This window comes from Oncorhynchus clarkii, chromosome 3 (genome assembly GCF_045791955.1).
Source record: "Oncorhynchus clarkii lewisi isolate Uvic-CL-2024 chromosome 3, UVic_Ocla_1.0, whole genome shotgun sequence".
NCBI classification, from domain to species: domain Eukaryota; kingdom Metazoa; phylum Chordata; class Actinopteri; order Salmoniformes; family Salmonidae; genus Oncorhynchus; species Oncorhynchus clarkii.
Genome location: NC_092149.1, coordinates 16,538,532 through 16,595,314, shown reverse-complemented (window position 1 = coordinate 16,595,314; position 56,783 = coordinate 16,538,532). Strand labels below are relative to the sequence as shown.

Below are 56,783 nucleotides of genomic sequence, written 5' to 3'. Positions count from 1 at the left end.
CACTGTGTGATATTAAAAGGCAGAAAACAAGCAACACATTTTAAGACGGCCTTATGCAACGATCGTGATTTACAGTTTCCTTCTTGGGATATGGGGTGTAATTTTCTTTTTCCTCAATGGATGTGATTATGTGAAATTAACCCAGCATTTGTTAAGGATCCTCCCCTTTAAAAGAAAATGTGCCTAAATTGACATACCCAAATCTAACTGCCTGTAGCTCAGGACCTGAAGCAAGGATATGCATATTCTTGATACCATTTGAAAGGAAACATGTTGAAGTTTGTGGAAATGTTAAATGAATGTAGGAGAATATAACACATTAGAGCTGGTAAAAGATAATACGAAGAAAAAAAACAACCATTTTTTGGTATATTTATTTGTACCATCATCTTTGAAATGCAAGAGAAATACCATAATGTATTATTCCAGCCCAGGCACAATTTAGATTTTGGCCATTAGATGGCAGCAGTGTATGTATGAAGTTTAAGACTGTATGTGTATGTGTAAAGTTTATTTCTGTTCAAAATGTTGTATCAAGACTGCCCAAATGTGCCTAATTGGTTTATTAATACGTTTTCAAGTTCATAATTGTGCACTCTTCTCAAACTATAGCATGGTATTATTTCACTGTAATAGCTCATGTAAATTGGAGTTAGTGCAGTTAGATTAACAAGAATTTAAGCTTTCTGCCAATATCAGATAAGTCTATGTCCTGGGAAATGTTCTTGTTACTTACAACATCATCGCATTAGCCTACGTTAGCTCAACAGTCCCGTGGGGGACCCACCTATCCTGTAGAGGATAGCCTGGAGACTCCATCCACCCCAAGAGCATTGACATGGCACAGAGGGGCAGAAGGAACAAACAGAGGCTGGGGGAGAGGACGAAGACAGAAAGAGAGAGGGGGGGAGAGAAAAGAGAAAGCTAGAGTGAGAGAAAGGTTGGCGGGGCAAAAAGTGGGAGAGATAGAGAGAGAAAGGTGGGACACAAGATTAATAGAGAGAACGAGAGAGAAGGAAAGTATGAAGAGAAAGAGAGAGTCAATAATATAAACAAATAGACAGAGAAACAGTCAGACAAACAGAAATAACAAGTGTGAGATGCATGAGAATATCAAATCAAATCAAATTTATTTATATAGCCCTTCTTACATCAGCTGATATACGTCAGCTATATCAAAGTGCTGTACAGAAACCCAGCCTAAAACACAAAACAGCAAGCAATGCAGTTGTAGAAGCACGGTGGCTAGGAAAAACTCCCTAGGAAGGCCAGAACCTAGGAAGAAACCTAGAGAGGAACCAGGCTATGAGGGTTGGCCAGTCCTCTTCTGGCAGTGCCGGGTGGAGATTATAACAGAACATGGCCAAGATGTTCAAACGTTCATAGATGACCAGCAGGGTCAAATAATAATAATCACAGTGGTTGTAGAGGGTGCAACAGGTCAGCATCTCAGGAGTAAATGTCAGTTGGCTTTTCATAGCAGAGCATTCAGAGTTAGAGACAGCAGGTGTGGTAGAGTGAGAGAGTCGAAAACAGCAGGTCCGGGACAAGGTAGCATATCCAGTAAACAGGTCAGAGTTCCATAGCCACAGGCAGAACAGTTGAAACTGGAGCAGCACAACCAGGTGGACTGAGGATAGCAAGGAGTCATCAAGCCAGGTAGTCCTGAGGCATGGTCCCAGGACTCGGGTCCTCCGGAAGGGGAGGGAGAGGGAGAGAGAATTAGAAAGAGCATACTTAAAATTCATACAGGACACCGGATAAGACAGGAGAAGTACTCCAGATATAACAAACTGACCCTAGCCCCCCGACACATAAACTATTGCAGCATAAATACTTGAGGCTGAGGCAAGAAAGGTGGGGTGACACTGTGGCCATGTCCGACGATACCACTGGACAGGGCCAAACAGGCAGGATATAACCCCCACCCACTTTGCAAAAGCACAGCCCCCACACCACTAGAGGGATATCTTCAACCACCAACTAACTACCCTGAGACAAGGCTGAGTATAGCCCACGAAGATCTCCCCCACGGCACAAACCTGAGGTGGGGGCGGAAAACCCGGACAGGAAGATCACGTCAGTGACTCAACCCACTCAAGTGACGCACCCCTCCTAGGGACGGCATGGAAGAGCGCCAGTAAGCCAGTGACTCAGCATCCCTTAATAGGGTTTGAGGCACAGAATCCCGGTGGAGAGAGGGGAACCGGCCAGACAGAGACAGCAAGGGCGGTTCGTTGCACCAGTGCCTTTCCGTTCACCTTCACACTCCTGGGCAAGACTACACTCAATCATAGGACCTACTGAAGAGATCAGTCTTCAATAAAGACTTAAAGGTTGAGACTGAGTCTGCGTTTCTCACGTGGATAGAGACCATTCCATAAAAATGGAGCTCTATAGGAGAAAGCCCTCCAGTTGTTTGCTTAAAAATTCTAGGGACAGAAAGGAGGCCTGCGTCTTGAGACCGTAGCGTACGTGTAGGCACTAACTGAAGTTTATTTAGGGCTTTATCCGGGTACCCGGAAAGTAGAGCATTTGCAGTAGTCTAATCTAGAAGTCACAAAAGCATGGATTAACTTTTCTGCATCGTTTTCGGACAGAAAGTTTCAGATTTTTGCAACGTTACGAAAATTGAAAAAAGCTGTCCTTGAAATAGTCTTGATATGTTCGTCAAAAGATAGATCAGGGTCCAGAGTAACGCAGAGGTCCTTCACAGTTTGATTTGAGACGAATGTACAACCATCAAGATTAATTGTCAGATGCAACAGAAGATCTCTCTCAACACAGTAGAAGCCTCATTCAAATTTCTATAGACGGTTGTGGAAGCCCTAGGAAGTGAATCTTCATTCATATCCCAATGGGATTTCAATAGGGAATGGGTTGAAAATATACCAACCTCAGAATTCTCACTTCCTGGTTGGATTTCTTCTCAGGTTTTTGCCTGCCATATGAGTTCTGTTATACTCACAGACATCATTCAAACAGTTTTAGATACTTCAGAGTGTTTTCTATCCAATACTACTAATGCTATGCATATATTAGCAACTGAGACTGAGAAGCAGGCCGTTTACTCTGGGCACCTTTCATCCAAGCTACTCAATAGTGCCCCTGCAGCCATAAGAAGTTATTAATGCGAGTGTAGCGAAATGCTTGTGCTTCTAGTTACGACAATGTAGTAATATCTAACAAGTAATCTAACAAATTCACAACAACTACCTTATATACACAAATGTAAAGGATTGAATGGGAATATGTACATATAAATATATGGATGAGCGATGGCCGTGCGGCATAGGCAGGATGCAGTAGATGGTATAGAATACAGTATATACATCCGAGACTAGTTTTTTTGTATTGTATTTTTATTTCACCTTTATTTAACCAGGGAGGCCAGTTGAGAACACCTTTATTTAACCAGGTAGGCCAGTTGAGAACACCTTTATTTAACCAGGTAGGCCAGTTGAGAACACCTTTATTTAACCAGGTAGGCCAGTTGAGAACACCTTTATTTAACCAGGGAGGCTAGTTGAGAACACCTTTATTTAACCAGGTAGGCCAGTTGAGAACAAGTTCTCATTTACAACTGCGACCTGACCAAGATAAAGCAAAGCAGTGTGACAAAAACAACAACACAGAGTTACACATAAACAAACGTACAGTCAATAACACAATGCAAAAATATATGTACAGTGTGTACAAATGAAGTAAGGAGGTAAGGCAATAAATAGGCCATAGTGGAGAAGTAATTACAATTTAGCAATTAACACTGGAGTGATAGATGTGTAGATGAGGATGTGCAGGTAGAAATAATGGTGTGCAAAAGAGCAGAAAAACAAAAACAAATATGGGGATGAGGTAGGTAGTTGGTTGGATGGGCTATTTACAGATGGGCTGTGTACAGCTGCAGCGATCGGTAAGCTGCTCTGACAGCGGACGCTTAAAGTTAGTGAGGGAGATGTATGTCTCCAACTTCAGTGATTTTTGCAATTCGTTCCAGTCATTGGCAGCAGAGAACTGGAAAGAAAGGTGGCCAAAGAGGTGTTTGCTTTGGGGAAGACCAGTGAAATTTACCTGCTGGAGAGCGTGCTACGGGTGGGTGTTGCTATGGTGACCAGTGAGCTGAGATAAGGCGGAGCTTTACCTAGCAAAAACGTATAGATGACCTGGAGCCTGTGGGTTTGGCGACAAATATAATTTGTAAATTACATAATGTAGGATATGTAAACATTATTAAAGTGCCGTCATTTAAAGTGACTAGTGATACCTTTATTAAGTCAATTTATTAAAGTGGCCAGAGATTTGAGACTGTATGTTTGCAGCAGCCTCTCTATGTTAGTGGTGGCTGTTTAACAGTCTGATGGCCTTGAGATAGAAGCTGTTTTTCAGCCTCTCGGTCCCAGCTTTGATGCACCTGTACTGACCTCACCTTCTGGATGATAGCAGGGTGAACAGGCAGTGGTTCGGGTGGTTGAAAGCGGTGGTTCGCGCTTTCAGTTTTGCGCAAATGCTGCCATCAATCCAAGGGTTCTGGTTAGGAAAGGTTTTAATAGTCACAGTGGGTACGACATCTCTAATGAACTTGCTAATAAACTTGCTCACCGAGTCAGTGTATACATCAATATTATTGTCTGAAGCTGTCCGGAACATATCCCAGTCCACCTGACCAATCTTGATGCGTGGAATCCGATTGGTCAGACCAGCATTGGATAGACCTGAGCACGGGCGTTTCCTGTTTCTGACTATAGGCTGGGAGCAACAAAATGTAGTCATGGTCAGATTTGCAGGGCAGGGCAGGAGAGAGCTTTGTATGCGTAGTAATTATCCAGAATGCAACCAGCTCGTGTCACGCATTCGATATACTGATAGAATTTAGGAAGTCTTGTTCTCAGGTTAGCTTTGTTAAAATCCCCAGCCACAATAAATGCAGCCTCAGGATGTATGTTTTCCAGTTTACATAGTCCAGTGAAGTTCTTTCAGTGCCGACGAGGTATCTGCTTGGTGGGATATACACGGCTGTGACTATAATCTAAGAGAATTCTCTTGGAAGATAATGCAGTCGGCATTTGATTGTAAGGAATTCTATGTCAGGTGAACAAAAGGACTTGAGTTCCTGTGTGTTGTTGTGATTAGTCGTTAATCTGAGTTGTTAATCGTCGTTAATCATAAGGCATACTTTTTTTAACCAGAGAGATGTTTGTTTCTGTCGGCGCGATGCATGAAGAAACCGGGTGGCTGTACCGACTCTGACAACATATCCCGAGTGAGCCATGTTTCAGTGAAACAAAGAATGGTACAATCTCTGATGTCTCTCCGGAAGGCAACTCGTGCCCTAATTTCGTCCACCTTGATATCTAGAGATTGGACATTGGCGAGTAATGTGCTTGGAAGCGGTGGATGGTGTGCTCGCCTTCTGAGTCTGACCAGTAGGCCGCTCCGTCTGCCTCTCCTTCAGCGACCGCGTTGTTTTGGGTCGGCCTCTAGGATAAGATCCCATGTCCAGGGTGGAGGTCTGAATAAAGGATCCGCTTCGGGAAAGATGTATTCATGGTCATAATGTTGGTAAGTTGACATCGCTTTTATTTCCTATAGTTCTTCCCGGCTGTATGTAATAACACTTTAGATTTTCTGGGCTAACAATGTAATAAATAATACATAAAAAACAAACAACTGCATAGTTTCCTAGGACTCGAAGCAAGACGACCATCTCTGTCCAAGGTTCAAACACACCAAGACAGTCGTGAAGAAGGCATAACAAAGCCTCTTCCCCCTCAGGAGACTGAAAAGATTTGGCATGGGTCCTCAGATCCTTAGAAAGTTCTACAGCTGCACCATCGAGAGCATCCTGACTGGTTGCATCACCGCCTGGTATGGCAACTGCTCGGGCTCCAACCACAAGGCACTATAGAGGGTACATCACTGGGGCCAAGCTTCCTGCCATCCAGGACCTCTATACCAGGAGGTGTCAGAGGAAGGCCCTAAAAATGGTCAAAAACTCCAGCCACCCTAGTCATAGACTCACTCTCTACTACCGCACGGCAAGCAAACCCACAACCTTCTGTCAAGTAGCCTGCATCGACTGCCACAAAACCGAGCTGAAGTGGTAAAATCGAGAGAGAGAGAGAGAGAGAGAGGGAGAGAGAGAAAGAGAGAGAGAGAGAGAGACATTTATGCTGCTGCTCTTGCTTTCACGAGAGTGGTACGTGTTCTTGTTCTTGGCCAATCTAAATCTTTAAAGTGCCAATGGGCTACAGTCATATAGCCTCCGTGTGGGGCAATAGTTAGGAAATATCTAATCAATGGAAAATGGAATTAAAATGACAGAATTAAAAGTTAAACGAGAAGGATAGGCTACAACGACCAAGAGTAAACAGGCGGGCTGCTACTTAATATTCTGAAAGGAGTAGTTGTTATTTGCCCTGCAACCTCAATTAGCCTAGCTAGCTGACGTTAGCTGGCTTAACTAGCTTCTCCCGGGTTGATGCAGTCAAGACAGGTACTACGTAATCATATTTGATGATAAATATCCTAGCTATGGCAGCAGTTAGTCTACTATAGAGCGAGTCAGCTAGGTTGGTTGCTGTCTCTAGTCTCTCACTCCCTGCTCACAGTGTCACTCGTTCACAGTACGGCCCCTCCCCCGCCTGCTAGAGTGGCACCTCTCTCTCTCCGCTTGCACTTTATCAACTCCGGTTAATAAAGTACATTAAAAAATAATCGGACCCGGTCTGGATCAGACCAAGTCTATACAAAAAGGGTCTAGTTGTCCTCAGGTCCGTTCGGAACGGGTCTTTCTATTTAAAACATTTATTTATGCATATCGGGTCTGGGTGGGAAAGCCCCGGGTTCATTTCAGAACAGGTACAGCTTTTTGGACTTGTGAAGACCTCTAATATCAAGCACAGACCCAGATGAGCAGCCAAGTCAGAAAGATGACCCATGCTGCTATTTTTATTAACACAATCGCCTCACCTTATCTTCATCCCTGGTATTTCCATTCAGCACATGTGCTGCAGTCATGATCCAGTGGTCCCCGATAACTATCCCTCCTCCTCTACCATTTACTATCAGCAACACCTGCCAGGGGAAGCATCCAGCTGGTGCTGGCTTTCCCCCAACAATCCTTACAATCCCTGGGAGGTTCACTGTAAGAAGTCCACACACTAGGGACAGAGGGACACAAGAGGTACACATAGACAGCTACACTCACAATAACTGCTAACCATGTGTATGTGACCAATAACAGTTGATTTGATTTGACAGTGACAGTTGACTAAGGAACACTCACATCCATTCATTCATATTGTAAAACACATGCACATTCACACTTAGAAACACAAATTGTCTTCTTGCTGTATCTCATTTCAAAATGTTCTCCTTTCCCTTTAAGGAGGGTACATATTTATTATGAGATACCTGGGATACATTGGAGAATCATATAGTTGTTCTGATCATCTTTCCACTTTGTGTTCAATGAGCATGTGAAACTAGCTATTTTTTATTTTACCTTTATTTAACTAGGCAAGTCAGTTAAGAACACATTCTTATTGTCAATGACAGCCTAGGAACAGTGAGTTAACTGCCTTGTTCAGGGGCAGAACGACAGATTTGTACCTTGTCAGCTCGGGGATTCGATCTTGCAACCTTTCGGTTACCAGTCCAACGCTCTGACCACTAGGCTCCGCTGTGCATTGAAAGAGTGTCATTAGAATGTTGTAATTGCTGTGAAATATATTTTCAATTGCAAAAAAATAGAGTTAACAGCTGTTTGAAGCTGGTTGGCCAAAACCAAACGTAAAAGGCTCAAGAGTGATTCTCTGCAAGGGAGGTACAATGATTACCTACAGTATTCAGCGCTTGTTTTCTCATTTCAACTGAAATTGAGCAAAGTGTAGACTTTTAGCAATCAAAGGAGATGAATGTGGATGACAGGAAAAGGAGGACCGAGCACGCCCCTATTCTCATCGACGGGGCTGTAGTGGAGCAAGTTGAGAGGTTGCAAATTTTATTGGTCACATACACATGGGTCGGCCTCTATGAAAAAACAGATGTTAATGCGAGTGTAGCGAAATGCTTGTGCTTCTAGTTACGACAATGCAGTAATATCTAACAAGTAATCTAAGAGTGAGAGTGAGAGTGAGAGTGAGTGAGAGTGAGAGTAAGAGTGATTCTCCGCCAGGGAGGTACAATGATTCTCTACAGTATTCAGCTTGTTTTCTCATTTAAATTGATATTGAGCGAAGTGTAGACTTTCAGCAAACAGGGAATTACAGCGTGATTTCCAATAAATAACAAAGCCACAAAGTCAGAACATCTTTCTCATTTTGATGACAGATGCCGCTCTGTTGGGAGAAATCAATAGGCGGATATCACAGCCAATAACAACTCTGGTGGGTAAGTAATAATGTAAAACACGATCATTCCACTATTACTGCACATATATTATGGACATTTTCTAAAATTACAATGCAAAAATTATTCAATAAATCCTATGTCTAGCACCTATACGTTTCTTTACATTGATATCTTAAAAAAAATAAGGAAACTATTTACATTCACTTTTTTACTATGTAACGCTGATGCTTAAAATAACCATAAAACATCTTCTCATGGACTAAAGGTCAGATTCACTCAACATTTGATCTTTGCACTCATCACAATAGTCCCTAACAACTTTGAGAAAATAACAGTGATGCATTCAAAGATGGCCACACTATACCAGTAGATGCATATTAGCACATTTGCTAATATGCTAAAATATGCTAAAAAATACTTTAAAATCATGAATGATAGGATCAAATGACACTAAATTTGGAATGTATGCCCATGGTATATACCTTAAGTTAGCTAAGGGATAGTCAAAAGTTATTGACTAATTATTGAGTTATTGACACACATTTTACATGTCCATTTAAACCACTGTAAAACCCAATCCAGAGAGGCCTATCAACTGGAACCAAAAAGGATTCTTCAAAAGGGTTCTCCTATGGGGACAGATGAAGAGCACTTTTAGGTTCTAGATAACACCTTTTTTTCCTGAGAGTGTAAGATGAACCACACTGAATTTGGTATTGATTTCTCAAAAAACAAAGAAACTATTAGGGAAAGGGAAAGGGAGATACCTAGTCAGTTGTTCAACTGAATGCATTCAACTGTCTTCGCATTTAACAACTCATTCTTTGCATATGTAACGTTAATGCTAAAATGCTGCATTCATCATCTTCGTTAATGCTGCATTCATCAAATCAAATCAAATCAAATTTATTTATATAGCCCTTCGTACATCAGCTGATATCTCAAAGTGCTGTACAGAAACCCAGCCTAAAACCCCAAACAGCAAGCAATGCAGGTGTAGAAGCACGGTGGCTAGGAAAAACTCCCTAGAAAGGCCAAAACCTAGGAAGAAACCTAGAGAGGAACCAGGCTATGTGGGGTGGCCAGTCCTCTTCTGGCTGTGCTGGGTGGAGATTATAATAAAACATGGTCAAGATGTTCAAATGTTCATAAATGACCAGCATGGTCGAATTATAATAAGGCAGAATAGTTGAAACTGGAGCAGCAGCACAGTCAGGTGGACTGGGGACAGCAAGGAGTCATCATGTCAGGTATTCCTGGGGCATGGCTCAGGTCAGTTGAAACTGGAGCAGCAGCACAGCCAGGTGGACTGGGGACAGCAAGGAGTCATCATGTCAGGTAGTCCTGGGGCATGGTCCTAGGGCTCAGATCCTCCGAGAGAGAGAAAGAGAGAAGGAGAGAATTAGAGAACGCACACTTAGATTCACACAGGACACCGAATAGGACAGGAGAAGTACTCCAGATATAACAAACTGACCCTAGCCCCCCGACACATAAACTACTGCAGCATAAATACTGGAGGCTGAGACAGGAGGGGTCAGGAGACACTGTGGCCCCATCCGAGGACACCCCCGGACATTCATCTTCTTCTCATGAACAATACATCAGATTAGCTCCAGATTTTCAATTTAGACTCATTACATCAATCTTTAATGATTTTGAGAAAAAATAGTTGCTGCATACAAATATGGCGCAGTGTACCTATAGATGCACATTAGCACACATGCTAATGCTAAAAATACTCTACAAATCCTCTTCTCATGAACCATAAATCAGATTAACTCAAGATATGGTAATACGACTCATTGAATTAGCCTCTAATCATTTGAGAAAGATAACCAATTTACTTGCGTCATTCTCAACTGGCCTACCTGGATAAATAAAGGTGAAAAAAAAACCCTGTGGTATTGAGAGATAAGTATGGTATCGCTTTTACTGATTGCACATAAAGGAAGATAGTTCCTATATGATTGGGTGCTTGCCTTGTTATCCAACTGATCTTGTGTCCTTTCTATCATCCCGTGAACCCCGTTCATTGCTGCTTGCAGCTATATTTAATATTGAAATGTAATAAAAAGATGGGACTCAGAGGGTTCATTATGGACTTCACATTGTTAAAAATATATGATCGTATAAAGTCTCACCATTAACTCTTTTAGAGAGAGTGTAGTACAGCTCATTGCAGTGGTACTAAATGACTGAGAGATGCTGGTTCTGAGAGCTAGATATGAACGTCACCCCTCCATTCAGCAACGGTTCGGGTTCCCCACAGTCAATTACTGCAGAGGAGAGAGAAAGAAACATCATCACCATCATCATCATCATCATCATCATCTTTACCCTAGAGAGGGATGGTGTGGTATCTTGAAATATGGAGCTGTATGAGCAAGTTATAAAGTAGTAGTCATTATCATCTTTGTTGTTATCACAATTGTTGTCATTAACATGAGCATGCTCATCCTCATCATCATCAGAAGCAACAGCAGATTCCACATTATTATTATTATACAATAACACAGTCAAAGCACTCACACAAAACATTAAAACACACAAACACATCTATAATAGTTATATTTTAGAATGTTTTAGAATCTTCCTCCTCTATGGTATTTTTGATCCAGTCTACGTAGTTAGCCACACGCGTGTAGACCCCATATTTTTTCAAGGCTGTCCACAGTCAAACCCCCAACTGACGATCCCTGCTAGATATTCGTAGTTTACTGTTTTAGTTGACCTATGCTTACCCAATCTGACCTATCAGGTATTTAGCGTCCTTTGCTGGCAGACACAGTGGCATGATATGAGCGTGATTGGATGTTTTAGATGGATCAGGGCGATGTCATGGTCATAGTCTACATTGTTGTATTCAGGGTGAATATGGAGAGAGGTGGCCTCAAGAGGTGGAGACTGGATGAGGTTTTCCACAATTGTTGTCTCCAACACCTTTGGACAGGGTAAATTAGTCACACTTAAGATATACACTTAATCAGCAGTCAGACAGTCCATTTTTCCATTGAATCGTATCACCCCTGCCCAGTCATTGAAAGCGATAGATTAGGGCCTAATGAATTTATTTCAATTGACTGATTTCCTTCATTTTCTTTTATTTAATGTTAAGGGATAGTATTCTGTAGGTGAGAATGAAATACAATTCCATTATGTCTTATCTGTGTGCTGAAGGCACCTGAAGAGTTAAAGGCGCAATATGCAGGAATTGCTCTGTCATTTCCTGGTTGCAAAAATTCTAGTAGTTCGCCTAATTTCAGTTTATGTGACAAAACAAGCACTGTACCATCTAAACCGATGTGAAATATCTTTTCAATAACCACAAATACACACTTTTACACTCATCATATGCTCCTGCTACTGTCTTGTAAACTACCAATACTGTCTGGAAAAATGTTAATAGGAGTGTTGTTCTACCAATTGGGTGCCATTTTGAGTGCTTAACTTTAAGAAAAATATTGAAGAAAAAAAATGACTTTGAACATTCTGTCATAATCCTTAAGAGTCATTTGACGCACTCCATCAAAATCTGTCTGTTTAAACTAGAGATATCAGTTTATTTCTATGGGCTGCGTCTCAATCCATCACATCCGCCTAGGACGAATGGCCTTCCACATCTGAGCTGGAAAGTGTCAGAGCTACAGTGCTGTTTGTCAGAACAGGAGACATCTCAAAAATCGGTTTTCTCACGAAAACTTCCCTGCCTTCGTCTTTATCTCTAGGGTTTGGTGTAGGAGTCATGAACATCTCCAATAAGCTCCAATATGTCCAGCTTCCTGTGGTGGATCAGGAAACGTGCAGAGCTGCTGTTGCCCTGAACGATAGCGGACACAACTGGGGACTTGTTCTGTGCCGGGTTACCTGAGGGGGTCAAGTCTAAATGTACAGTGGACAACGGAGGGGTGTACGTCCTGAAGGAGGCTGAACATTTTTGGTCAGCGGGGATCATTAGCTGGGCAAAAGGATGTGTATGACCTGGCCAATATGGGGTAAATACCCATGTGGCTAACTACATCTGCTTGATCAAGAAGACCATGAAGGAGAAACTAGACCAATATAAGTTGTAGTGGCGATCAATGACATCTGTTCTCTCAGCATCTCACTTTTTGTGTCCATTAAACATGGAACCTCTATTTATTTTACACACTTCCAAATGAATCTCACAATATATGACTAATGTTGCATTTACGTACTGTAGTCTTAGAAAAGAAAAGCTGGACGCATTTCCGAGGCTCCGATGCAACAAATGCACTAAATACCAACGTTTCCACAGCTAAGCTGCCTTCATCCGGGTCTCATCTATCTAACATACTGTAGGCTGTCATATCCCATAACAACTCAAAATACCAACGTTTCCACAGCTAAGCTGCCTTCATCCGGGTCTCATCTATCTAACATACTGTAGGCTGTCATATCCCATAACAACTCAAAATACCAACGTTTCCACAGCTAAGCTGCCTTCATCAGGGTCTCATCTAACATACTGGCTGTCATATCCCATAACAACTCAAAATACCAACGTTTCCACAGCTAAGCTGCCTTCATCAGGGTCTCATCTATCTAACATACTGTAGGCTGTCATATCCCATAACAACTCAAAATACCAACGTTTCCACAGCTAAGCTGCCTTCATCCGGGTCTCATCTAACATACTGGCTGTCATATCCCATAACAACTCAAAATACCAACGTTTCCACAGCTAAGCTGCCTTCATCAGGGTCTCATCTAACATACTGGCTGTCATATCCCATAACAACTCAAAATACCAACGTTTCCACAGCTAAGCTGCCTTCATCAGGGTCTCATCTATCTAACATACTGTAGGCTGTCATATCCCATAACTACACATGACCAGGGATGTAGTTTAAAAAGGTAGATCACCTGAATGCTATAGTGGATAGTGTTGTGTACAGTGTGTTCTTAGCAGCACTACAGTACATCCCTGCATCATGTGACCTGAACTGACATACCCAGACCAGCATGGAGTTTGTCCCTATGTGTAAACAAAACAATCTATTCAAACAGAATTTACAGGAAGAGCACTGAACACACTTTCCCCCCACTCTCTCTCTCTCCTCCCTCCCCTTTTCTGCCCCTTCCTCCCCCTCTACCCCCTTTCCCCCGCGCCCCATCCCCCCTCCAACCTCTGGTAGATATGCATTCTGTCTTTTATAGGTTTCAATTTCGTCATTAACGTAAAAAAAGGTTTTACCTTTAAGAGCTGGTTAATTGTAGTCTTTTAACTCCACCACCACTACCCTGTCTCTCGGGCCCTTTCACTCTCTCTCTCCCTCTCTCTCGTCCCCCCTTCTCATTCGTCTAGTTCAGCCAAGTCAAACAGAGCAGGTTTTAACATGACTTTTAGACTCGTAGTCTAGCATAATACCTCACCACAGGTCTCTATTGGGACACACAGACTGCAGGGAATTCAAGTCTAATACATGTGAGCAATAGCCACACAACAGTAAAACAATAACAACAGAAACATTTGTAGCCAGGACCTTCAACATGGACTGGACCCATCCGTTCATCTGGTGAGTTTGTTTGGTTACACTGTACTTAAACCCATTGGCTATAGCTAAGTGAACGTAAACAACAACTGCTTAAGTGAGTGTGTAAAGTCAGTTGTCATAATCAGACCAGCTGCCGTGAAGGTGTATGCCGTTTAGTCCATTACTAGTACATTGTGTCATGTGACTAGCACGTTTGAGAAAGAGTTCAAATGAAGTATAACCTATTTGTTTACATTACGCAGCACACCAGTGGTTTTAACCTTTATTGAGTCTTCATCTTGAAGGATGATGAGAACATATGATTCCTACAGCATCATTAGGTTATGTTTTCTTCTGCTTCCTGGTCCCAGATCAGAAAATAGCTCTCTATCTGATCAGTCATCATACAGACATGTTTCAAGGGGCTGTATTTACGTCGTTGTGACATACAACTCCTCCTATACCTCCCATCTCAGCCCTCTCTCCCTGTGTTGGTCTGCTCCAGGCTGCTGTGTGTGTCTGTGTGTGAGTGTTGGCGGTTGGCCCGGTCCCTGCCAGCCCTACATGGGGTGGTCCAGTCCCCCCAGTTCCCCCAGCCGTACCCTGCTGCCCTGTCACAACAGTGGGACCTCAGTGTACCTGAGGGCTACCAGCTCCAGCTCAGCTTCACTCACCTGGACATCGAGCCGTCAGCCGACTGCTACTACGACTCCCTCACGGTCAGTGGACTTCAAAAGAACACTTTGACACCTTATTATAAAACGTAGGATGTATTAAATGTTTCTTACCGATATTGGAATATGTCCAATAACCTTCTTCACTCCGTCATTCCAGGTTTTATATGACAAGAAGGTCCTTGCAAAGTTCTGTGGTCAGGAGAATTCTGCTGATGGACATCACCCAGGCAACCGGCCACTCTTGTCTCCAGGCAACAGGCTCACCCTGGTCCTTCAGACAGACGACACGAACCCTGAGCCACACCAGCACCTCGGCTTCTCTGCCCATTATCAGGCCAAAGGTAGCAACCCCACTAGAGGATTAGATGCCCTGCTCACAACATTAATACATAATCCAAGACAACCGTACAACACTGTTAAACCACAAACCCCAGGAAAGTCTCAGGGAAGGTGACATCACGGTGTGATGCTAAGCTACACCCTCCACCAATCTCCTTCTCTTCACCATCTCTCTCTCCATCCCTCCACCTCTCTTCTCCATCCCTCAACCTCTCTTCTCCATCCCTCTCTCCTTCCCTCCACCTCTCTTCTCCATCCCTCTCTCCTTCCCTCCACCTCTCTTCTCCATCTCTCTCTCCTTCCCTCCACCTCTCTCTCCATCCCTCCACCTCTCTTCTCTATCCCTCTCTCCTTCCCTCCACCTCTCTTCTCCATCCCTCTCTCCTTCCCTCCACCTCTCTTCTCCATCTCTCTCTCCTTCCCTCCATCTCTCTTCTCCATCCCTCTCTCCACCCCTCTCCCAGACATAGATGAGTGTTCAGCTCCAGACCCTGAGGATGGTTCTGGTCCACTCTGCTCCCAGATCTGCCACAACACCCTGGGCTCTTACATGTGCTCCTGTCGCCATGGCTACGAGCTCCGCCCTGACCAGCGCACCTGTGTCTGTGAGTACATCTACTCTCTATCTGTGTGCGTGTGTGCGTGTGTGTGTGTGTGTGTGTATTGTAGTCCTACACATCTTGTGGACATCTCTCTCTCCCCCAGTGTCCTGTGGTGGGGGTATATTTGATGAACCAGAGGGGACTCTGTCCAGCCCAGGCTACCCTGACCCATCACCCCACGGCCTGGCCTGTCAGTATGTCATCTCTGTGGAGCCTGGGTTCATCGTCACCCTCAACTTCACTGACAGCTTCCACATAGAGCACATAGGCACCCAGAATGGACCCAGCTGCCTCTACCACTGGCTACAGGTAACACTGTACAATGCCCTGACCACTGGTTACAGGTAACACTATACAATGCCCTGACCACTGGTTACAGGTAACAATATACAATGCCCTGACCACTGGTTACAGGTAACACTATACAATGCCCTGACCACTGGTTACAGGTAACAATATACAATGCCCTGACCACTGGTTACAGGTAACAATATACAATTCCCTGACCACTGGTTACAGGTAACACTATACAATGCCCTGACCACTGGTTACAGGTAACACTGTACAATGACCTGACCACTGGTTACAGGTAACAATATACAATGCCCTGACCACTGGTTACAGGTAACACTATACAATGCCCTGACCACTGGTTACAGGTAACAATATACAATGCCCTGACCACTGGTTACAGGTAACAATATACAATTCCCTGACCACTGGTTACAGGTAACACTATACAATGCCCTGACCACTGGTTACAGGTAACACTGTACAATGCCCTGACCACTGGTTACATGTTTTTAATGTCCTCAGCACTGCATAGAGTACATTAATGTTAAGTATTGAGTATTGCATGTGTACATTAATTAAGTATTGCATGTGTGTGTTTGTTCATGTGTGTGTTCATGCATGTGTGTGTGTTCAGGACAGCATGCTTTGTGTTTGTTTACAGTGTTTGATCTCTCCTCTGCCTCGCCCAGGTGTCCATCCCCGACAAGGAACCCCAGAAGCTGTGTGGAGGGAAGAGTCCTGGACTAATGCCCACTAACTCGTACACTGTCCAGCTAGACTACCACACTGACTGGGCTGGTCTGAGCCAGGGCTGGAGCCTGCACTACACTACTCAGAGTGAGAGAGGGAGGAGGAAATGCATAGAGAGGGAGAACAGAGGTAGAGGGAAATAATGAAAGAGGAGAGGGAGAAAGACAGAGCAAGGGAGAGTATGAAGGGAAGAGCAGATACAAACTGGTGAAGGGCAGAACAGGTGAGAAGGTAAAACCTCCTGGAAGTAAAGCAGAGAATGCAGGTCAAAGTTGAAGCCTAACTAAAAAGGTCCTGGTCTGAAATCCTGATGTGTGTGTTGTTGTTCATAGGGGTGCAGTGTGCTTCACCCAGTTCTATCACCAATGGAAGAGTCACCCCAAACTTTCCCCAGTACTATTACAGAGACTACATCCAAGTCCGCTGTGATCCTGGCTACAAACTAATGATGGTGAGATTAAACAATCCCTTTTTACCCGGCCTCTTATCATTCTCTCCTACCTCATGCTTCCTTCCTTCTCTTTCTCTTGTTTATATTCAGTCTTTTTATTTTCTACAAGGACTCTTTTCCCGGAAATATCCTCTGTGAAGTATCGCTTCTCTCTCTCTCTCTCTCTCTCTCTCTCTCTCTCTCTCTCTCTCTCTCTCTCTCTCGCTCCCTCCCTTTCTCTCTCAGGATGGCAGAGAGATCAAGAGCTATGCCTCCATGTGTCAAAAGAATGGGCAGTGGCACCTCTCCCTCCCTGAGTGCCACAGTGAGTTACAACCATAGAAATTAATTATATTTCTATGATCACAACCTAATACATTCCCATGAGTCAAGTTCCATATTAAACACAGATGTATTTTTGTCTCTCTGTCTCTCTCTTTCTCTCTCTCCCTTTCTCCTGTGCAGTAATTGACTGTGGGGAACCTGAAAAATTGTTGAATGGAGGCGTAAGGTTCATATCTGGCTCTCAGAACCAGCACCTCTCCGTCATTCAGTACCACTGCAATGAACCATTCTACTCACTCCTTGGAGGAGCAACTGGTGAGATGTTTTAACTATCCTTCATCAGTCACACACATTTGCTCACTAAACAATAATGTGTTTTTATTTAATTTGTGTTTAATTTGTGTTGACAACCACTCTGTCTGTCTGTCTGTCTGTCTGTCTGTCTGTCTGTCTGTCTGTCTGTCTGTCTGTCTGTCTGTCTGTCTGTCTGTCTGTCTGTCTGTCTGTCCTTCAGTGAGCTACACTTGTGCTGCAGATAGAACATGGAGAGACAACCTTGACACCCCTGTCATTCCCTCATGCATCCCAGGTAACTCCTTATGTATCATTTTCTTTACCATATCCATCAAATACCATCCTGTATGTATTTGTGTGACCCTCGACACTACTTTACCCCCCACCCCCAGTCTGTGGTCAGCCCACAATGTCCATCTCAGGCTTTCAGAGGATCATGGGGGGAGAAAAAGCCCCAGACAAAACCATCCCCTGGCAGGTGCTGCTCAGTGTGGACGGAGGCAGAGGAGGGGCCATGGTGATCGGGGACCGCTGGATCATGACTGCAGCTCATAACCTGGTGCAGCAGGGCAAACTTGTGCTAAAGGAGAAAGTTCGGGTAGGTAGATTGTGACACACCCATCAATCAATTCCTTGGACACTGTAGAACAAAAGTATTTCCTGCTTATGTTTTTAAAGGTATAGTCCACTTAAATATCTGGAGTAACAACAGGCAAAGAGAAGTCTTCAGTATTTTGGTAAAGCTACCACAAGCTAATGTTCAAATTACGTGTGTAGAAGTCCTTCAGTGATGTCAGATTTGAAGAAGTTGAATATCTATACTGAAGTTGAATTATGTTTTGTTTTCAAGGTTTTTGTGGGAGACAATGATGCAGAAAAACTAGCAAAGCTCACCCCTCTTGGTGTCGCCTCCCTCCACCCCCACCCTGAATACAAAAACACAGACAGTGCAAACTACAATCATGACATCGCCCTGATAAAACTCCAACAACCACTCACATTCCACGCTGCCATCATGCCATTGTGTCTGCCACCAGAGAACGCTACTTACAACATTGGCCAGATTGGGTGAGAGCCAGACTTGTCCTGTTCTTTATTAAACATGAGAAAGCTGAAGAACAATATTAACATTCATATTATTAAAGACATCAATAAGAACACAAAGAGGAAGGGATCGATAGAAGGGATAGATAGACCCACATTTCATAATGTGTTCATTCTTATCATGGAAGTAGTCAATGCGCAAAGAGTGCAACCTACAAATTTCATGACTTCTTTTTCACATCCTTAAATTCAATTGTAAAATCTAAAGTATCCTAACTGCACAACTAGTCCTTAGCAGTCCATAGTTCATCAATGTTCTTTGGTAAGCTAACGAATGTAAGGCAATAGTTTTCTGAGTAACTCCTTGACCTCTTTCCTGACCTCTATCCCTTATCAGTATGGTGTCAGGCTTTGGCATGCAAGAAAAGGATATCATTGCCAACGATCTCAGGTACATACGCCTACCAGTAGTGAAAGAGGATGAGTGCCAAGGCTCTGTCAACAGCGCAAAAGCAGCAACGCCAACAGAGAAGATCCCTGTTCTGACAGACAACATGTTCTGTGCCGGAGTACCTGAGGGGGGCAAGGACTCCTGTACGGGGGACAGTGGAGGGGCGTACGTCTTGAGGGATAGTATTACTAAACGGTTTTGGGCTGCAGGTATTGTCAGTTGGGGTGTGGGCTGTGGGCAGACTGGTAGATATGGAGTGTACACTCGTGTGGCTAAATACATTAGCTGGATCAACAAAACCATGGAGGACAATAAGTAAAATATATAGGCAAAGACAACGAGGGAAAAATAACAGAAATACAAAAGTATTTTCAATTCAAGTCCTGATTTATGAATCCAAATAAAGCCCAAACATTTAATCTCTGCTTTTGTCATGTGCATTTGTGTGAGTGTGTGTGTGTGTGCGTGCCTGTGTGTGTGTTTGTGTGTGAGATGAAAGGTAGAACGAAAGAAAAAGAGCTTTGACTTGGGTTGACTCTTTTGTGCTTATGTACCAGAGTATGTGAGTGAAGCAGAGCTGGAGCGGAGCGTGCCCAATTTGACTGAGGCATGGAGCGAGATTCCCAAAAGCTGAAGCGTTGGTAGCACTCACTTCACCAGCTCAGGGCATGTCCGGCCCAGCATGCATTTGTAGTCTACTTGTGTGCTGCTATCTATAGCCCCTTGCTTCAGCTATTGTCTAAATATTTTAATAAAGATACTGATAAAACACACGTGCTAAATCAAGGTGACTTACAAAGATGTAGACCAAGAGCAAGAGAGGGAGTGTGGTGATGTAATGACCACAACAAAGAAGAGAGGGAGTGTGGTGATGTAATGATCACAACAAAGAAGAGAGGGAGTGTGGAGATGTAATGATCACAACAAAGAAGAGAGGGAGTGTGGAGATGTAATGATCACAACAAAGAAGAGAGGGAGTGTGGTGATGTAATGACCACAACAAAGAAGAGAGGGAGTGTGGTGATGTAATGATCACAACAAAGAAGAGAGGGAGTGTGGTGATGTAATGATCACAACAAAGAAGAGAGGGAGTGTGGTGATGTAATGATCACAACAAAGAAGAGAGGGAGTGTGGTGATGTAATGATCACAACAAAGAAGAGAGGGAGTGTGGTGATGTAATGATCACAACAAAGAAGAGAGGGAGTGTGGTGATGTAATGATCACAACAAAGAAGAGAGGGAGTGTGGTGATGTAATGATCACAACAAAGAAGAGAGGGAGTGTGGTGATGTAATGATCACAACAAAGAAGAGAGGGAGTGTGGTGATGTAATGATCACAACAAAGAAGAGAGGGAGTGTGGTGATGTAATGATCACATCAAAGAAGAGAGGGAGTGTGGTGATGTAATGGTCACATCAAAGAAGAGAAGGAGTGTGGTGATGTAATGGTCACATCAAAGAAGAGAGGGAGTGTGGTGATGTAATGATCACAACAAAGAAGAGAGGGAGTGTGGTGATGTAATGATCACAACAAAGAAGAGAGGGAGTGTGGTGATGTAATGGTCACATCAAAGAAGAGAAGGAGTGTGGTGATGTAATGGTCACATCAAAGAAGAGAGGGAGTGTGGTGATGTAATGATCACAACAAAGAAGAGAGGGAGTGTGGTGATGTAATGATCACAACAAAGAAGAGAGGGAGTGTGGTGATGTAATGATCACAACAAAGAAGAGAGGGAGTGTGGTGATGTAATGACCACAACAAAGAAGAGAGGGAGTGTGGTGATGTAATGACCACAACAAAGAAGAGAGGGAGTGTGGTGATGTAATGATCACATCAAAGAAGAGAGGGAGTGTGGTGATGTAATGATCACAACAAAGAAGAGAGGGAGTGTTGCGATGTAATGACCACAACAAAGAAGAGAGGGAGTGTGGTGATGTAATGATCACATCAAAGAAGAGAGGGAGTGAGTGTGGAGATATAACGATCACATCAAAGAAGAGAAGGAGTGTGGTGATGTAATGACCACAACAAAGAAGAGAGGGAGTGAGTGTGGTGATGTAATGATCACATCAAAGAAGAGAAGGAGTGTGGTGATGTAATGATCACAACAAAGAAGAGAGGGAGTGTGGTGATGTAATGACCACAACAAAGAAGAGAGGGAGTGTGGTGATGTAATGGTCACATCAAAGAAGAGAGGGAGTGTGGTGATGTAATGGTCACATCAAAGAAGAGAGGGAGTGTGGTGATGTAATGACCACAACAAAGAAGAGAGGGAGTGTGGTGATGTAATGGTCACATCAAAGAAGAGAGGGAGTGAGTGTGGAGATATAATGATCACATCAAAGAAGAGAGGGAGTGAGTGTGGAGATATAATGATCACAACAAAGAAGAGAGGGAGTGTGGTGATGTAATGACCACAACAAAGAAGAGAGGGAGTGTGGTGATGTAATGATCACAACAAAGAAGAGAGGGAGTGTGGTGATGTAATGACCACAACAAAGAAGAGAGGGAGTGAGTGTGGTGATGTAATGATCACATCAAAGAAGAGAGGGAGTGTGGTGATGTAATGACCACAACAAAGAAGAGAGGGAGTGTGGTGATGTAATGACCACAACAAAGAAGAGAGGGAGTGTGGTGATGTAATGATCACAACAAAGAAGAGAGGGAGTGTGGTGATGTAATGACCACAACTAAAGAAGAGAGGGAGTGTGGTGATGTAATGATCACAACAAAGAAGAGAGGGAGTGTGGTGATGTAATGATCACAACAAAGAAGAGAGGGAGTGTGGTGATGTAATGATCACAACAAAGAAGAGAGGGAGTGTGGTGATGTAATGATCACAACAAAGAAGAGAGGGAGTGTGGAGATGTAATGATCACAACAAAGAAGAGAGGGAGTGTGGTGATGTAATGATCACAACAAAGAAGAGAGGGAGTGTGGTGATGTAATGATCACAACAAAGAAGAGAGGGAGTGTGGTGATGTAATGACCACAACTAAAGAAGAGAGGGAGTGTGGTGATGTAATGATCACAACAAAGAAGAGAGGGAGTGTGGTGATGTAATGATCACAACAAAGGAGAGAGGGAGTGTGGTGATGTAATGACCACAACAAAGAAGAGAGGGAGTGAGTGTGGTGATGTAATGATCACAACAAAGAAGAGAGGAAGTGTGGTGATGTAATGACCACAACAAAGAAGAGAGGGAGTGTGGTGATGTAATGACCACAACAAAGAAGAGAGGAAGTGTGGTGATGTAATGACCACAACAAAGAAGAGAGGGAGTGTGGTGATGTAATGACCACAACAAAGAAGAGAAGGAGTGTGGTGATGTAATGACCACAACAAAGAAGAGAGGGAGTGTGGTGATGTAATGATCACAACAAAGAAGAGAGGGAGTGAGTGTGGTGATGTAATGATCACAACAAAGAAGAGAAGGAGTGTGGTGATGTAATGATCACATCAAAGAAGAGAAGGAGTGTGGTGATGTAATGGTCGCATCAAAGAAGAGAGGGAGTGTGGTGATGTAATGATCACAACAAAGAAGAGAGGGAGTGTGGTGATGTAATGACCACAACAAAGAAGAGAGGGAGTGTGGTGATGTAATGACCACAACAAAGAAGAGAGGGAGTGTGGTGATGTAATGACCACAACAAAGAAGAGAGGGAGTGTGGTGATGTAATGATCACAACAAAGAAGAGAGGGAGTGTGGTGATGTAATGACCACAACAAAGAAGAGAGGGAGTGTGGTGATGTAATGATCACAACAAAGAAGAGAGGGAGTGTGGTGATGTAATGATCACAACAAAGAAGAGAAGGGGAGTGTGGTGATGTAATGATCACATCAAAGAAGAGAGGGAGTGTGGTGATGTAATGATCACAACAAAGAAGAGAAGGAGTGTGGTGATGTAATGACCACAACAAAGAAGAGAGGGAGTGTGGTGATGTAATGATCACAACAAAGAAGAGAGGGAGTGAGTGTGGTGATGTAATGATCACATCAAAGAAGAGAAGGAGTGTGGTGATGTAATGACCACAACAAAGAAGAGAGGGAGTGAGTGTGGTGATGTAATGATCACATCAAAGAAGAGAAGGAGTGTGGTGATGTAATGATCACATCAAAGAAGAGAAGGAGTGTGGTGATGTAATGATCACATCAAAGAAGAGAAGGAGTGTGGTGATGTAATGACCACAACAAAGAAGAGAGGGAGTGAGTGTGGTGATGTAATGATCACATCAAAGAAGAGAAGGAGTGTGGTGATGTAATGACCACAACAAAGAAGAGAGGGAGTGTGGTGATGTAATGACCACAACAAAGAAGAGAGGGAGTGTGGAGATGTAATGATCACAACAAAGAAGAGAGGGAGTGTGGAGATGTAATGATCACAACAAAGAAGAGAGGGAGTGTGGTGATGTAATGACCACAACAAAGAAGAGAGGGAGTGTGGAGATGTAATGATCACAACAAAGAAGAGAGGGAGTGTGGTGATGTAATGACCACAACAAAGAAGAGAGGGAGTGTGGAGATGTAATGATCACAACAAAGAAGAGAGGGAGTGTGGTGATGTAATGATCACAACAAAGAAGAGAGGGAGTGTGGTGATGTAATGATCACAACAAAGAAGAGAGGGAGTGTGGTGATGTAATGATCACATCAAAGAAGAGAGGGAGTGTGGTGATGTAATGATCACAACAAAGAAGAGAGGGAGTGTGGTGATGTAATGATCACATCAAAGAAGAGAAGGAGTGTGGTGATGTAATGGTCACATCAAAGAAGAGAGGGAGTGTGGTGATGTAATGATCACAACAAAGAAGAGAGGGAGTGTGGTGATGTAATGACCACAACAAAGAAGAGAGGGAGTGTGGTGATGTAATGATCACAACAAAGAAGAGAGGGAGTGTGGTGATGTAATGATCACAACAAAGAAGAGAGGGAGTGTGGTGATGTAATGATCACAACAAAGAAGAGAGGGAGTGTGGTGATGTAATGATCACAACAAAGAAGAGAGGGAGTGTGGAGATGTAATGATCACATCACCTCCTCCCAGCTGCCCACTGCACTGAGGCTAGGTAACACGGTCACCACCGATAAATCCATGATTATCTAAAACTTCAACAAGCATTTCTCAACGGCTGGCCATGCCTTCTGCCTGGCTACTCCAACCTCGGCCAACAGCTCCCCCCCCCCCGCAGCTACTCGCCCAAGCCTCTCCAGGTTCTCCTTTACCCAAATCCAGATAGCAGATGTTCTGAAAGAGCTGCAAAACCTGGACCCGTACAAATCAGCTGGGCTTGACAATCTGGACCCTCTATTCCTGAAACTATCCGCCGCCATTGTCGCAACCCCTATTACCAGCCTGTTCAACCTCTCTTTCATATCGTCTGAGATCCCCAAGGATTGGAAAGCTGCCGCAGTCATCCCCCTCTTCAAAGGGGGCGACACCCTGGACCCAAACTGTTACAGACCTATATCCATCCTACCCTGCCTATCTAAGGTCTTCGAAAGCCAAGTCAACAAACAGGTCACTGACCATCTCGAATCCCACCGTACCTTCTCCGCTGTGCAATCTGGTTTCCGAGCCGGTCACGGGTGTACCTCAGCCACGCTCAAGGTACTAAACGATATCATAACCGCCATCGATAAAAGACAGTACTGTGCAGCCGTCTTCATAGACCTTGCCAAGGCTTTCGACTCTGTCAATCACCGTATTCTTATCGGCAGACTCAGTAGCCTCGGTTTTTCGGATGACTGCCTTGCCTGGTTCACCAATTACTTTGCAGACAGAGTTCAGTGTGTCAAATCGGAGGGCATGCTGTCCGGTCCTCTGGCAGTCTCTATGGGGGTGCCACAGGGTTCAATTCTCGGGCCGACTCTTTTCTCTGTATATATCAATGATGTTTCTCATGCTGCGGGCGATTCCCTGATCCACCTCTACGCAGACGACACCATTCTATATACTTCCGGCCCGTCCTTGGACACTGTGCTATCTAACCTCCAAACGAGCTTCAATGCCATACAGCACTCCTTCCGTGGCCTCCAACTGCTCTTAAACGCTAGTAAAACCAAATGCATGCTTTTCAACCGTTCGCTGCCTGCACCCGCACGCCTGACCAGCATCACCACCCTGGATGGTTCCGACCTTGAATATGTGGACATCTATAAGTACCTAGGTGTCTGGCTAGACTCTAAACTCTCCTTCCAGACCCATATCAAACATCTCCAATCGAAAATCAAATCAAGAGTCGGCTTTCTATTCCGCAACAAAGCCTCCTTCACTCACGCCGCCAAACTTACCCTAGTAAAACTGACTATCCTACCGATCCTCGACTTCGGCGATGTCATCTACAAAATTGCTTCCAACACTCTACTCAGCAAACTGGATGCAGTTTATCACAGTGCCATCCGTTTTGTCACTAAAGCACCTTATACCACCCACCACTGCGACTTGTATGCTCTAGTCGGCTGGCCCTCGCTACATATTCGTCGCCAGACCCACTGGCTCCAGGTCATCTACAAGTCCATGCTAGGTAAAGCTCCGCCTTATCTCAGTTCACTGGTTACGATGGCAACACCCATCCGTAGCACGCGCTCCAGCAGGTGTATCTCACTGATCATCCCTAAAGCCAACACCTCATTTGGCCGCCTTTCGTTCCAGTTCTCTGCTGCCTGTGACTGGAACGAATTGCAAAAATCGCTGAAGTTGGAGACTTTTATCTCCCTCACCAACTTCAAACATCTGCTATCTAAGCAGCTAACCGATCGCTGCAGCTGTACATAGTCTATTGGTAAATAGCCCACACATTTTCACCTACCTCATCCCCATACTGTTTTTTATTATTTATTTTTCTGCTCTTTTGCACACCAATATCTCTCTCTACCTGTACATAACCATCTGATCATTTATCACTCCAGTGTTAATCTGCATAATTGTAATTATTTGCCTACCTTCTCATGCCTTTTGAAAACAATGTATATATAGACTCCCCTTTTTTCTACTGTGTTATTGACTTGTTAATTGTTTACTCCATGTGTAACTCTGTGTTGTCTGTTCACACTGCTATGCCCTATCTTGGCCAGGTCGCAGTTGCAAATGAGAACTTGTTCTCAACTAGCCTACCTGGTTAAATAAAGGTGAAATAAAAATAATAAAAAAATAAAAAAAAGAAGAGAGGGAGTGAGTGTGGAGATATAATGATCACAACAAAGAAGAGAGGGAGTGTGGTGATGTAATGATCACAACAAAGAAGAGAGGGAGTGTGGTGATGTAATGATCACAACAAAGAAGAGAGGGAGTGTGGTGATGTAATGATCACAACAAAGAAGAGAGGGAGTGTGGTGATGTAATGACCACAACAAAGAAGAGAGGGAGTGAGTGTGGAGATATAATGATCACAACAAAGAAGAGAGGGAGTGTGGTGATGTAATGATCACAACAAAGAAGAGAGGGAGTGTGGTGATGTAATGATCACAACAAAGAAGAGAGGGAGTGTGGTGATGTAATGATCACAACAAAGAAGAGAGGGAGTGTGGAGATGTAATGATCACAACAAAGAAGAGAGGGAGTGAGTGTGGTGATGTAATGATCACAACAAAGAAGAGAGGGAGTGTGGAGATGTAATGATCACATCAAAGAAGAGAGGGAGTGTGGTGATGTAATGATCACATCAAAGAAGAGAGGGAGTGAGTGTGGTGATGTAATGATCACATCAAAGAAGAGAGGGAGTGTGGTGATGTAATGACCACAACAAAGAAGAGAGGGAGTGTGGTGATGTAATGACCACAACAAAGAAGAGAGGGAGTGAGTGTGGTGATGTAATGACCACAACAAAGAAGAGAGGGAGTGTGGTGATGTAATGATCACATCAAAGAAGAGAAGGAGTGTGGTGATGTAATGACCACAACAAAGAAGAGAGGAAGTGTGGTGATGTAATGATCACATCAAAGAAGAGAAGGAGTGTGGTGATGTAATGGTCACATCAAAGAAGAGAAGGAGTGTGGTGATGTAATGACCACAACAAAGAAGAGAAGGAGTGTGGTGATGTAATGACCACAACAAAGAAGAGAGGGAGTGAGTGTGGTGATGTAATGATCACATCAAAGAAGAGAAGGAGTGTGGTGATGTAATGACCACAACAAAGAAGAGAGGGAGTGAGTGTGGTGATGTAATGATCACATCAAAGAAGAGAAGGAGTGTGGTGATGTAATGACCACAACAAAGAAGAGAGGGAGTGAGTGTGGTGATGTAATGATCACATCAAAGAAGAGAAGGAGTGTGGTGATGTAATGGTCACATCAAAGAAGAGAAGGAGTGTGGTGATGTAATGACCACAACAAAGAAGAGAGGGAGTGTGGTGATGTAATGATCACATCAAAGAAGAGAGGGAGTGAGTGTGGTGATGTAATGATCACATCAAAGAAGAGAGGGAGTGAGTGTGGAGATATAATGATCACAACAAAGAAGAGAGGGAGTGTGGTGATGTAATGATCACAACAAAGAAGAGAGGGAGTGTGGTGATGTAATGATCACAACAAAGAAGAGAGGGAGTGTGGTGATGTAATGATCACATCAAAGAAGAGAGGGAGTGAGTGTGGAGATATAATGATCACAACAAAGAAGAGAGGGAGTGTGGAGATGTAATGATCACAACAAAGAAGAGAGGGAGTGTGGTGATGTAATGATCACAACAAAGAAGAGAGGGAGTGTGGTGATGTAATGTCCACAACAAAGAAGAGAGGGAGTGTGGTGATGTAATGATCACAACAAAGAAGAGAGGGAGTGTGGTGATGTAATGTCCACAACAAAGAAGAGAGGGAGTGTGGAGATATAATGATCACAACAAAGAAGAGAGGGAGTGTGGTGATGTAATGATCACAACAAAGAAGAGAGGGAGTGAGTGTGGTGATGTAATGTCCACAACAAAGAAGAGAGGGAGTGTGGAGATGTAATGATCACATCAAAGAAGAGAGGGAGTGTGGTGATGTAATGATCACAACAAAGAAGAGAGGGAGTGTGGTGATGTAATGATCACAACAAAGAAGAGAGGGAGTGTGGTGATGTAATGATCACAACAAAGAAGAGAGGGAGTGTGGTGATGTAATGATCACATCAAAGAAGAGAGGGAGTGTTGCGATGTAATGATCACAACAAAGAAGAGAGGGAGTGTGGTGATGTAATGATCACAACAAAGAAGAGAGGGAGTGTGGTGATGTAATGATCACAACAAAGAAGAGAGGGAGTGTGGAGATGTAATGATCACAACAAAGAAGAGAGGGAGTGTGGTGATGTAATGATCACATCAAAGAAGAGAGGGAGTGTGGAGATGTAATGATCACAACAAAGAAGAGAGGGAGTGTGGAGATGTAATGACCACAACTAAAGAATCATTGTGGAATCTGAAAAGATACATATCCCAAAAGCATGATGCTATACTTACTATGAACACTATCCATCCCTTTCTATCCACCACTTTCTATCCACCCCTTTCTATCTATCCACCCCTTTCTATCCATCCCTTTCTATCCACCCCTTTCTATCCATCCCTTTCTATCCACCACTTTCTATCCACCCCTTTCTATCCACCACTTTCTGTCCACCCCTTTCTATCCACCCCTTTCTATCCACCCCTTTCTATCCACCACTTTCTATCTATCCCTTTCTATCCACCACTTTCTATCCACCCCTTTCTATCCACCCCTTTCTATCCACCACTTTCTATCTATCCCTTTCTATCCACCACTTTCTATCTATCCCTTTCTATCCACCACTTTCTATCCACCCCTTTCTATCCATCCCTTTCTATCCACCACTTTCTATCTATCCCTTTCTATCCACCACTTTCTATCCACCCCTTTCTATCCACCCCTTTCTATCCACCACTTTCTATCCACCCCTTTCTATCCACCCCTTTCTATCCACCACTTTCTATCCATCCCTTTCTATCCACCCCTTTCTATCTATCCCTTTCTATCCACCACTTTCTATCTATCCACCACTTTCTATCCACCCCTTTCTATCCATCCCTTTCTATCCACCCCTTTCTATCTATCCACCACTTTCTATCCATCCCTGTCTATCCACCCCTTTCTATCTATCCACCACTTTCTATCTATCCACCCCTTTCTATCCATCCCTTTCTATCCACCACTTTCTATTCATCCCTTTCTATACACCCATTTCTATCTACCACTTTCTATCAGCACCTTCTATCATCAATTTCTATCCACCACTTTCTATCAGCACTTTCTATCAGCACTTTCTATCCACCCCTTTCTATCAGCACCTTCTATCATCAATTTCTTTCCACCACTTTCTATCAGCACTTTCTATCCACCCCTTTCTATCAGCACTTTCTATCCACCCCTTTCGATCAGCAGTTTCTATCCAGCTTTCACGTTCTGACCTTAGTTCCTTTTTTATGTCTTTGTGTTAGGTTGGTCAGGGCGTGAGTTGGGGTGGGTAGTCTATGTTATTTTTTCTATGTTATATTTCTATGTGTTTGGCCTAGTATGGTTCTCAATCAGAGGCAGGTGTCGTTCGTTGTCTCTAATTGAGAATCATACTTAGGTAGCCTGTTTTGGTTCTGTTTTTGTGTCTGCACCTGTTTCGGTTGTTCTCTGTGTTTTGTTGTTCAGTTCCATTATTAAATGTATGAACATGGTCCTCTTCTCCTTCTCCAGATGAGAATCGTTACAGAAACACCCTCCAACCAAGGACCAAGCAGCATGGTATCGAGCAGCAGCGTTCTCTGGACTCATGGACATGGGACCCTGGGCACAGGCTGGGGAATATCGCTGCCCCAAGGAAGAACTGGGGCAGCGAGAGCTGAGCGGCGGCGATATGAAGAGGTAGCACGGCAGCGCGACAGGCACGAGAGGCAGCCCCCAATTTTTTTGGGGGGGGGGCACACAGCGGAGTCAGGTGGGAGACCTGAGCCCACTCCTCGTTCTTACCGGATTGGATGCGCCCTGTGTTAAGAAGCAGTGCAGCTTGGTTGGGTTGTGTATCGGAGGACGCATGACTTTCAACCTTCGTCTCACCCGAGCCCGTACGGGAGTTGTAGCGATGAGACAAGATAGTAGCTACTAACAATTGGATACCACGAAATTGGGGAGAAAAAGGGGTTAAAATTCAACACAAAAAAAATAAGCTTCCTCTTGATCGGACAGCTTGATGAAAACCAGTCAATATTCAGGTCCCCAAGAAAGTAGACATCTCTGTTTACATCACATACACTATTTAGATACTGACTGTTAGCACTTGGTGGCCTATAGCAACACCCCAAAAGAAAAGGCTTTAGATATGCCAAGTGAACCTGCAACCACAACACTTCAATAACACTTGACATGAGATCTTCTCTAAGCATTACAGGTATATGGCCCTGAATATATACAGCAACTCCTCCCCCATAAGCATTTCTGTCCCTTCTATAAATGTTATATCCTTGTTTTTATCAGGAATCAAGGTAAGACCCAGATGCAGACTGTCGAAGTAACACTGTTTATTGTAGCAAACAGGGGCAGGCAAAGACAGGTCAAGGCAGGCAGGGGTCGAAAATCCGGGGTAAGGCAAAGGTACAGGACGGCAGGCAGGGTCAGGCAGAGAGGTCAGGTGGGCGGGTGCAGGGTCAGGACAGGCAAAGGTCAAAACCGGGAGGACTAGCAAAAAGAGGCTGGGAAACGATAGGAGCTGACAGGAAAACTGCTGGTAAGCTTGAACGAACAAGACAAACTGGCAAAAACAGACAGAGAACACAGGTATAAATACACAGGGGATAATAAGGAAGATGGGAGACACCTGACGGGGGGTGGAGACAAGCACAAGGACCGGTGAAAAAGGTCAGGGCGTGGTCAGTATTGCTACTGATGTATCATCAAATGAATTATCTAAGTGAGTCTCAGAAATGTCTAATATATGAATGTTATCTGATGTTATCAAGTTATTGATTTCATGAACCTTATTTCTAAGGCTACATATATTCATATGGGCTATTTTCAGCCTTTTCCTGGGAAGCTTATCAGAGACAGACATAATATTGAACATATGAATACGTTCAGCAGTCTGTTAATCCATTGGTGTGTGTGTGCTGCGAGGTTTAGGCTACGTACCCATAGGCTTGGCTCTCTCATCCCTTCCAGGCTTCTGGGAGGGAGGGTGGACAATGTGCCTGTCATAGCGGATGTACGCAATGTCCGCACACGTTCTTGCAGCTTTCATGGCTGGGATCAGTTCTTTCCTCTTCTGGCGCACAGCTTCAGGATAGTCCTCGTTGAGGAAGATGTACGTTCCTCTCAAGTTCTTGGCTCTTTCCAGAACAGCTACCTTGTCCTTGAACCTCAGGAGCTTGACCACTATCTATCCCAACTGTTCTCCCCTCCTTAACCTCCCCTTCCCTCTCTTCCTCTCTCCTCTCTCTCTTTCTGTCTGGAAAATAAGGAGAGAGAGAGAGGGAGAGAGATGGATGTCGTAAATAATGTGTAACCTCCGTAATTCTGGCCATCTGTCTACAGCAACCATCATGTCTCATCGCTCCTTGGAGCTAATGTAGCCTACTTAACACACTGACTGATGCTAGGAGACTGTGTGTCAGACCTGGGTTCAAATAGTATTTTAAATATTTGAACTGAGGTCTGGTGTGAGTATGGAATAGATAGCTTTGTTAACTTATGCAGAGAGCCTACGTCTAAAATGGCACCCTATTCCCTATGTAGAGCACTACTTTTGACCAGGACCCATAATTACCCATACACTTTTAGAAAAAATAGTTCCCAAAGGGTTCTTCAGCTGTCCCCATAGGAGAACCCTTTTTGGTTATAGGTAAAAAAATAAAAAAAATTGTTCTAGGTAGAACGCTTCTGGGTTCCATGTAGAACCTTCTGCACAAATAATTTAAATAATATAGCCTAAATAATTCATTAAACTTAAACTCCTGACCTGTTTAGAGTGTTTATATGCTATTTCATTTGATATGTAGCCTATTTGAAATGATGTGTGCTTCTTACATTCAAGATGGGTGTTGGTTTACTTGTGATTTTAATGAATGGAGCAAATTTTGAGCCGCAGTTTTTTTTTTTTACCTGAGCGCGGAACAGTTTTTAGCAGAGCGTTGGAATAGACAACGTGTTTTGTACGTTGTTTGTTCTATACAAAGGCAAGGTTATGTTGATTACTTCAGCATCATTGTTTAGCATCCATACAACTCCATTTAGTGCATAGTAAGTAATGCCTAACTTGGCTCACTCGTACTATATAGTATAACACTCAGATACACATAACAGCAGCGCCATCTATTGGTTTGGCTAACTATGATCACATGTTATGGACATATTTATTTTAGCAACTAATGAGGGATCAGGTTATTGCTCTGGAGGATATGCTGAAAAATGGACAACTCTCTTTCACTTTAATTCAGCAAAGTTTCTCTAAATTCTACAATGACGCACTAGCTTCGAACGCTGAAAACAAACTATAGCGCAATGGAAAACGCACGCTGGAAACATGGCATCTATTAATCGGTGTTTGATAAATCAATGGGTCTCATCATTCTTATTATTCTTATCAAACCCTAGACGTCCAACGCGAACTGTTAATCGACCATTTATTTTACTTGATTTATTTGGTTTACCTTCAAACAAAAGTAACTTCACGGTATAACAGCCTAACATTTTCACTGTATCAAAATAGTTTTCTTATACCTTCGACTGTGATTTCGAGCGTGGTCATTAATTCAATTATGCAATCAGGGGTCTATTCTGTATATTTCTGAAAAGTCAGTCATTACTGATGACAGAAAAACCACTGGAAAGATGCTTGAAATGCTGCTTTTTGGATATTTGATTACATGCGTTTCTGGTAAGATTTTTTTGTCTTCACTCCCGACATTTTCTAAACATGAAATAGCGGTATGTTCTGGACTCTTAGGCCAGGGACGAGCAGACGTGGTGCTGTCCTGTTCTCTGGTGGAGGAGGGTTGGGAGGTGGAGCTCTCTTCAGCCTCACCTCAGCCACGCTTGTCCTCAGAGACCTGGCCGTGGACCCCTGATCTTTCACCTGATACTCTGACCCCCTTCAAACCCCCTGCTGTCCCCGATCCTGACAACATCATCTTGGAGACTAAAGGTTGGTTCATTATCAGGTTCTCTTTTGTACAGCAGAGTTACCTGATGGAATTACCTTCCCCTTCTCTCTCCCTCACACCATCCCTCTCCTGCACTCTCCCTCCACCCCTCTCTGCTTTCTGACAGTTGAGTCTCATGAGATCCCAGAGGCAGACCTGCTGCTCCATGCTGACTGTAACGAACAGGAAGTGACATGTGAGATCAGCCGCTACTTCCTTCATAAAGCAAAGGAGGTCTCCACAGAACCAGCTTATTTCATTGGCTTCTTGCAGATGGAGGGTGGCGTGCTCAGCCTCAAATTGGTCCTGCAGACACTGCCACTGGACCAATCAGATCGTCCAGCTCTCATACAAAGCAAACTGGAACTCACCCTCAGCCAATCAGGAACTTTGCTGACTGAGGGTGAGACAAGGAGGTTATTATAATGCTTTTGGTAGTATGCCTGTGGTAGAGTAGACGGGTCATATTGTAATGATTCATTCTCTCACCCCAGCCTCTTCTCTCATCACCCCTCTTTCTTTATCTAGTACCTTGCACTTTCTCTACTTTTCACTTGCTTCTTTCTCCCTAACCCCTCCTTTCTCTCTCCCTTGTCTTCCCCAGTGGTGTTCCTGGTGTTCTCTCGCTCAGAGTCCCCCTCTGCTCCTCTAGGGGGCGTGGCCTTCCTGGACTGGCTTCAGGCAGCAGGCCCCACCCCCAGGGCAGGAGCTGGGGCTTGAGTGGCAGCACAGAGGAAGTGGGAGGAAAATGCTGGAGATTAGGGCAGGGCAGATGGAGGCGGAGGAGGGGCCAGCAGGTGAGAGAATAAAGGCATTATTTAAGTAGTTATGATGGTGCTATTAGTGTTGGATGAGTTAGGTCTACTTACCATCACAACATAAAGTGCATTAGGACCTCCATGGTCAACATTCCAACTTTATTATCCACCCAGAGATGGAAAATATTAGTCATAGCTAGGAACCCAGAGGTTTACTGAATGATTACTTTCTTACTATGAGAATTGGACCTCATTTTCACCTCATCATACTCTGTTTGAGGGAGAGGGAGGGTTCGAGCGTGGATGCCGCCCTGCTGGTGGGGCAGGGTAATGCGTCTCTGACTCTGGCCAGACTGAAGGTATGTGACGAGGGGACCTACATCTGCACCGTCAGCACTGGACTGTACCAGGCCCAGCAGGTCATACAGCTACACGTCACACGTGAGTCCCTCTAAGAACACTTGTGATTGATTGTCTCTTTACATAGGGAGCAGGTAGCCTAGTGGTTAAGAGTGTTGGTACAATAACCGAAAGGTTGCTGGTTTGAATGTCAGCGACAAAAATATGGAAAATCCCTTAAGCAAGGCACTTAACCCACATTGCTCCTGTGTACATTATTTCTCTACACATATGAACATGTGTTTATTACATTAGGTGTCTATGTCATGTGTGACATAGTGTGCACACTATTCACATCTAAATACGAAGTCTCTCTGTCTTCAGAACCTCCTCATGTTTCTCTCTCTGAGGAGAAGCTGGTATTTCGGGATGAGTTGCCCCAGAAACTGAGCTGCCACTGCAAGAACTACTACCCTCTGGATGTCCAGGTGTGTCTGGTGCGGTCCACCAATGAAATATTCAGTCATTCATATTCACAGATACCACTGTTTCAAAGTGGTTAGCACACAAGCACACAGCGATCATACCTCTAATGAAATCAGAAGATCATTGGTAGGTCATCGTACAGCACTTATAATATGGATATCCTAAATATTACAGACATTATACTGAGACTCTCTTCTCTCTCAGATGGAGTGGTTCTCCGTCTCCTCTACAGACTCAGAGCCAGGCGTTCTATCAGACCAGGTGTCTCCTCTCCAGCCATCGGCAGCACAGCGACAGGACCATGTCCATCTCCTCCCACCTCACCCTGCACCCCTCCACCTTCCCCCCTGGAACCACGGTCACCTGCAGAGTGACCCACCCGGCCCTGGACACACCCCTCTCCCTCAGCCTGACAGTAGAGACACCTGAGCCAGGTAGGCTGCTACAGACACAGGCGTGAGAGGACAATAGGAAATTAGGTGAACATCAGCATTGCTGATGGGTCACGTTCATTATGCGTGAATGGACAACTAAAATAGAGTGTTCTTATCAGGCAGGTTCAGATACTGCTCTTTTGCTAAATGTTTTCTCCTGTTGGGTGCCTGCTGACTGTGAGTCATTGGGAGAACCTGAGCAGAAACAAAATGGTGTCCATTCATATTAGTCCAAACGGTTCCCTGTTGTTACAGATTCCTACTGGATGGTCCTGGGTTTTCTGGTTATCATCGTTCTGTTCTTCTACCAAGTGATGAAATAGGTAAGTACCCCATGCTCCCTATGGACCTCCTTGTATTTTTAACTATTGTTTGTAGTAAGACAACAGTAGCCTAGAGATGCGAAGCAAATTTCTGTCCAAACAGACAAGTAATACATTTTTCTTTTTTCTTGCATGTCTTAAGAGTTGCTGTAATGTGAATTACTGTTGTACTATAAACAGTTGTACATTTTCTTCAAATAAATGTTTTCTTGGATAGTATCATTGGTGTTGTTCTCTGAATCTGGAGAGACGGTGTGGGATTATACCTGTTCATTTTCACGTCAATGATGAAAACATTCATGTCGATGATTTTCTTTATTAGCATCAAGTGGTAAGCATGCGTTTAAAGAATTCTCACGATCCAGCTGTATCTCTCCCAGTATTATCATGTTGTATCATTTATTTACCTAATAATATTATTGCACAATATTATTAGATCATTGTTTTGAGTAATCACCACTATTTTCATTCATAAATGCAATTTACACATAGCTATTTTTCATATTTGTTTTTGTACAATGTGTCAAACAGTCCCTCTATCAACCATTGAGAGGAAAATTATATTTTCTGGAATATCCAACACCAAAAGTAAAATATAAACTAACTAAAAAACACATTTTCAGGAGCAATAGTCTGGCAAAGATGAAGTACTTTATAGTACTACTTGTACGCTACTATGGTTGTCGTTTTTTCCCTGACAGAATACTACTGTAGCAACCATTGTTCTCTGGTTGTGTATTAGTTCTTTTGAAAGCATGTGAGCAACAAAAATTTGGCAAACTCTTGAGCTTCATTATATTGCATACGCATGAGTTACTAATTGAGCGCATAGCTACAGTAGCCTATACACAGGTCCTGAAAACCACTAAACCAAACAAAATAAATGTACAATCGGCAGTTAAGTTTCAGAAATGGCAGATACATAGGTCACACAAATAGGCAAAACTATGGACATCGTCTGCCATGCAAGTCAAGTAAGACACAAACACTACTTCCATTGGGCCTATTGGATACTGTAGGTAACAGTGTGTGTGTTTTTGTTGGTTTGATGTGCAGGAAGTGGGTTATTTGGGGGGTTATTTGGTTATGTCCTCTCCAGATAAGGGACAGTCTATTGAACCATTCCTCCCTAACCCTGTACCCTCTCTACTAGAACGTACAAGAGTGTCTGAACACAACCACAACACAGTAAAGCTGCTCACTAATCAATCAAAAATGTGCTATGTTTTATTACACAGACCTGCCTTTAGGTGTGTCGAGAGTTAATACTCTATAGACTTTTGTCTGCACTCCTGAAAGAATACTCTATGTAGGTACAGACTGTCTGTTTCTGTCTGTCAATGTCAATCTAGCTAACTGTCCGTCTGTCTGTCTGTGGTACAAGAATAAAGATATACTAAAAGTCAGTGTCCCAAAAGTGGTTTCTGCCTTTTCCAGTATCCTTCCTGGCTTTTCTTATATCTCTCTCTTAAACACTACAGTCAGCGAGTGAGAGGAAGAGGGAGGTAAAGGAAAAGGCAGGAATGCCAGTCAAGGCCTACATCAACTAACCCTGGAAAAAGCTACTGGCTACACTGATTTGGATCACAAGTACACACACATGACAAAATGATCATACTCTTAAACATGACCTTGTATTAGTAAGTAGTATTAATAATGGTAGTGGTATGAGGTAGGGGATCAGGAGGGGTTGTTAGGTATTGTATGTCAGTATCAATTTACAAATGTGGTACGCTCTCCAAAAGGTAACACGGACAAGCTTTGGCGTATCTGGATAGAAAGAACTGCTTCTCTGCTGCTCTCTCCTTGCACTCCCTCTCTCTCTCTTTCACTTCTTCCTGCTTTCCCTACAGTATGCTCCAGTCCTCTCTGTCCCTGTGTCACAAGGGGTTTCTTATCTCCTCCCTCCTTCATTCCCTTCCTGCTCTCTCGCTCTCGCTCTCTCTTTCCCTACTGCACATTTCAATAATGTATGAGACGCAGAGGCAGGAGATAGTGAGTGAGACAGCACACCAAAACAGAGGAAGAAAGATGGATCAAAAAGAAGGGCAGGAGGACGAAGAGAAAAGAGAGCAACAACATCTACACACTAGCGTCATGTTTAAGTGCTAGATGGAAGACCTGGTGTGGAGGATAAAGGGGGCGGGACAGGAGTTTGGATTTGTGTCGATTTGTTTTCTTCTTCTCTTCTATTTCGCTCTCATGTCTGTCCTGCCACGCTGGGATTACTCAATAGAAGAAGTATACTATGAGAAAGATGGAGAGGGAGAGAGGGATATATAAAGGGTAGAGGGGGGGTAGGGAGAAAGAGAGAGGGGAGAGAGAGATATAAAGGGTAGAGGGGGGGTAGGGAGAAAGAGAGAGGGGGAGAGAGAGGGATATAAAGGGTAGAGGGGGGGTAGGGAGAAAGAGAGAGGGGAGAGAGAGGGATATATAAGGGTAGAGGGGGAGGGGGAGAAAGAGAGAGAGGGGGAGAGAGAGGGATATAAAGGGTAGAGAGGGGAGTAGGGAGAAAGAGAAATAGGGGAGATAGAGGGAGAGAGAGAGAGGGATATATAAAGGGTAGAGGGGGGGTAGGGAGAAAGAGAGAGGGGAGAGAGAGAGGGGGGGGGGTAGGGAGAAAGAGAGAGGGGGAGAGAGAGGGATATAAAGGGTAGAGGGGGGGTAGGGAGAAAGAGAGAGGGGAGAGAGAGGGATATATATAGGGTAGAGGGGTTGGGGGAGAAAAAGAGAGGGGGAGAGAGGGATATATAAAGGGTAGAGGGGGGGTAAAGGGTAGAAGGGAGAGAGAGAGGGGGAGAGAGAGGGATATAAAGGGTAGAGGGGGGGTAGGGAGAAAGAGAAGGGGAGAGAAGAGGGGAAAGAGAGAGAGAGGGTAGAGGGGGGTAGGGAGAAAGAGAGAGAGGGGGAGAGAGAGGGATATAAAGGGTAGAGGGAGAGGGTAGGGGAGAAAGAGAAATAGGGGAGATAGAGGGGGAGAGAGAGAGGGATATATATAGGGTAGAGGGGTTGGGGGAGAAAGAGAGAGGGGGAGAGAGAGGGATATAAAGGGTAGAGGGGGGGTAGGGAGAAAGAGAAATAGGGGAGATAGAGGGGGAGAGAGAGAGGGATATATATAGGGTAAAGGGGTTGGGGGAGAAAGAGAAAGAGGGGGAGAGAGAGAGGGGGAGAGAGAGGGATATATAAAGGGTAGAGGGGGGAGTAGGGAGAAAGAGAAAGAGGGGGAGAGAGAGGGATATATAAAGGGTAGAGGGGGGGTAGGGAGAAAGAGAGAGGGGGAGAGAGAGGATATATAAAGGGTAGAGGGGGGGTAGGGAGAAAGAGAGATGGGGAGAGAGAGAGGGGGGGGGTAGGGAGAAAGAGAGAGGGGGAGAGAGAGGGATATAAAGGGTAGAGGGGGGGTAGGAAGAAAGAGAGAGGGGGAGAGAGAGGATATATAAAGGGTAGAGGGGGGGTAGGGAGGAAGAGAGAGGGGAAGAGAGAGGATATATAAAGGGTAGAGGGGGGAGTAGGGAGAAAGAGAGAGGGGGAGAGAGAGGATATATAAAGGGTAGAGGGGGGGTAGGGAGAAAGAGAGAGGGGGAGAGAGAGGATATATAAAGGGTAGAGGGGGGGTAGGGAGGAAGAGAGAGGGATATATAAAGGGTAGAGGGGGGGTAGGGAGAAGAGAGAGGGATATATAAAGGGTAGAGGGGGGGTAGGGGGAGAGAGGAGATATATAAAGGGTAGAGGGGGGGTAGGGAGAAAGAGAGAGGGGAGAGAGGATATATAAAGGGTAGAGGGGGGGTAGGGAGGAAGAGAGAGGGATATATAAAGGGTAGAGGGGGGGTAGGGAGAAAGAGAGAGAGAGAGGATATATAAAGGGTAGAGGGGGGGTAGGGAGGAAGAGAGAGGGGGAGAGAGAGGATATATAAAGGGTAGAGGGGGGGTAGGGAGGAAGAGAGAGGGATATATAAAGGGTAGAGGGGGGGTAGGGAGAAAGAGAGAGGGGGAGAGAGAGGATATATAAAGGGTAGAGGGGGGGTAGGGAGGAAGAGAGAGGGATATATAAAGGGTAGAGGGGGGGTAGGGAGAAAGAGAGAGGGGGAGAGAGAGAGAGGGGGGGTAGGGAGAAAGAGAGAGGGGGAGAGAGAGAGGGGGGGGGGTAGGGAGAAAGAGAGAGGGGGAGAGAGAGGGATATAAAGGGTAGAGGGGGGGTAGGGAGAAAGAGAAATAGGGGAGATAGAGGGGGAGAGAGAGAGGGATATATATAGGGTAGAGGGGTTGGGGGAGAAAGAGAAAGAGGGGGAGAGAGAGGGATATATAAAGGGTAGAGGGGGGGTAGGGAGAAAGAGAAAGAGGGGGAGAGAGAGGGATATATATAGGGTAGAGGGGGGAGTAGGGAGAAAGAGAAAGAGGGGGAGAGAGAGGGATATATAAAGGGTAGAGGGGGGAGTAGGGAGAAAGAGAGAGAGGGGGAGAGAGAGGGATATATAAAGGGTAGAGGGGGGAGTAGGGAGAAAGAGAGAGAGGGGGAGAGAGAGGGATATATAAAGGGTAGAGAGGGGAGTAGGGAGAAAGAGAAAGAGGGGGAGAGAGAGGGATATATATAGGGTAGAGGGGGGAGTAGGGAGAAAGAGAGAGAGGGGGAGAGAGAGGGATATATAAAGGGTAGAGGGGGGAGTAGGGAGAAAGAGAGAGAGGGGGAGAGAGAGGGATATATAAAGGGTAGAGAGGGGAGTAGGGAGAAAGAGAGAGAGGGGGAGAGAGAGGGATATATAAAGGGTAGAGAGGGGAGTAGGGAGAGAAGAGAGAGAGAGAGGGGGAGAGAGAGGGATATATAAAGGGTAGAGGGGGGAGTAGGGAGAAAGAGAGAGAGGGGGAGAGAGAGAGGGATATATAAAGGGTAGAGGGGGGAGTAGGGAGAAAGAGAGAGAGGGGGAGAGAGAGGGATATATAAAGGGTAGAGGGGGGAGTAGGGGGAGAGAGGATATATAAAGGGTAGAGAGAGAGAAAGAGGGGGAGAGAGAGGGATATATAAAGGGTAGAGAGGGGAGTAGGGGAGAAGGGAGAGAGAGAGGGGGAGAGAGAGGGATATATAAAGGGTAGAGAGGGGAGTAGGGAGAAAGAGAGAGAGGGGAGAGAGAGGGATATATAAAGGGTAGAGGGGGGAGTAGGGAGAAAGAGAGAGAGAGGAGAGAGAGGGATATATAAAGGGTAGAGGGGGGAGTAGGGAGAAGTAGGGAGAGAGAGAGGGGGAGAGAGAGGGATATATAAAGGGTAGCGGGGGGAGTAGGGAGAAAGAGAAATAGGGGAGAGAGAGAGGGGGGGGGGTAGGGAGAAAGAGAAAGGGGGGAGAGAGATCATTCAATAATTGTGTCAGCCGATTTATGGGTTCCTAAATCACAAACTGAAGATACATCTAACAATGTGTTACCAGCTAAATAATGATCTTTGCATTCAGTGGGCTACATCTACACATGTGTTGTTTCTACTGAATGACTGGTAACAGAGGACTTATACTGTTTCAATAATTTACTGTAATACGTTGTCATGAATTATTGACATAAGAGTAGGCACTAGGAGACCGTCAGAGCAGGGCAGACCTGGGCCTGTTATAAGTGCACACTGATTATAGCTGTGGCCTTCGCCTTAATATCTACTGCACTTGACTAGTATGGATTCAGAATTACATTAGTGGAAACCAAGACTGTTCTCAGGACAGGCCTGGCTGCAGCTAGATATTGTTAGAATTTTAGCTAACCCTAACCATTTTCCTAACTTTAACCTACTTCTCCTAACCTGCCACGTTAATTCTCCTAACCAGCTACGTAAAGTCACTTCTGCTAATCAAACTGGCAGACCTGCCCTGAGAGCAGTGTGAGTATCCGCTAATGCAATACAGCAGTATGGACATTCATTTAATCTGCACAATAATTCATATGCCAAGAAATGTCCAAATGAAGTTTAAAAGACGTGAAGAAACCGTCTAACTTGCTACATGCGAGTGGGTATCAATGAATGGTAATAGGGGAAAGTGAATAATGGTACTTACAGAAAAGGACTCCGACCACAAGAACTCCAATGATACCCATAATGATCATCATCTGGAAAGAAAAGCAAATGGAGAGTTAAAGGCTTTCTTTATTCTTCTATTCTTCTAGTTAATAAACCTGATAGATTTTCCTCGGGATGATTAAACATGTGTTTTTTATTCAGGGATGAAGTCTCTGCGGATTAACGTTAGTCCTGCTGACCAAAAACACACACACACACACACACACACACACACCAACCCAGCACGATGACAAACACAAAAAGCAGAGCGTAACATTTCATCACACTCCCTTTTGTCCAGTCAGTGTATTTTTGGTGCTATTAATAAGAATAACTGCGTGTAGAGAAAACTGCAGTGAGAGCCTCCCTACTTCCCCATTCCCCGGAGCGCCGCTCCTCTCGCCCACAGACGCTAATTAGGGGATTAGTGCGCGGGAAAGGGGGGGGGGCAGTGTTCCAGGGACAGACGCTGTGTGTTCGCCTCAGCGCCCTGCACCACCATGGCTCAGTTGGTTGGTGGGGCGTGGTACTGGTTGCAACACCACCACAGTTGTAGCTCTGAATGATTCCCCCATGGGCCACATACAGTACACTGGATATGTTAACTTATATATATATGACAGTACACACTGTCACTTTTTAATTTATAAATTTTTTTATTTTACCTTTATTTTACTAGGCAAGTCAGTTAAGAACAAATTCTTATTTTCAATGACAGCCTAGGAACAGTGGGTTAACTGCCTGTTCAGGGGCAGAACGACAGATTTGTACCTTGTCAGCTCGGGGATTTGAACTTGCAACCTTCCGGTTACTAGCCCAACGCTCTAACCACTAGCCTACCCTGTCATAGACAGCCATGTTGTATGGATAGAAAGAGTTGGCTAAATAACCCTATTACATTCATTATCAATATTACCATTACCTTGCAATTCTCCTGAATATGATAATTTTAAGTCCTTTTGGATGAAAGTGTCTGCTAATGTGAATGACAATATAATCATTGATCACTGTCATTACCTTTGCGTTTTTCCACCAGTATTTGCTCTTGAGTTTGGCTGCACAGCTCTCGAACTGGGAGGCCCCGGCCTGGAGAGCATCCGCTCTGTCATCCAGCTCCGACAGCTTCTGGTCCCTCTCCAGAACCTTGTCCACATTCACCCGCATAATATCCACCACCTGGAGAGGAGAGGAGAGGAGAGGGGTAGGTAGGAGAGGAGAGGAGAGGAGAGGAGAGGAGAGGAATTTACTGACATCCCGAGCCATAGAAGCCCACATCACACAATTTAATACAGCATGAAACCATTCCCAAGCTGCAGTGCAGTCCATTACTAAGATAAATTGATCAACCATGTTATTTTCTTTATGTTAATAGCTAACATAATGTTGGCCATAAAAATAGAATATATAAAACATCATCATAGACAGCCATGTTGTATCGTATGCTAGCCATGTTGTATCGTATGCTAGCCATGTTGTATCGTATGCTAGCCATGTTGTATCGTATGCTAGCCATGTTGTATCGTATGCTAGCCATGTTGTATCGTATGCTAGCCATGTTGTATCGCATGCTAGCCATGCTGTATCGTATGCTAGCCATGTTGTATCGTATGCTAGCCATGTTGTATCGTATGCTAGCCATGTTGTATCGTATGCTAGCCATGTTGTATCGCATGCTAGCCATGTTGTATCGTATGCTAGCCATGTTGTATCGTATGCTAGCCATGTTGTATTGTATGCTAGCCATGTTGTATCGTATGCTAGCCATGTTGTATTGTATGCTAGCCATGTTGTATTGTATGCTAGCTATGTTGTATTGTATGCTAGCCAAATTGAGATCTTGGGTATTGTATTTTGGAATAGTTGTTACAACATTTCTCAGCGCTTCATTCATTATGCACACACCACAAACACACAGCAATAAAATGACAAATTCATGTGGTCAGGTCGATGGAATATCATGTTGATCCCAGAAAGCCACACCCCCACACCCTGACGGAGACTGGATAGCCAAAGCATTACTGAAATAAATCGTAAAACAAATCAAATTGCATTGTAGAGTAGACTATGCTACTCTATTTTTAGATTTCCCAACAATCAAAGAATGTCAGCTCTGTTTCTACAGCTTGACTTGTGACTGCATTTCAGTCCAGAAGGTTCTTCCTTTACTTCTGCCCTCATTCCTTCCCTTCCCCTATTTCATTGAATTGGATAAATGAAAGCAAAATGGGGGAAACTAGGTGGCGCTATTGCTTACACCAAGGAGAGTGAATGAGTGCAGAGAGCAGGGAGCCACTGGAAATGCAGCCCAGATCTGGCCTAATTGCTGCTAGTTGTCTCACGCTGTGACGTCAATCCCAGATTGACAAGCTAGCTACTTGCTGTATTTTAAAATGTTGTACTATATGGTTTGGCACGAGTGGGAGTACTGTTAGGAGCATGGTATCGAAGCCAGGAGCAGGTTGGTTGGTACTGTATGTGCGTGTCACACTAGCTCACCTCCTCCACTTGGGCCTGTGTCTGTTGTAGCCTGCGGTTGCTGGAGGTGTTGGGAGGAGGGGGTGGGGGCCCTCCACCTGGGGCTCCATCTGCTCCCGGGGCCCCTGGGGCTCCGGGAGGTCCAGCTGGGGGAGCAGCATCTGGGGCAGACCTGGGAAGGGGAGAGAGGTAGGAATGGAGGGAGACGGGAAGAGGGTTGAGGAAGGGGAAGAAAAATAAATGGGGAGATGAGAAAGGGGAGAGGAAGAGAAGGGACAGATGTGAGGGAGAGGGGGAAGGGGAGGAGGAGAACATTTTACATTTAGCAGTCAAGCTGAAACAACTACATTTTAGAGGTGTTGTAACTCAAACTTTTTTCAAAAAATAAGCCTTGATAACAGTACTCAGTGATAAAAGACATTCAAATTAAAAGTTTAAAAACACAGAAGGGCAGGTATAATGAGGAGAGGGGAAAGAGGAGGAGGAGGAGGAGGAAATAAGGGATATGAGCTAAAGGAAGGAATCGGAAGCAAGAGAGGGGAAGAGGGAGAGAAAGTGTATTGGGGAGGCTATATCGCATTAGCTGAAACCAAGACTGTTCTCGGGGCAGGTCTGCCGGTTTTGACTAACAGAAGTGACTTTTCATAGAATATTGGGAGAATGCCCTGAGAACAGTCTTGGTTTTCACTAATGCGATGCATTAGAAAGATGAATGATGAGGTACAGAAAGGAGAAAAGCTGTTGGTGAGGAGAATAAAGTGGATAAAGTCACAGTTGTACATGGGATAGATGCCTCCCTGAGACAGAGAGAGAGGGAGAGAGGGGGGAGAGACAGAACGAGAGAGAGAGAGAGGGGGGGGGGAGAGACATAACGAGAGAGAGAGAGAGGGATAAGGAGAAAGGGAATAAAAGGAGAGAATAGAGAGAAAACTAAGAAGGGTTAAAAGATGGGGCAAACAACTAATTTGGTTCAGAGAAGGCGAAAGAGAGGGGGAGGAGGGGTGATGAGGGAAAGGGGAGGGGTGAGAGCATTCTAACACAGACAGCCTCCATGGACTCCTATGTGGGTGTTGGTCCTGACTCAGACTATTGAAAATAGCCAAATATACAGTACAGGCAACTATTGCATGAAGAATATAGCCATCATTTGAAAGGCATGAACTTGTTCTATACTGCAGGTGCAGGACAGTCTCATCCCAGATGTCATGCGTAGTACCCTACTGCATTTCCTCCTGTAACAGGAGAAGAAGACAAACATCCTGCACAGTCTTAGCCTCAGCTCAGACCAATCCGTTCACATTGATATTGATTTTCTAATACTTCACAGACATTTGATAACCTGGAAGTCCCTAGAACCATATGGTTCAAACCCCATAGTATAAAGAAAGAAAACATCATTTCAGCTGAAATAAGCCAATTATTAATTAAAATAATAATTCAAAAAATGCATTTCTTTTGAAGCCCAGAAGAGGACTGAGGGTAATCAACTACAGTAGACGAGATCCATCATTCAGAGCTGCTGTGACGGGAAAAGACTTGCGTCAGCAAAATACATTAAGCTAGAACAAATCAATAGAGCATAGAAAGAGCCTGACAACATGATATAAATACTCAACATATTAGAATAAAACATGTTTAGTGAATAGAACAAATCAATAGAATAAGTCAAAAATAGGAAGCCCTGCATTGATACTCACATCTTCTATGCAGCTGCTTGGAACTGACTCACTGTCAGTGAGCTGTGGGGGTAGGGGAGGGGGGCGAGAGAGAGAGAGCGCGAGAGACGAAGGGCGAAGGGTCTGAAGTCAAAAATTTAAAAAGCGAAATCACAAAAAAGCAATGGGAAAAACCTCTGCTGTCGTCCAAAGATGTCCAGAACCTCAGAGACTCGACTGATTAAATTGATGCGTTAATAACAAACGGATGCAGAAGCTGATGCAGTAATCTCAAAGCAATGCTTTAGCACCGCAAGTCATCCCCAAAGTACCGCAATTCCCAGGCAAGCGTCGGGTAATAATTCGCTCGAAGAAAGGCAGCGGAACAAGAGGTTGAAAGTGAATACGGCTGATGCACAGATTCTCAATTTCAGTTCGTAAAATCCATAAGAGATAAATCCAAGGATGCTTGGCGAATTTATTTAGATAATAAATCTATGCAAGAGAAATCGCGATATTCCAAGAATGCTGAGTCGAGATGCTCAAAATCACACCAATGGTTTAGGTTGCACGTTCCCCTTCAAAACTAAACACAACTGATTTCATGTTCCTTTAGATTACCCAATTATATAATTTCACTATTTTCCGGTGGTCTAATTTCAGAATTATCTAACACCACCGTTGTTCCCCCTCTCCCGGCGAGTGTGTGGAAGCGTACCTGTGTGTGTCGGTTTGTGGGTTTAGTGCGCTAATTTCGTTAGTGTGTTTGTGTGATGGCACTATACTGCAATAATGCGTCGCTCCCCTTCCCCTCTCTCTCTCCAGTTGGACTCATAACGATGGTGCGGTACCTCTTTCCCAGCCCCCTCCCTCCTCTTTCTTGCGCTCCCCTTTCTCTCTCTCCACACTTTGCAGTACTGCAGTTTTCTCTGTGCCGGATAGGGCGGCAGGACGACACTGCGGTACATTGCTTGGTACAGAATGTTGACTCCGCAACCCCCCCCCCCCCCCCCACACACACACGCGCGCGCGCTCTGGCTTGTAAGTGCTCCCTTCTCCACCGGGACGACTAGGCCTCTCACGAACACCCAGTTGTAGAATAATCACTATCTGTCCCTATGTTTGATTTACTCGTTTCATCATGACCACAACTCGGTTATTCCTCTTTAGTACATTAATACAAAATGAGAGAGAGGACGCAGTGCAAACGTTATTGCACAGCAGTGAGCTGTGGTATGGATCAATATAACCCGGTCGTCGGTTGAATTGAAAACGTGCTAGCCACGCCGTGGCGCAATTTAATATGTGGAATGCTTAGTCAAATATAATATTTGGGTAACTGATTGATTATTGAATATATATATATATATATCAATTACTGCTATAGGCACATTCACATGGATCAATAATTTAGGTAAAAATAACTAACTACCTTAAGGTAAAATACTAATGTAGGCTTACAATAGAAATCACTCAAATGTAATGAGCTTCTGTTTATTATCGTCTTACACAACACATGGTATACCCACAACATGACTTACATTAGTCCCCAATGTGATAACATTAACCGACCATTGAGCATCACATTTTTGTGTGGTTCAAAACATGTACTTTACAGATGTGCGTGTTGATTTAGTGCTAACAATACTAAATGAATCCAACATTTTCCAGCTGTCAATTTAACAGAAAATGTACAATCAGCTTCCTCTTACCAAATGGTGAAAATAAGGGGCTGATATAAATCTAAGTGGCATAACTGAGTAGCTCACATTTCTCTCTTTAGAGTCTGAATGTGGTCCAGTGGGCAGGTTGTTAGTACAGTAGTCGTTTAGCATTGTTAGCCAGACCGCTCAGTCCCAGATCAGATCAGCGATGTTTCCCAAAGCGGTTGAAGTGTCGATAGAGGAAGCGGATCCTCTTCTCCATATCATGTTTGTCCTGCGTCATCATCCTGTCTCCTACCATCCTCTTCTTCCTCGTCAGACGCTGCAGCTCATTGCCACGGAAACCCTTCACCCAGACCGGCCCGACGATAAGATCCTTAGGGTGGGCTTTGAAGTCACCTACAGACAACGCGTTAGAGATTTAAGGCCTGTTATAGGAGAGAGAGAGTGTGTGTGTGTAGTTCGACACGTGCCTATGGTGCTGAAATGGGTCAAACCCCATAGAAACTGGACAGCACTTGTGGAAAGCAGCATGTCGCTGAAACTGAAATGGTTTTAGCCTCATAGATTGGGCAGTACTTGTGGACAGTGCCATGGTGCTGAAATGGTTTGAGCCCCCCTAGAGACTGGGCAACACTTGTGGACAGTGCCATGGTGCTGGAATTGGTTTAACCCCAAAAAGACAGCACTGTACCATTTTGTATCAACTGGCAATATGGCAAAAGCCTTACATGATATTTTTAGCATGGGGCAAAAGTGACATTTTCATCATGTGTCCATTTTTTATATCTACCTGGTAACCAAGAGTATATTTTAAGTTAGTCCAGAGGACAGTGTCATGTTGCTGAAATGGTTCGAGTCCCAAGAGACTGGGCAGCACTTTCATAAAGATATTAAAGTTATGCATCAACTCAATGTCTTGACATCAGGTCAAATGAGCTATGATTTGATGCTGATAACTTCTCAATTACCTAAAATTCCTATGTTGTCATAAACCCCAAACATGCTCCTCTTCTCAGTCCACCTGTCCACCTTCTTCAGCTCAGGAATGGCATTCATACGGACTGGACAGCACACACCTGTAACACACATTTTGATCTCATTGGCTGGGCTACTTCCAGTACCAATAGAATGTTAAATTGACAAGAATAACTATAATGACTAATGCTACAGTATAAACAACGATTGTATGACACCTAATGTTTCAGTGTACTGTTTGTAGTACACACATTAAAACAGATAGCCTTAATATGACGTATCAAATTCACAGGGCCCTGGTTGGAAAATTGTGAGCTCACAAAATAGACCTATTATGACATTTACAGCAGCTACAAAACATTGCATCTGAATTTCAATGTATTATACACATACCAGTGCCTATCTGTCTGGTTGTTTGTAGTGTGGAGTGGCAAAGAGACACCCCAGCCTTCAGCCACCCTCTCAACAGAGACATGGCTCACCTGAAATACACACAGAGGTCGTCAGTCATTGTTGAAAGGTAAAATAGCTAGCTAAAACTTACTAGATAACTAAATAAGAAAATGTACAGTACAGCACATGACAAAACATATTGCTACAGCCTAGTAACTTACCTAGCTACTGGTGTAATATTAGGTACAATGTTTGCAAAAACAAGAGAGGTAGCTTCTGTAGCTAAAATAAAAATATGTTCCTCTTTGCCTCCAAGTTGACCTAGCTAAGCTAGCTCAGCCAGCTAGCGTAGCAAACAGGCCATGTTTACCTGAAGCGTTGCACGTCTTTATGACCTTGTAGTCGTCAAGCTAATATGATAATAAAAATCTAATACAAAACAAAGGCACGCATTAATAGTTGTTCATTAACTATAGACAAATCGAAATTCACGTTTTAAAGCGTCGACATGTATAAAGTCATGCATGCCATACGGGCACCTCCATTTTACTATTATTCCCACGATGCAACGCGCATTTACCGTAAAACTCCTAAACATCCGCATCAACAATTATCTGTTCTATCTGTGGCTTTCATTTTTTTGAAGGTCTACAAACGGAACTACTGTAGACTACATTTTATCCACTAGGTGGACACATTCAGTTCATACATTTCCCCACACCACATACGCATAAACACTATGAAGACACACTCACACCTTGTGTTGGTTTCAGTCTTACTATAACAAAAACAGCTGACTGGAATAAGGCGTTTGTTTCAAAGAAGCAAGCACAGCAGAAATTAATTCGGTCTAATTTTCAGTTCTGCTTTGACGTCAGTGTCCTTCAGCGGAAAATAAAAATGAAAAACACATTACTAAAAATATAACAACATTCCATTGATGGCCCGACACCTATATTGACTTCTGATACTCATGCATGCCCAGATGTTGTGATAATATTGCAGGGGGCTGCATGTTTTGGTAAATCTACTGGCCGGGTTTACAAAGCATTTGCACAAGTGCAATGTACAGGAAAGGCCATTCTTTATATGAAGAATGTCTCATGTTATATGGCAGAGGAGATATTCTATCAATAATAACTTGTGATATGAATGATTATTGTGGATAGGTAAGAAATGGGATTTATTTTCAAATGCATTTTTTTAAAACCAAACCCAAGTATTTAAAAACCCAAACATTCAAAGTAAACAGTTTGAGAGAATAATAGCTGCATTTATTGAGACTTTACAGCCTGGTGTATCATTGTTCTACATAGCTGTTTTTTATTATTATTCTGTGTACACACAGTGTACTCAGTGGTGTAAAGTACTTAAGTAAAAATACTTGAAAGTCATATTTAAATCGTTTTTGAGGGTATCTGTACTTTACTATTTTTATTTTGGACAACTTTTACTTACTCCACTACATTCTTAAAGACAATACTGTACTTTTTACGCCATACATTTTCCCTATGGTCAAATTCTTGCACTTATCAAGAGAACACGTGGTCGTCCGCTACTGCCTCCTTGGACTCACTTAACACAAATGCATCTTTTATAAATTATGTCTGAGTGTTAGAGTGTGCACTTGGCTGTCCATACACTTTAAAACAAGAAAATTGTGCTGTCGGCTTTGCACCTTTACTCCTATGTTCATGTACATATTACCTCAATTACCTCAACTAACCTGTTCCCCAGAACATTGACTAGGTACCCCGTATATATACTGTTGCCTCGTTATTGTTATTTTATTATGTTACTTTAGTTTATTTAGTAAATTTTTTTTTAAATGCATCGTTGGTTAAGGGTTTGTAAGTAAGCATTTCACAGCAAGGTCTGCACCTGTTTTATTTTGTTTGGATTAATATAAGGAATTTTAAATGATTTATACTTTTACTTTTGATACTTAAGTATATTTAAAACCAAATACTTGTATACTTTTACTCAATAAGTATTTTACTGGCTGACTTTCACTTTTACTTGAGTAACTTTCTATTTAAGGAATCTATGCTTTTACTCAAGTATGACAACTGGGTACTTTTTCCACCACTGAGTGTACTGTAGATAACTGTAGACCTTCAGGTTCAACATCTGGATTAAAAATCAGCTGAACAGAACAGAAAAATGTAATATAAGGTGCCTTCAGAAAGTATTCACACCCCTACATTTCTTCCACAATTTATTGTGTTACAGCCTGAATTAAAAAAAGAAGAAGCATACATTGAAGAATATCCCTTTGAACATGGTGAAGTTATTAATTACACTTTGAATGGTGTATAAATAGACCCAGTCACTAAAAAGATACAAGCGTCCTTCCTACTCAGTTGCCGGAGAGGAAGGAAACAGCTCAGGGATTTCACCATGAAGCCAATGGTGACTTTAAAAGAGTTACAGAGTTTAATGGCTGTGATAGGAGAACACTGAGGATGGATTAACAACATTGTAGTTACTCTGCAATACTAACCTACAGTAACTGACAGAGTAATAAAAAAAGGAAACCTGTACAGAATAAAAATATTCCAAAACATGCATCCTGTTTGCAACAAGGCACTAAAGTAATACTGCAAAAAAATTTGGCAAATCAATTAACTTCTTGTCCTGAATACAAAGTGTTATGTTTGGAGCAAATCCAACACAACACACTACTGAGTACCACTCTCCATATTTTCAAGCATAGTGGTGGCTGCATCATGTTATGGGTATGTAATCGTTTGTAATTGTTAAGTATTGGGGAGTTTTTCAGGATAAAAAAAATAACGGAATGGAGCTAAGCACAGGCAAAATTCTAGAGGAAAATCTGGTTTAGTCTGCTTTCCACCAGACTCTGGGAGATGAAATATTTAACTTTCATCAGGAGAATAACCTAAAACACAAGACCAAATCTACACTGGAGTTACTTACCTAGAAGACAGTGAATGTTCCTGAGTGACCAGGTTACAGTTTTGACTTAAATCTGCTTGAAAATCTATGGCAAGATCTGAAATTGGCTGTCTAGCAGTGTGTACAGTTGCATGCACAGTCAGATTAATATAATAGTTTGTTTAAAACGTTTACAACATTTGAAAAAAGTCAAGGGGTCTGAATACTTTCCTAATGCACTGTAAACAGTGTCCCCTGACCCCCTCCCTGCCTCGGCCTCCAGTATCTATGCTGCAATAGTCTATGTGCCGGGGCCTAGGGTCAGTCTTTTATATCTGGTGTAATTATCCTGTCTTATCTGGTGTCCTGTGTAAATTTAAGTGTGCTCCCTCTAATTCTCTCACTCTCCCTCTCTTCCTCCCCTCCCAGAGGATCTGAGCCCTAGGACCATGCCTCAGGACTACCTGGTCTCATGACTCCTAGCTGTCCCCAGTCCACCTGGTCATGCTGCTGCTCCAGTTTCAACTGTTCTGCCTGCGACTATGGAACCCAGGTCAGGGTTCACCGGACGTTCTACCTCTCTCTCTACCGCACCTGCTGTCTCAACCTCTGAATGACGATGCTGGTCATCTGGCCTTAATGGACATGTACCATCTCCACCTGGCACAGCCAGAAGAGGACTGGCCACCTCTCAGAGCCTGGTTTTTCTCTAGGTTTCTTCCTAGGTTCCTGCCTTTCTAGGGAGTTTTTCCTAGCCACCGTGCTTCTACTGTACATCTGCATTGCTTGCTGTTTGGGGTTTTAGGCTGGGTTTCTGTACAGCACGTTGTGACATCTGCTGATATAAAAAGGGCTTTATAAATACGTTTGATTGATTGGTTAAAGTGTTTTCTTGACTATTGCCATACTCGGCCTACTGCCATAATCAGTTTAATATCGAATTATTAGTGTGCATGTAAACGTATTCAATGATCAACAAACAATTTGACAGAACTTGAAGAATTTTGAAAAGAATAATGGGCAATTTTTACACAATCCAGTTGTGGAAAGCTGTTAGAGACTTACCCAGGAAGACTCACAGCTGTAATCTCTGCCAAAGGTGATTCTAACATGTATTGACTCAGGGGGTTGAATACTTATCTTTCATATTTGTTTTTACAAATGTTAGAATTCTCCTTTCACTTTGACGTATTTTTGGTAGTTGACAAAAAAATTACAATTAAATATATTTTAATTCCACTTTGTAACACAACAAAATGTGGAAAAATCAAAGGGTGTTATACTTTCTGAACGCTCTGTACATTCTTTCAGCAGACAATCTAGCTTATCTCATCACTCATCCGCCTCCTCTCAGCTGCCAGTAAAAGGCTGGCCATGGGAGCCTACTGATATTGCCAAACAGGGTTCAAATGCCTTCTGTTTCATTTTTCTGTATTTATATGTATGTATGTATGTATGTATGTATGTTTGTATGTATGTATGTATGTATGTATGTATGTATGTATGTATGTATGTACGTACAGTGGGGCAAAAAAGTATTTAGTCAGCCACCAATTGTGCAATTTCTCCGACTTAAAAAGATGAGAGAGGCCTGTAATTTGCATCATAGGTACACTTCAACTATGACAGACAAAATTAGGGAAAAAATCCAGAAAATCACATTGTAGGATTTTTTATGAATTTATTTGCAAATTATGGTGGAAAATAAGTATTTGGTCACCGACAAACAAGCAAGATTTCTGGCTCTCACAGACCTGTAACAACTTCTTTAAGAGGCTCCTCTGCCCTCCACTCGTTACCTGTATTAATGGCACCTGTTAGAACTTGTTATCAGTATAAAAGACACCTGTCCACCACCTTAAACAGTCACACTCCAAACTCCACTATGGCCAAGACCAAAGAGCTGTCAAAGGACACCAGAAGCAAAATTGTAGACCTGCACCAGGCTGGGAAGACTGAATCTGCAATAGGTAAGCAGCTTGGTTTGAAGAAATCAACTGTGGGAGCAATTATTAGGAAATGGAAGACATACAAGACCACTGATAATCTCCCTCGATCTGGGGCTCCACGCAAGATCTCACCCCGTGGGGTCAAAATGATCACAAGAACGGTGAGCAAAAATCCCAGAACCACACGGGGGGACCTAGTGAATGATCTGCAGAGAGCCGGGACCAAAGTAACAAAGCCTACCATCAGTAACACACTACGCCGCCAGGGACTCAAATCCTGCAGTGCCAGGCGTGTCCCCCTGCTTAAGCCAGTACATGTCCAGGCCCGTCTGAAGTTTGCTAGAGAGCATTTGGATGATCCAGAAGAAGAGTGGGAGAATGTCATACGGTCAGATGAAACCAAAATATAACTGTTTGGTAAAAACTCAACTTGTCATGTTTGGAGGACAAAGAATGCTGAGTTGCATCCAAAGAACACCATACCTACTGTGAAGCATGGGGGTGGAAACATCATGCTTTGGGGCTGTTTTTCTGCAAAGGGACCAGGACGACTGATCCATGTAAAGTAAATAATGAATGGGGCCATGTATTGTGAGATTTTGAGTGAAAACCTCCTTCCATCAGCAAGGGCATTGAAGATGAAACGTGGCTGGGTCTTTCAGCATGACAATGATCCCAAACACACCACCCGGGCAACGAAGGAGTGGCTTCGTAAGAAGCATTTCAAGGTCCTGGAGTGGCCTAGCCAGTCTCCAGATCTCAAACCCATAGAAAATCTTTGGGGGGAGTTGAAAGTCCGTGTTGCCCAGCAACAGCCACAAAACATCACTGCTCTAGAGGAGATCTGCATGGAGGAATGGGCCAAAATTCCAGCAACAGTGTGTGAAAGCCTTGTGAAGACTTACAGAAAACATTTGACCTCTGTCATTGCCAACAAAGGGTATATAACAAAGTATTGAGATAAACTTTTATTATTGACCAAATACTTATTTTCCAACATAATTTGCAAATAAATTCATTAAAAATCCTACAATGTGATTTTCAGGAATTTTTTTTCTCATTTTGTCTGTCATAGTTGAAGTGTACCTATGATGAAAATTACAGGCCTCTCTTATCTTTTTAAGTGGGAGAACTTGCACAATTGGTGGCTGACTAAATACTTTTTTGCCCCACTGTATGTATGTATGTATGTATGTTGGTTAGGTAGGTAGGTAGGTAGGTAGGTAGGTAGGTATGTATGTATGTATGTATAATGTATTATTGTTATTTCTCTAGGGATACAATTATTGTTTGGATAACCTTATTTACTATTATGTATTGATTTTTTTTTTTTTTACCTTTATTTAGCCAGGCAAGTCAGTTAAGAACAAATTCTTATTTTCAATGACGGCCTGGGAACAGTGGGTTAACTGCCTGTTCAGGGGCAGAACGACAGATTTGTACCTTGTCAGCTCGGGGGTTTGAACTCGCAACCTTCCGGTTACTAGTCCAATGCTCTAACCACTAGGCTACCCTGCCGCCCCAGGCCCCAGGCTGTTACGCTCGTTGATGGAAGGATTGGACCAAGGTGCAGCGTGGTAGACGTACATCTTAATTTTATTCAATGAACACCGAAAATGCAACAAATACAAACAAAACGTAAAGTTTAGTAGGGCTAAACAGCACAGTACCAAAACAAGATCCCACAAACTACAGGTGGGAAGAAGCTGCCAAAGTATGATCCCCAATCAGAGACAACGATAGACAGCTGCCTCTGATTGGGAACCATACCCGGCTAACAAAGATACAGAAAACAGAGATTGCCCACCCTAGCCACACCCTGACCTAACCAAATAGAGAATTTAAAGGATCTCTAAGGTGAGGGCGTGACATACTCTTTATGCGATGCGCACTGCAGAGAACACAGGAAGACAAATTATCAGCGAAATATTACAGTGTTTATGTGTCAATTAATGGGTTACCAACTGGCAATTTGACACGAAAATCTAATTTCATTCATTCATTCACTGAAGTGAAGTGTATTGAAATACTTCACAGCTCAAAGTTTGATTCGTTTTATTTGATGTATGCCTATATGAGCCCAGTTTAAATCGACCAACCACAAAATGCTAATTCAAATACAAATTCAACATCAAAATGCTATGCACAATTAAGAGTGATTTGAACTTTAATTCCTATAGCTTTGTAACATTAGTGTGCTGGATTGAGGTCGAGATTGAGCTATGTGACGTGATGAGAGAGTTGGACAGGAACAAATTAGTTATTCTGTTGAAAAATGTAGACTGAAGATATCTAGTTGAAATATTTTCCGACTTCAGGTTGATTTGCATACTGTAGGTTTTTTTCATCCTCATTGTCATCTATTGTTTCCATGTGAGGGGCATCTGTCTGTTTAAGACTTTCCCTCATCACTGCCTAACTGTGTATTTAAATACAGTATGTACATTTAAAGATCAGCAGGAGGAAAGACCACCTCACGAATCTGATTCACAGACCCCGAAAGCCAGCAAGAAGAGAGAGAAGGAGGGGGTGGGGGTTGTGGTCCCAATGTACTGACTGAGCCACCAAATATGGGCCAAAAACAGACAGCCTGTGATTTCAACAGGTTTACATGGAAACGTTTTGAGGTTTTGAAGAGAGTAGTGGGTGAGGGGGTTGATAGATGAGATAAAAATATTAAAAGATGTGTCCAACACAGAGAGATTCACTGCTGTCTGAACCAGGGGGGAATATGGCAGCTACAAGAACACAAACAACTCTTGGGGCTTCACCCACACATTTTCATCTATCCATCTATACATCCATCCATCCATCTACAGTTGAAGTCAGAAGTTTAATACACTCTAGCCAAATACATTTAAACTCATTTTTTCACAATTCCTGACATTTAATCCTAGTAAAAATTACCTGTTTTAGGTCAGTTAGGATCACCACTTTATTTTAAGAATGTGAAATGTCAGAATAAAAGTAGAGAGAATGATTTATTTCAGCTTTTATTTCTTTCATCACATTCCCAGTGGTTCAGAAGTTTACATACACTCAATTAGTATTTGGTAGCATTGCCTTTAAATTGTTTAACTTGGGTCAAACGTTTTGGGTAGCCTTCCACATGCTTCCCACAATAGGTTGGGTGAATTTTGGTCCATTCCTCCTGACAGAGCTGGTGTAACTGAGTCAGGTTTGTAGGCTTCCTTGCTCGCACACACTTTTTCAGTTCTGCCCACAAATCTTCTATAGGATTGAGGTCAGGGCTTTGTGATGGCCA

The 56,783-nt window shown here is 43.5% G+C and overlaps 3 protein-coding genes and 1 pseudogene across 4 annotated transcripts; 2 read left to right on the top strand and 2 right to left on the bottom strand.

Annotated features, from left to right (window-relative positions):
- Positions 1–13,399: 13,399 nt before the first annotated feature.
- On the top strand, positions 13,400–19,439 carry LOC139389498 (complement C1r subcomponent-like). The gene is made up of 13 exons (XM_071136326.1): positions 13,400–13,892; positions 14,356–14,569; positions 14,685–14,868; positions 15,331–15,471; positions 15,572–15,777; positions 16,452–16,599; positions 16,845–16,963; positions 17,189–17,267; positions 17,408–17,542; positions 17,742–17,816; positions 17,914–18,119; positions 18,372–18,589; positions 18,963–19,439. Exons 1-13 carry the CDS (start codon positions 13,867–13,869, stop codon positions 19,333–19,335), a joined length of 2,124 nt encoding a protein of 707 aa, XP_070992427.1. The 5' UTR covers positions 13,400–13,866; the 3' UTR covers positions 19,336–19,439.
- Positions 19,440–32,819: 13,380 nt separating this feature from the next.
- On the top strand, positions 32,820–35,470 carry LOC139405765 (tapasin-related protein-like; annotated as a pseudogene).
- A 296-nt stretch (positions 35,471–35,766) lies between these two features.
- Positions 35,767–46,424, bottom strand: LOC139389488 (vesicle-associated membrane protein 1-like). The gene is made up of 5 exons (XM_071136320.1): positions 45,679–46,424; positions 44,003–44,153; positions 42,524–42,682; positions 41,505–41,556; positions 35,767–37,716 (listed from the first exon to the last, which is right to left on the bottom strand). Coding segments are annotated over exons 1-5 (381 nt in total). The 5' UTR covers positions 45,681–46,424; the 3' UTR covers positions 35,767–37,699.
- A 690-nt stretch (positions 46,425–47,114) lies between these two features.
- LOC139389482 (mitochondrial ribosomal protein L51) lies at positions 47,115–49,296 on the bottom strand. Of its 2 annotated transcripts, none has more exons than XM_071136300.1 (4): positions 48,893–49,296; positions 48,672–48,760; positions 48,272–48,379; positions 47,115–47,699 (listed from the first exon to the last, which is right to left on the bottom strand). In XM_071136300.1, the coding sequence occupies exons 2-4, from the start codon at positions 48,751–48,753 to the stop codon at positions 47,503–47,505; spliced, it is 387 nt and encodes a 128-aa protein (XP_070992401.1). In that variant the 5' UTR covers positions 48,754–48,760; positions 48,893–49,296; the 3' UTR covers positions 47,115–47,502. The 2 variants fall into 2 exon arrangements, with proteins under 2 accessions (XP_070992401.1, XP_070992411.1); XM_071136310.1 differs by having other exon boundaries at positions 49,042–49,266.
- Positions 49,297–56,783: the final 7,487 nt, after the last annotated feature.

Excerpts from the sequence above, each read along its gene's own strand:
- LOC139389488 (XM_071136320.1), bottom strand. Across the intron at positions 42,683-44,002 it reads CACAGGCCCAAGTGGAGGAG|GTGGTGGATATTATGCGGGT; the intron begins GTGAGCTAGTGT and ends TCTCCTCTCCAG. Across the intron at positions 41,557-42,523 it reads ACTGGTGGAAAAACGCAAAG|ATGATGATCATTATGGGTAT; the intron begins GTAATGACAGTG and ends TTTTCTTTCCAG.
- LOC139389498 (XM_071136326.1), top strand. The coding sequence starts at position 13,867 with ATGGACTGGACCCATCCGTTCATCTG. Across the intron at positions 15,778-16,451 it reads GCCTCTACCACTGGCTACAG|GTGTCCATCCCCGACAAGGA; the intron begins GTAACACTGTAC and ends TGCCTCGCCCAG. Across the intron at positions 17,268-17,407 it reads CTCCCTCCCTGAGTGCCACA|TAATTGACTGTGGGGAACCT; the intron begins GTGAGTTACAAC and ends TCTCCTGTGCAG.
- LOC139389482 (XM_071136300.1), bottom strand. The coding sequence starts at position 48,753 with ATGTCTCTGTTGAGAGGGTGGCTGAAGGCTGGGGTGTCTCTTTGCCAC. Across the intron at positions 48,380-48,671 it reads AACCAGACAGATAGGCACTG|GTGTGTGCTGTCCAGTCCGT; the intron begins GTATGTGTATAA and ends TGTGTGTTACAG. Across the intron at positions 47,700-48,271 it reads TGACAACATAGGAATTTTAG|GTGACTTCAAAGCCCACCCT; the intron begins GTAATTGAGAAG and ends CGTTGTCTGTAG.